The sequence below is a fragment of the Trichechus manatus genome, unplaced genomic scaffold, assembly GCF_000243295.1.
Source record: "Trichechus manatus latirostris isolate Lorelei unplaced genomic scaffold, TriManLat1.0 scaffold00130, whole genome shotgun sequence".
NCBI lineage: Eukaryota > Metazoa > Chordata > Mammalia > Sirenia > Trichechidae > Trichechus > Trichechus manatus.
In genome coordinates this window covers 357,329-429,417 of record NW_004444066.1, presented here as the reverse complement: position 1 = coordinate 429,417, position 72,089 = coordinate 357,329, and the positions used below count along the sequence as shown (strand labels likewise).

At 38.8% G+C, this 72,089-nt stretch overlaps 2 protein-coding genes across 11 annotated transcripts; both read right to left on the bottom strand.

The window, feature by feature from the left end:
• Window positions 1–3,650: 3,650 nt before the first annotated feature.
• RBM22 (RNA binding motif protein 22) lies at window positions 3,651–16,277 on the bottom strand. Of its 5 annotated transcripts, none has more exons than XR_002825383.1 (11): window positions 16,113–16,277; window positions 15,632–15,685; window positions 14,598–14,627; window positions 13,591–13,723; window positions 12,482–12,582; window positions 12,206–12,378; window positions 10,720–10,920; window positions 9,607–9,771; window positions 8,592–8,680; window positions 6,283–8,390; window positions 3,651–3,878 (listed from the first exon to the last, which is right to left on the bottom strand). XR_002825383.1 is itself a non-coding variant. In XM_004384887.3 (11 exons), exons 1-11 carry the CDS (start codon window positions 16,164–16,166, stop codon window positions 7,160–7,162), a joined length of 1,263 nt encoding a protein of 420 aa, XP_004384944.1. In that variant the 5' UTR covers window positions 16,167–16,277; the 3' UTR covers window positions 5,504–7,159. The 5 variants fall into 5 exon arrangements, 1 of the variants encoding a protein (XP_004384944.1); XR_002825384.1 differs by having other exon boundaries at window positions 3,651–3,830; XR_002825386.1 differs by lacking the exon at window positions 3,651–3,878 and having other exon boundaries at window positions 5,504–6,388; window positions 6,829–8,390.
• A 16,105-nt stretch (window positions 16,278–32,382) lies between these two features.
• Window positions 32,383–68,749, bottom strand: DCTN4 (dynactin subunit 4). Of its 6 annotated transcripts, XR_002825382.1 has the most exons (15): window positions 68,602–68,749; window positions 64,226–64,296; window positions 61,662–61,840; window positions 55,110–55,153; window positions 52,541–52,648; window positions 50,917–50,990; window positions 50,583–50,695; window positions 50,196–50,305; window positions 44,005–44,078; window positions 40,279–40,333; window positions 39,117–39,224; window positions 36,870–36,967; window positions 36,597–36,711; window positions 34,920–34,968; window positions 34,018–34,145 (listed from the first exon to the last, which is right to left on the bottom strand). XR_002825382.1 is itself a non-coding variant. In XM_023739139.1 (14 exons), the coding sequence occupies exons 1-13, from the start codon at window positions 68,734–68,736 to the stop codon at window positions 33,932–33,934; spliced, it is 1,383 nt and encodes a 460-aa protein (XP_023594907.1). In that variant the 5' UTR covers window positions 68,737–68,749; the 3' UTR covers window positions 32,383–32,926; window positions 33,920–33,931. The 6 variants fall into 6 exon arrangements, 4 of the variants coding, with proteins under 4 accessions (XP_023594907.1, XP_004384943.1, XP_023594910.1 ...); XM_023739139.1 differs by lacking the exons at window positions 34,920–34,968; window positions 36,597–36,711 and adding an exon at window positions 32,383–32,926 and having other exon boundaries at window positions 33,920–34,145; XM_023739142.1 differs by lacking the exon at window positions 36,597–36,711.
• Between the last annotated feature and the right edge of the window lie 3,340 nt (window positions 68,750–72,089).

Sequence of the window (72,089 nt, the reverse complement as noted above, 5' to 3'; positions counted from 1 at the left end):
TGAGTTTAACATATATATGGAAATGCAAAGAACTTAGAAAATCCAAAGCAATCTGGAAAAAGAAGGACAATGTTGGAGGACTTTCACGAGCTGACTTCAAGGCATACGTTAATGAGAACAGTGCAGTACTGCGTCACTGAGTTGTACATGTAGAAATTGTTGAATTGGTGTATGTTCTGCTGTGTATATTCTCAACAACAACAGCAAAAATAAAATCAATTATAACCAAAAACAATGTGGTACTGGGTAAAATCAACAAACAGATACATGGAACAGAATAGAGTGCCTAGGAACAGACACACATTTATACAGGCACTTAATTTTTGACAAAGGCATCAATCAAAGCGTCAAAAGACAGAAGGTGAATAGGCAAGCCACAGACTGGGAGAAGATATTTGCAAACATATCTAAGAAAGGATTAATATCTAACGTATATAAAACTCCTATAACTAATAAAATAAAACATAAAAAAGGGCAAAATAATTGAACAGATACTTCATAAAAGATGTTATATAAATGGTCAATAAGTACATGAAAAGGTGTTGGACAGCATTTGTCATAATGGAAATGCAAATTAAAACCACAATGAAATACTGCTAACACCCACCAGAATGGCTAAAATTCAAAACACTTATCTTAGTTATCTAGTGCTGCTATAACAGAAATACCACAAGTGGGTGGCTTTAACAAACAGAAATTTATTTTCTCACAGTTTAGGAAGCTAGAAATCCAAACTCAGGGCGCTGGCTCTAGGGGAAGGCTTTCTCTCTCTGTCAACTCTGGAGGAAAGTCCTGTCTCTTTTGAGCTTCTGTTCCCCCATGATCTTCATGTGGCTTGGCATCACTCTTCTCCCATCTCTGCTTACTTAATCTGCATCTTTTATTATCTCAAAAGAGATTGACTCAAAACACACCCTATACTAATACTGTCTCATTAACATAGCAAAGAAAATTCAGTCCCAAATGGGATTATAACCACAGGTATAGGGGTTAAGATTTACAATGTATTTTGGGGAGAGCTGGGCAAAATTCTATCCATAACAACTGTTAAACCAAATGTTGATGAGGTTGTAGAGCAACTGGAACTGTCATACACTGTTGATGGTAATGTAAAATGGAACCACTTCAGGAAAAGTTCCGTCAGTTTCTTTTAAAACAAAACACACATCTATCGTATGGCTCAGTAATTCCAGTCCTAAGTATTTAAGAGAAATAAAAATACATGTTCACAAAAAGATTTGTACAAGGTTATTTATAGCAGCTTTAATTCATTAATTTTTATTACTTAATGAATTTATTCATTCTTTAATCCATAGCCAAAAATTGAAAACAGCCTAGGTGTCCGTTAACAGAAGGATGGATAAATTATGGTAGTCACACAATAGAATGCTACTTAATAAAAAGGACCGAATTATACACAACACCACGGATGAACCGCAAAATATGCTGGTGTAAAGAAGCCAAACAGAAAAGAGTTCACACTGCATGATCCCATTCTGAAACAGGCAAAACTAATCAGAACAGTGGCTACCTCTGGAGATTGGTGGGGGCGGGGGATGGGTAGTGACTGGGAAGAGCAGGAGGGAACTTTCTGGAGTGACGGTAGTGTTCTATATTTTGATAGGGGTTTGGGTTACATAGGTGTATACATTTGTCAAAACTCTTCGAATGGCATACTCAAGATCTGTGCATTTCAACCCATGTAAGTTTGACCTAAACATGAATAAACAAATATTGAACTCTAGTTAATTATATAAATGCTTAAGTGCTTAAAGATGAAGTGTACTGATGTCTTCAACTTACTCTGAAATGCATAAAAAATAGACTAATGATGGATGGAGGGTGGATAGACATGTGATAAACCAAATATGGCAAAATGTTAATTGTAGAATCTAGTTGGTGGGTATATGGCTGTTCACGGTAAAATTCTTTTAATTTTTCGGTATACATAGTTGCCAATTTTTATAATAAAATGTTAGGGGGAAATATAAAGACTACAGAATCTCTGTGAGGAGTAGCATTTTCTAATCTTAGAAATGGTATTATCCTAAACTAGTATTTTTCAAAGGGTGGACTTTGCCTCACCAACATATAAAACACCCTAGGGTGCTTGTTAAAAACACATATTTCCAAATCTATGGGAGTGGCTTTGGATACACTGCATTTTTTTTTTTTTTTAATTGTACTTCAGGTGAAGGCTTACAGAACAAACAGTTTCTCATGAAACAGAAGTACACATGTTGTTTTATAACATTGGTTAACAACCCCACAACATATCAACCCTCACTTCTCAACCTCTTTTTTTTTTTGGTGAAAATACACATAGCCAAAGATACATCATTTCAAAAATTTCTACATGCTGGATACACTGCATTTTTAACAGATCCTTCCCCAGTTCTTACTCAGGTCCACTGATATTTAAAAACACCGCTCTCTACTCCCATCTCTGGTGAGTTTCACTCCACACCCAGGCCTTCAACTGCCCCCACTTCACTGCCAACTCCCAAATCTTGATCTCTCTTAAGCTCCCTCCCGCTTTGGGCTAAGGATTTCCATTGGCCTGACTTACAGGTGTCTTAAACTCTCTGGATCCCATATTGGACTCACATTTTCCTACCCCTGCTTCCCAGTCTCACTCTCTTTCTCCAGCGTTCTCCATTTCTGGAAAAGGCACCTCTCTTACTCATCTAGTGCTGCTATAACAGAAATACCACAAGTGGATGGCTTCAATAAAGAGAATTTTATTCTCTCACAGTCCAGTAGGCTAGAAGTCCAAATTCAGGGTGCCAGCTCCAGGGGAAGGCTTTCTCTGTTGACTCTGGAGGAAGGTCCTTATTATCAGTCTTCCCTTGATCTGGGAGCATCTCAGCACAGGAACCTCAGGTCCAAAGGACGCACTCTGCTCCTGGTACTGCTTTCTTGGTGGTATGAGGTCCTCCTGGTTATCTGTTTGCTTCTATCTTTTATATCTCAGAAGAGATTGGCTTAAGATACTATCTAATCTTGTAGATTTCATCAATATAACTGCCACTAATCCATCTCATTACATCATAGTGATAGGATTTACGACACATAGGGGAATCACATCAGATGACAAAATGGTAGACAATCATACAATGCTGAGAATCATGACCTAGCCAAGTTGAGAGAGATTTTGGGGGGGACACAATTCAATCCATCGGGGCATCCATCCATGAAGTTGACCAAGCCAGAAACCTGGGGGTCACTCTAGACTCCTCCTCCTTCACCTCCACTTATTTCAGGTCACAATGTCTTGCTGACTTGATTTCCAAAACATGTCACATCTCACTCTTTGCCTTAGTCCAACTGTCCATTTTACCTCCTGACCCTTCTCAATGGGCAGCGGGGGGTGGGGAAGAGTTGCTCAAAATACTAGAGGTAGCAAGAAGGGTCAGGAAGTGAGGCATTATGACAACTGGATAGAGGCTAAGTAACTTGCCCAAGGTCACACAGCTGGGCGGTGCTGAAGTGAGAATTTGAACCCAGGCAGTCTGGCTTTAGGGTTATGTTCAAACCATCCTACTTTACTCAATAAACAAAAGTAGGGCTTCCCCTTAATTTTTGTGAATAGATTTAACTATATGTTATTATTAGATTAGCACTAGCTGCTGTAACAAATAAATCCCCAAATCTCAACGACTTCAGAAACAAATATTTATTTCACAATGTTCTCTAAGTGGTGGTAGAGGCACCCAGGCTCCTTCCATTGTGTGATGCTGCCATCTTCCAGGCATCGTCCTGCTCTGCATTCAGCTAGCAGATGGCGAAGGAGCATGTAAGGTGGGGTTAGACGTTTTCACAGGCCAGACCTGGGAATGGCAAAGGTTACTTTCACCAAGTGTACCTCAGCTTGTCCCCTAGAGGAAAAGGAAATGGAATTTGGAAAGTGCCTAAAAGTTTTTATCACAATCTAATTGCTCATATTCTGATTTATTTAAGACTAATTGAGCACGTATTCTGTACCTAAATTTATGCTGCTTTATGGCTTTTAATTTAAAAAAATCCATAATTAGTGCACAAACATTAGAATGTCCTCTCCTTCAAAAAGGCAAAGCAAAAAGCACAGAAGTTTCCTAGACACATCCAAACACTCTGACAGACCCAGTAGCTGGGGCTGGGGCCTGGGACCATAGTCTCAGGGGACATCAGGTCAATTGGCATAACAAAATATAAATAAAATGTTCTCCCATCCCACTTCAGTAAGTAGCGTCTGGGGTCTCAAAGGCCTGCAAATGGCCACTAAGATACATCTATTGGTCCCATCCCACCTGGAGCAAAGGAGAATGAAGAAAACCAAAGACACAAGGAAAATATACTAGCCCAAAGGATTAAAGGACCATATGAAACAGAGACTCCACCAGCCTGAGACCAGAACTAGCTGGTGCCCAGCTACCACCACCAACTGCCCTGACAGAGACGACAAGAGTCCCAGACAGAGCAGAAGAAAAATGTAGAACAGAATTCAAATTCACGTAAAAAAAACCAGACTTACTGGTCTCACAGAGATTGGAGGAATTCCCAAAACTATGGCCCCTGGACACTCTGCTAACCCAGAACTGAAAGCATTCCTGAAGCCCAGTTTTCAGACAAAGATTAGACAGACCTATAAACCAAAAAATAACACACAAGAGGAACGTGCTTCTTAGTTCAATCAAATATATGAGACCAGATGGGCAGTTCCTGTCCAAAAGCAGGATGAGAAAATAGGGACAGGAACTGGACGAATGAACACAGGGAACTTGGGGTGGAAAGGGAGAGCATGTTATCACATTGTGGGGATTGCAACCACTGTCACAAAACAATATGTGTACAAATTTTTGAATGAGAAATTAACTTGAGCTGTAAACTTTCATCTAAAACACGCATACACAGACAAAAAGGCAAGGCAAGAATACACAGTTGGTTACATACATATAAAATCACTGAACTTGGCCATTAAAAAGGTACACATACGTTTCACATAGGCCTTTTAAATAAATTGGTTATAAATCTTTTACATACTCAAAAGTAGACAAAACAAATGCCCCTAACACCAAAAAAAAAAAAAAGGGTGTGTCATGGATTGAATTGTGTCCCCTCAAAATATGTCAAAACTGGCTAGGCCATGATTCCCAGTATCTTGTGATTGTCCACCATTTTGTCATCTGATGTGATTTTCCTGTGTTGTAAATCCTACCTGTATGATGTTAATGAGGCAGGATTAGAGGCAGTCATGTTAATAAGGCAGGACTCAATCTACAAGATTAGGCTGTATTTTACCTCAATCTCTTTTGAGATATAAAAGAGAGAAGTGAGCACAGAGACAAGGGGACCTCATACCAAAAAACAAGAGCCAGAGAATAGTGTGCCCTTTGGACCCGGGGTCCTTGCGCTGAGCTCTTAGACCAGGGGAAGATTGATGACAAGGATCTTCTCCCAGAACTGAGAGAAAGCCTTCCCCTGGAGTTGGTGCCCAGAATTTGGACTCTTAGTCTCTTAGACTGAGAGAATAAATTTCTCTTTGTTAAAGCTATCCACTTGTGGTATTTCTGTTATAGCAGCACTAGATAACTATGACAGGGTGTAAAAATATTTGGAAATACTCTGCATTGCTTCACAGTGATATTGCTAGAAATACAATGAAATTTTCTAACTGCTCCTAGATTTTTTTTTTAAAAAAAGGGGTGTGTGTGTTGTGTCAAGCCCTCTAGAGAAAAACAAACTCTCCAAAGAAGCTAAAATGGTGCCATGTGAGGCCTGTACATTTCTTAAGTACATATTTTAGGCAAAAGTGACATGCTATTGGTTTCAGGAAAAATGGCCTTGTAGATAAATTTTGCCTGTTTCCCTTCAAAATGACTTGTATAATATGAGAATGGTTTTTTAAAGCTACCACTTATCAAACACCACATGCTGGGCTTTGTGCTAAGTGCCTTCTGTGCATTATCTTATTTCAACCTCACAACCAACCTTTGACATAAACACTAAAAAGGCCTGGGCCTTTTTATCAGCATGGAATAAATACAGAGATAAAAATCAAAACAGTCTAAAGCAAGATTTAAAAAACATTCACATTTATATACAACTTGTTTCCAACTTCCACTGACCTTGGGTTCAGCTACCCAAGGATAAAGAAAACAGAAATTTAGAAATAAGCCGATGACATTTGGAAAATTGACCCGTTTTAATTATTTAAAAACAAAACAAAACACAACATCACATTTCCTTTACCATCTACAATTCAGTTATATCCAAACATTCTAAGACCAAACAGATCATCACCTGCCCAACAGCAGGGAATGGAAACAAGATGCTGAAGACGAGGGTGAATGCTGTGGATCAGAGTTCCAGCTGTCAGTCAAGTCTCCCGTTCAAACACACTCCAACGCTTTTCATTTCAGTTTGTTAAGGTGTTTTACAGGAAGTTCTTGAAAATAATTTCAATCCCAGACACCACGCTTGTTTGATGATACACAGCTCCATGATATTTGCATTTCTATGAGATTGAGAGGAATAAAAAGTAATTCTGTCTTTTTTATTGGTGGCGTAGGGAAGTAAAACCATCAGCTAGATTCCTTCAGTAAGAAAATGGGAAAAGAAAAGATCTGGGCTGTGCTAGGTGCTGGTGTCTATTTATCCTTCCGAGGGCGTGACTTCAGAAGAGTTAAATCACACCCATGCCACTACAATGATTAGTACTAGTAATCTTTTTTTTTTTTTAAGATGATAAAAAGGAAAATACCCAAATGGACATAAAAATGGTCAAGTTTTTTTTTTTTACCACAGGTCAAGTCCCCGCTCTACCCCCCGCCAAAAAAAAAAAGATACAAAATGAACATACAGTTGGGATGGTAACTCTGTTGAACATTCCAATTCACCAGTCACTTGTCCCCTGCACAGGTAAGGGGAACAGCCATTAGGTTTTATTAGTAATGTTATAGCAGTAACCAGATGTGTTAATGGCAGCTTGTTTGAGGTCCATCAGTCCTTTGAATACATGTAGGAAAGCATGGCTGTAGTTCTCTGACTGCCCACATCTGAACACATTCAGCTACCATGGAAACTACAAAGGAAGAAAAAATATATTTATTCCGAGATTCATTTACTGGGAGTTTTAAACGCCCTTTCTTCCATAGAGCCCAGGAGTGGTGACAATGTGCTAGGGACTGCTGTGTTTCCCAGCGTGGGCTCCCATCCTCTGAGGGTCCTGAGAAGGATAGTGGATTGGTCCTGGAGCCCTCATGAAAGGAGGGGGTGGTCCCATTGGGTGGAACATGTGTGGTCCAAAACCTACAGACAGAAGAGAACAAATTTGTCAGGTTTGCAGTTCTCTTGACTATATTTGATACCTTGAAATCATCCTAAGGTAAAAATAATCTACACATAAATCAAACTGACAAGGAGCTTAAAATGTCAGTTAACAAGACTTGTTTAGGACTGTCTACCTATATCATTTCCTTGGTTTTGGAGACATTTCCCCTGAGTCCAAGTTGAGAAAAAAAAGACTCCGCAGAATTCAAGGTACCTGCTGGTATGTCCTCAGCCTGCCATGAATCAAGCATGCCAAAACCCACCACACAGGGGCAGGATTTGGGAGAGGAGGAAGAAATCATGCTGACGGCAAGACCTGGATGATTAACCTCAATGTTCTATGCCACAATGGAGGGTGTTCAGAAACCAGTGCTTTCTTCAAACAGTATGGGATCACTGCCACAGGCGACCTGGCTACTTGTGATTGACTCACACTGTTACTGTCACTGACATTCTCTAGGGCCGTGCTACACAAAACACCAGCCCTGAACTCTTCATTGCTGGTTACCAACAAGATGAAGAGCTTGAGCCAAAATGTAACTCAATTATATTACCAAGCACACTGTTGGGTTCATCTGACAATATTTTTGTAATCAGACTTTCTTGATGAAGGTGAAATGTCAAGTCCACAGCCCACATTTTGAGTAAGGGTGCTCCAGGGTATCAGTGTGGGTTTAGTTTAGAACAGGGCACAAACTGGTGATAGATCACTGCAGTGCAATAACTCCTGCTCTGATTATACACATACTCACATCTTTGGAAAGGCCAGGAAAAAAATATCAGTAATTCTAACAAAAACCAGGTTTACTTACAAACTTCTACTGGACAAACTCAAAGAATCTAGCTGGTTGAGACTTGATGGTGTGGTGTGAAGACAGGACTTTCACAAAGATTTCCCTGGGCTAAGGAAGTCAGATCTATTTGCTAAGAAGGAAGATGGACCTTACCTGGGGGTGGGGGCGGGGCAATGCCAGGGGGTGGAGGCAGGGCAATATTGACCACGGCTGGAGGACCACTTGGAGGTAAGTTGAAGTAATTGGCAGAGGCTTCTTCTTCTGCTGCAGGAGGAGGAGGAAGAGCTGAAAGACAGAACATAGCCAAGGGTAGAGTAACACAATTATGCAACACTGCTTCCACCCACTTTCAGACCCTCCAAGGTCCTGCCGGGAGACAAAGCCACTGCAGGAGGAGGTTCAACACCTTAGCTGACAGGGGACATCAGGGCAGATGGAGCATCTAAAGTCAGCAAGCTACTGGGTGGGCAAGAAGTCTGCACTTACCTCCTGGCAGTCCTGGAACGGGCTCGAGCTTGATTCCAGAGTCCGTGGTTCCGTCCTTCTCTTTTTCTTTTCCTCTGGCTGCCTGGGATCTGAGAGACACAGACACACACCATCAGCACTTTATCCACCTTATCTCACACCTCTGCCTCTCATGTTCTGCACTCAGATGAGGTTCCTTCACTTTTTGCCTCCTTTTCACCAAATACTCTTTCCTCATAAATGCTACAGTGCAGAGGGAACAAGACCAAAGGTTTTGAAGCCAGAAAGACTGGGGTTCCAAACTTACTTGCTAGAATTGTTGTAAGAACTAGAAGAGGCAACATCTACGCGCTTAGCACATAGAAAGCACTCCATAAGGGCAGCTGCTGCTATCGATGATTCCCCTCTCAGGTTCCAAGCTGGAAACTCATTTCCCCTTTGAGCTTTCACGGTGTTTTTACCTGTATCTCTTTTGTGCAAACATCACTTTCAAACTTGGTTATTCTTCCCTATTTTAGTGTCTCCACTAGACAATCAACCTCTAGAGGGTAGAATCTAGGTGCAATTAATTTGTAAACACTCAAATCTACTTTCCATTCTCTGGCATAACACTCAGCCTATAACATCAGGTCATAAAAACAGAAATCTTCAAAGGAGATTAATACACCAAGACCCTGGATAAATTTTTAAAGCATGATTCTCCCAACATCCATAGGAAACAAGTATAAAACAGAGAAGTAAGAAGAAATTCTTTTTAAAGATCCTATTCATTTAAGCCTGTTTGCCAAAAGCTTACAAAACCAAAACTTGTTGCTGTCGAGTCGATTCCGACTCATAGTGACCCTATGGGACACAGCAGAAGTGCCCCATAAGGTTTCCAAGGAGTGGCTGGTGGATTTGAACTGCCCACCTTTTGGTTAGCAGCCTGAGCTCTTAACCACTGTGCTACCAGAGCTCCAAAAGCTTACTAGTCCCCAGATAATGAAAGTTTCTTGAAAATCTCAATAAAGGTATTTTAATTTCGTCTAATTCTCACCTTCCCCATTTCACATTGAGTCTGCGGCCATTAACAATCAACTTATTAAAGGATTTCTCAGCAGCCACTTCTGCAGCTTGCCTTGTGGCAAACTGAATGAAAGCACACTGCTGTCTCTGCACAACGGTGATTGTCCGGATCTCTCCAAACTGGTAGAAATGATTTCTGAAAGAATGCAGCCAGAGAAAAACAAAGTCAACAACATACAGACATTTCCAAGAGATGGAAAATGGATTATTAACTCCTTCACTGACTCACCACCATGCAGGTGGGCCCCATAGTTACCTGCCTAACTACCTTACCCTAATCTGGGTTCTGCCTATTGAGAGAGGAAAAGAAAAATAATGAGAGTAAACAGAAGCTGTCAAACATCTCAGGGCTTTCCCATGGAGGAAGGAGGCTCCAACTGGTTCCTTAAGGATCCTAAACCCTGTATCAGGGGTTGGCAAACTATGGTCCATGAACTAAGAATGTTAAAATTTTTCAAGGGTTGTAAAACATAAAAGATGAAGACTATGTGACAGAAACTGTATATGGTCCACAAGCCTAAGGTATTTGTTATCTGGCCTGCTAAAGAAAAGGTCTAATGACCCGTGGGGATTATCTTGCTCACTTAGCCAGGGTTAAATGGAGACATGCTACAAAGTTAAAGGAGCTTCTTCTTGATTTTATCTCTTTGGAAGAGGTAATTTCCATCTGCCCAGATGTTTCATCTAGCCAAACATAATACAAATTTACCAAACACCAGTCTCTTTAAAAAGCCAACCATTTAAACCATAAGAGTTTTATAATCTCAAAGCCCCCCGTCCCCTGCATCACTAATCATGCTTAGACATGGGCCATCTTTAAAAATTCTAATGGGCTATCAGGGCAAACAGAACCTCATGTAATTATTACCATATGCAAGGATGGAGTAAGCACTGTTGATGAGCATTACTACTCTAGCATCATATACAACAATTTTATAAAAATTCTAGTCAGCATAATACTAACTACAGAGTAGCTAAAGAAAAATGTACTCCATACAGAATTATCATGCTTGCCTGTGTTTTTGCCAGTAAATTCTTCCAAGGCCATTAAAAGCTAAAAGAGCTCATAATTACACCCACAAACCTTAGGTCTGTCTCAGTAATGGTATCACCCAGACCACCAACATATAATGTGGTGATAGTCTTGTCCTCTGGCGGATCCAGACGAGGCATTGTTGACGCCCGTTTTAGAAGCTTATCTGCCACAGGGTCATTGATTCCGTAATATCGGTCTTTGATATTCTGATCAGCAAGGGGGTCATCTGGATCTGTAGGCTTCTCATGTCTATGGAGCAAGAGAAAATAATGTATAAAGGTGAGACAAAGGAAATTTTTTTTACAAGTATCACCCAACAATAGCTGCAATATTAAAGTCTCAAATGTATACCCTGAAATGACTTTTGAACTAGAAGTCATACCAAAATATAATTAGCAAAACAGTGTTACTATAAAAACAAAAAACCAAGCCTACTGCCATCGAGTCAATTCCAACTCATAGCGACCATACAGGACAGAAAAGAACTGCCTCATAAGGTGTCAAAGGCTGTAAATCTTTACAAAAGCAGACTGCCACGTCTTTCTCTTGCATAGTGGCTGGTGGGTTCAAACTGCTGACCTTCTGATTAGCAGCCGAGCGCTTAACCACCGTGCTACCAAGGTTCCCAGTTACTATAAAACCAAAAAACCAAATCTGTTGCTACCGAGTTGATCTCAACTCATAACGACCGTACAAAACAGAGTAGAACTACCCCATATGATTCCAAGGCTGTAATCTTTATGGAAGCAGACTGCCACATCTTTCTCTTGTGGAGCGGCTGGTAGATCTGAACTGCTGACCTTTAGGTTAACAGCTGAGCGCTTTACCACTGTGCCCCAGTGCTCCTAGAGTTACTATCAAAATAGGGGATTTACTCTATCACACAAGGACTTCCTAGCCTCCTATAAGCTATTTAAACAGCCATCTAGGGTGCCAGAGTTTCCATATGAAAAAATGCTTTTTGGCACAATGCATGCCAAAACAAAAGGGGACAAATGGTTACCTTTCTTTACGTCAGTGTTTCTTAATGTATTTGAGGTCCTGCATTCCACTAAGAATCTGATTAAAGCTATGGTACCAGCCCCAGGAAAAGGCATATATAATTTATGTCTGTGCTGGAGGGTCAGGGGGACTGTTAACCAACCCCCAAGTTAAGAATTCCCAATCCAGATGTTCGGCAGTCTTGACTGGAACATACTCATACACCCTTTAAGAGTCTAGCCTAATTTGACTTCACCTATACATTGGGATTCAAGTCATTTACACCATGACAATGAAGACTTACATTTCAGGCAGAAACTTTTAGGGCCAACATCTATATTACATGACACAGCAACTTGTTTCCAAGGCTCAGTTATTAGCTATAAGCAAACTATAATTTAAACAAGCTCTTCTAAATATAATAGTTCCAAGACATGAAATATAATAAACTGGCTGTATGACTTTAAAGCAGAAATAGTGTAAGCTAGCATCCCTCACTTCCTGGATGACTAAACATCTGAAAGCAAATACTGAAAAGAGGATCAGCTCTTGCCTGTAGGGACACTCCTCTCCTCTCTTGCACTCTCCTTTCACCCAGAAGGAGCAAATGTGGGGTCGATTCCTTTTGTAGTAGGGAGTGGTCCGGGCCAGTTTGAGCAGCATGTCACTAGTGGATGTAGTTTTCCCCAGCATGCCAACTGGCCTTGTTCCATCAGAGTTAGAAATCTATGCAGGAACAACAAATTCAACAGATAAGACTGTATTGATTCACTAGCATTATTGTATCAAATATCAAATATAAAGCTACATCAAGAAAGTGACAGCACACCTCTCTCTCCATATTCTGTGTGTAGTACTCTTTGTTGACATCTGACTTTGGCATGTCATCCTTGAAAGACAATCCCGCATCACGAACCTGGATGGGCAAGCCTGGTATTGAAAAAAACACAGATACATTTAAAATATATGCAGCACAGAATGTATCATCTTCCTTCCTTTCTCCATTTCCCATCTGGTACCAGAGGTTTATTGCATTTTTATTCAAAATCTTAGTACCATCAGCCTCGTATGGCTACAAACCATTCTAAGAAATTGCCCAAATTCCTGAGCTGTCGTAAAATTTGATGAAAGGAATGTTTTAGAAAATCTTTTAGATGAACAGACAGACTATGAGATCTGACCTGCAGATTAATGATGTATCTAGTTTTTAATATTACAAGATTTAATTTTAAAAATAAATACAAAACAAGGTTTATTTTTAGGCTGGTACCACAGTTACAGTGACGTAAGAGTCCTTCTCTTCTAGAATCACAATACTTCCTTAACAAACATATAAATAATATTAAACAACATGACAGGACTCTCACTAACAGAGTAAGTTTCTGAACTTAACACACATAAACTCACATTTCCCTCTTCTCTTTTAATGTGTACTAAAAAACGCTTGTTGAATAATTATTTTTCTTAAAAAGTCACTCACTGTTAAAAAATCACTCCCCCTCCCCAAAGCTGTTACTCTGAAACAGTAGCAATGTACTAATATATAGTCCTAACACCACTCTTTATACAAAAATATAAAGCAGAATTAGTCTATGAGCTTTGACTTGGGATTACGGAAAAAAGCTTTGGATCAAGAAAGAGGCCCAAAGCAAAGAAATTACTTATCATAGGCTCAATACCTTCTACCTTACTTTTGCTACAGGCATATGTATGGGGGAGACGATTCTGATTAATTCCCAACTTTGTCTTAAGTTCCTACTGTTATTCAGGAGGACTCTGGAATGGCTAAGCATGGTTCTCTTCCTGGGAAAGCAGACTACACTGCAAAATTGGGTCAGAACCAGAGATAGGGTGCGAGGTGGGAGACAAAAAGACCAGTTGGTTATCTAGAGCACCTGTATTTTACACTTTCAGATCTACCTGACAGGGCAGACATACCATATTCTAGGTCCAAGAGACAGGTCTGACAGACATTCTTTAATTTGCTGCAGGTCTGGCATACTTCAGTCTTCTTGAAACGCATGCGGACCCCGGGGCACCAACGAAATACTGTGAATGGCCTGGCACAGATCTAGAACACAAAGCAAGAGCCACAGGGTGCTAATGGCCCTGAGCTGGACAATCAATCCAGATTTAATAACAACAAAGGATTTGAAGAAAGGAATCCTGAACCTAGGGTTTGGAAGAGACTTTGGCAATCACCTAGTCTGAACGTTACCTGATGTTTCCATCCCATTTAGAACACCCTTTCCCAGTAGTTAAAATATTCACACAATACAGAAATGAAATATTCAAAAAGTTAAAGTCTCCCTCCCCTAGAGATAACCACCATTAATAATCTGACCCTTAACTATTTTTTTGGGGTGGCGGGGGGTGGGGGGAGTAGAAGGGTGTCATATACTCCTTTGAGAATCTTAAGACAACTATGACCTTCCTCTGCAGCTAAGATGTTCATGTGCATAATCATACATCACTTGGTATACAAACTCGGGGGCTTCAAAGCCCATCTACGACACCTGGTTAAAAACCGCTATGTTAGAGGAGTCATTTTCTCACCTCCCACAATAAACAGTTACCAGTCAGTGAGTACATAAACGATATATGAAAGTGCTGTAGCACTGACTTTTATTGTATTGTTGTATGCCACTGACTCAGTTCTGACTCACAGCAAACCTATATGACTGCCCAGAGGAGAAATGCTGCATAGTGTTTCCTAGGCTGTAATCTTTACAGAAGCAGATCTCCAGGTCTCTTCTCTAGCAGAGCCACTGGGTGGGTTTGAACCACTGACCCTTCAGTTAGCAGCTGAACGCTTAACTGTTGCCATCAACAGGTCTCCTTCACTGACTTTTATTAGAGGACTTCAAAGTTCAGCAAATTGAAAGCGAATCTGGTATACAAAGGAACATAAAGTAAAATCATTACTCTTTAATAGACATACTTACTTTGCATTCCTTCCCGTACTTTTCTTTGGTCTGAAATGAATACAGAAAAGAAGTGGCATTAACAGAAAAAAAAAAACAAAAAAACCAGATGTCTATTCTTTTCCTAAATAGAACCCCAAAAATGTGTCTGGATATACCCCCGGCATCCTAAAGAGAAAAAAAAAAAAATCCCTTTGGGGGTGGGGTGGTGATCTAGTCTAATTACTTGTTAAGTATTATAACCTCACGAGAGTCTTACGGATCTACCACCAGGTAAGTGCATGTGTTTCCACAGCCACAACTCTTAAGAGTCACTGCTGGCTCCCAAGTTCTCTTCTAAAGAACTAAAATTCCAAATGGTTTTCATGATCCCAAAATGAGGAAGGATGCAGCCATGGCTGGACCATTTTACCAGTTTAGTCAGAAGGCAACTACTATAGACTCACCCTGTGCTGACACCCTATATAGTATAGTTAACCTCTGTTCCAATAACCTCTTCAAACATCTTGAACATACCAACATGTCCTCTGAGATTGATCACAATATAATAACTTAGCCCTAGTCTAATTATTAAATGTTAACTGCCACTAAATTTTACCCTTATAAATAAGGATGGGGATTCCTTGCTTCACCCCAGGCCCTAAGACCCACATCCACACACAAGAGAGTACAAGGTGTAGTGGCCAAAAGGCATTTCACTGGGAGTCAGGAAACCTGGATTCTAGTCCTGTTTCTCCTCCTAGCTTGTAGAGGACCCTGGAGTCAGAAGACTTTATTTTAAATCCCATCTCCACCCATTACTTGCTCTGTGAAAAGACAAACTCTCTGTGCCTCAGGTTAACAGACCAACCTCCTAGGTAAATGCTCAACAAATAGCTATTATTATGACTCCCAGATCACAGGATTGTTGCTGAGTTCCAAAGTGAGATAATAAGCATAACACTCCTTTGCAAATTGGCTTGCACTTTGGGTCAGTAAAGAAGCATCACTGACAGCCAGCCAAGTACAACATTGACACAACACGAATAACTCCCGTCTCACACGCGACCACTTACCATTCGGATATATGGGTTTTCTCCAAGACACGTCTGGCACAGAATGGGGAAGTCCTGGTGAAAATGGGAAATCTGGTTGAAGACCAGGTTCCGAAGACCCTGCCATCTCTGTCACACTCATGGGGGCAGGGGAGCGGGAATTAAGGGTGGGGGACAGGGCAGGAACCCTAGGTCCAGCACGGACCTGGTCGCGGGAGGGAGCGCTGTCTGCACTTCCGGCGGGTGGCGGGAGAAAAGAAAACCAGCTCGAAAGGCTGGAGGGGGCAGGGATGGAAAGGGGGCTGGTCCAGGACCCGGCTAAGCCCCCTCTTTCCAAGCCTGTATGTGGGCCACCCCGCCTGCCTCCTGCTCCGGCCAAGCTAGGCCGCGGAGCTCGCTCCTCCCCGGAATTCTCTTGGGCACTCCGCAGCCTCACCCTGCCCGCCCGCGTGAGGGCGAGCTTTGCCACCTCCTTCCGTCCTTCTCCGGCAGGCACACTCACCGCATCCTCCCAGTTCTGCCTGTTATAGGTGTTAGAACCTAGAGAGGTCGCCATCTTGAGAGCGTCTGGAGGCTGAGGTGGCTTCCGACTTAGAAGAGAGGACCGCCACAATCCCGTCGGGCCCGGAAGCTGGCACCTGGCCTGTCTACGTCTTATTTGTGCGTCTAGTGCGCCCTTAGGGGCGGGCCTTGTGCGTCATTACGCCGCCCGCTCTTGGAATTTCTAGGCTTAATTAGTGTCCTGGTACGTATAGCATAGCCTGATGCTTCTTTATGGGTTCCTGGGTGGCGCAAAGAGTTTGTTCCTACTTGGGATGAAGAGCCACAAGTTCAATTGGCTTATTTAAAAACTGGGCGAGAGAAAGAACAAGTAATGAATGAGGGGCTGGGATTAAAACAGCGTTAGCTGTCACTTACTAAGCATTTATTGTGCTAAGCCCTGGGCGAAAGACTTTCCTTGCCAGTGTCTCTAAGTCTCACAATAATTTCTCTGTAGGGTTGCCAGATTTAGCAAACAAACATAGAGGGCGCTCAGTTAAACTTGAATTTTGGGCAAACAAGAAATCCTCTAGGCAAGCATGGATTATCCTCTTATAGAAAAGGAGACTGAGTACAATGAAAATCATAAAACACTGCTGAAAGAGATTAAGGAAGATTTAAGTAAATGTAAAGGTCATCCATGTTCACGGATTGGAAGACAATATTGTGAAGATGTCATTACTACCCAAAGTGATCTATAGATTCAATGCAGTCCCTATCAAAAGTTCAACAACCTTCTTTACAGAAATAGCAAAACGAATTCTCAACTTTATGTGGAATGGCAAGAGGCCTCGATAAGCTAAAGCAATCTTGAAAGAGAAGAACAAAGTAGGAGGATTCACACTTCCTGATATTAAAACATACTATACAGCTACGTAGCACTGGTGGCGCAGTAGTTAATAGAACGGCTGCTAACCAAAAGGTGGGCAGTTAGAATCCACCGGCAGTTAGAATCCACCAGCCACTCCTTGGAAACCCTATGGGGCAGTTCTGCTCTGTCCTATAGGGTTACTATGAGTCAGCATTGACTCGATGGCAACGGGTTTGGTTTTTATACAGCTACAGTAATCAAAACAGCCTGGTACTGGTATAACAATAGACACATAGAGCAATGGTATAGAGTTGAGAGTCCAGAAATAAACCCACACATCTATGGTCAACTGATTTTTGACAAGGGTGCTAAGTCCATTCAATGGTGATAGAAGAGTCCTCAACAAATGGTGCTGGGAAAATTGGATTTCCACATCCAGAAAAGTGAAACAGGATCCATGCCTCACACCATACACAAAAACAAATTGTAAATGGATTAAGGACCTAAATGTACAAACAAAAACCACAAAATTCTTAGAAGAAAAAGCAATGGGCAATGCTGTCAGGCCTAGCTTTCAGCAATGGATTAATATAACAACAAAAGCACAAACAGCAGAAGACAAAATAACTAAATGGGACTTCATAAAAATTAAAAACTTTGCTCATCAAAAGACTTTACCAAAAAAGTGAAAAGACAAGTTACCAACTGGGAGAATATCTTCGTAAACCATATATCCGACAAGAATCTAATAATCAAAATGTATGCAAAACTTCAACAACTTAACAACAAAAAGATAAATAACCCAAACATAAAATGTGCAAAGGACTTGAATAGATATTTCACCAAAGAAGACATTCAGATGACCACAAAACACATGAAAAGATCTCAGGATCATTAGCTATCAGAGAGATGCGAATCAAAAGCACAGTGAGATACCATTTCATTCCCATTAGGGTGGCTAAGATAAAAAAACAAAACAAACAGAAAATAACAAATGTTGGCAAGGATGTGGGGAAATTAGAACTCTTGCCCACTGCTGGTGGGAATCCAAAATGGTACAGATGTTGTGGAAAGCAGTGTGGCAGTTCCTCAAAAAACTAAAAATAGAACTACCACATGACTCAGCAGTTTGACTCCTAGGTATATACCCAAAAGACTTGAAAACAGAGACAAACAGGGACTTGTATACCAACGTTCATTGCAGCACTATTCACAATAGCCAAAAGGTGGAAACAGCCTAAATGCCCATCAACAGATGAATGAATAAACAAAATGTGGTACATACATACAATGGAATACTACTCAGCCAGTAGGAGAAATGAAGTCTTGATACATGCTACAATATGGATGGAGCTGAAAGACATTATGCTGAGTGAAGTAAGTCAATCACAAAAGGACACAAAAGAAGACATTCAAATGGACATCTCACTTATATGAAAAGACAAGAAAAGGCAAATGTACAGAGAACAAAGTTTATTAGTGGTTACCAGAGGTGGAAGGAGTGGGGGCAGTGGGGTTAACAGTGATGGAATTATCGCTTTGATTAAGGGTAGGGTTGCACAGCTGATTATTTAATTGCTGTCCCTAAGTTGTATACCTGTAAAAAGTTGAACTGGAAAAGTTGTGTGATATATATATTTACAAAAAAAAAAAAAAAAGAGTAGCTGCTGAAGTTGCTTATAGGATTTGATTTCTTGGTTTGGAGGTTTAAGGTCATGGTTTCATGGAACATCCCCTTTAATTGGCTTAATAACATGTTTCATGCTTCTGTTCTACATCCTAGTTTGATGCATAGTGTTTAGGGTTTTAAAACCTTGCAAGCAGCTATCCAAGGCACAACAATTGGTCTCTGTTCACCTGGAGCAACAGAGGAAGGGGAGTCAGGAATAGGAGGAGGAAATAGGAGGAATGTGTGCCTAATTGCCTCCACGAACAACTGCCTCCTTTGCCACAAGACCAGAAGAATTGGATGGTGCCCAGCTACCACTGCTGAACATTTTGATCAAAGATTCCATAGAAGAATCCTGATCAAAAGGGGGAAAATGCAGACAGAAGTTAAAATTTTCATGGAATCCAGGCTTCCTGGAGCCATAAGGTTGGATGAACCCCTGAAACTATTGCCCGAGGTAATCTTTAAACGTTAAACCAAAAATATCCCCTAAAGTCTTCTTAAAACCAAACAGTTTAGCTTAACTAGTAAATGTCTGCCTTGAGCATTATGCTATTTTAAGAACTATCTATATGGGATCCAACTGACAACAGCAACTTGAAAGATTACTTAGGAACCTTAGGCGGCAGTGAATTTATGTTAATGGAGGAGGAAAAACTCAGAAAAAGAGGGTGAGAATGGTTATACAACTCGAAGAATGTAATCAGTGTTACTAAATGGTACATGTAGAAACTATTGAGTTGGTGTATGGTTTGCTGTTTCATTCTCAATGACATCAACAAAATAAATAAAAATATTTTTAAAAAAAGAAAGAAAAGGACATTGAGGTTTAGAAGATTAATTGCCCTTGGTTATGTAGCTAATAAATGAGGGAGCCAGGAATCCAAAGACATTAATATTATTTTTCCAACTTCTGAAATGAAAAGGGCCTTATGGATCAACACATGTGTTTTTTAAGAACAATCCATAACCACTCTGCCAATATTTCTCAAATTTCAAGCATTCTGTTACCACTTCCGTAATTTTTTGTCATAACCTATCATCCAACTACTGCTAAATGAAATAAAAATGGAGAGTAATGTGGTTGACAAAATTATGTCAGTGGTCAAGTGGACAACACCTCTAAGACTTTGTCTTAATCAAAACTTAAGCTAGCTTTTCTGTAAATCAGGCTACCCTTACTAACCAATGAGATTCTGACATCACTTTCACACTCACTGACCAATGAAATTGTGACAGTGTTTCAATAGTAAATTGTATAAGCCAACAGAAATAAGGTTCTTTTGCTTTCTCCTTTTGTCAGTGTAAGCTGGTCACTACTGATTATCTTTCCGTATGTGGTTTGTTGCTACCCGATTCTCGAATCTTCTGCCTAAATAAACCTCATCTAATAGATTAATCTATTATCAACTTAGTTTCTTTTGACAGTTTTGGCGTCAGACATGGGATTCTGAAGGAGACCCCTGTGACTCCCAAGGACTCTGTGGAAGTTGGAGTTGTAGATGCTGGTACCAGCAAAACTGTTCCAGCTTTCTGTCTCTGCGCTGTTTGTGGAGGTTGTCTAGTAGGTTTCTTCTCGGATCTGAACTCGGCTCCTTTTGCATTTTGAGTTCTTTGAGCTTTATTCAGGACTAGGGCAGACTGGGTCTGGACCTCTTGATGAACTAGGTTCATCCAGGTCTTTCTGCTACTTGCAGGTAAGACACTGGATCCTGGGATCTAAGGAATGCTGGCAAACTTTATGGTTAAAAATGGATGAAACTGAGTAAGAAAAATCTAGAACTACTGTGACCATTATGGGCAAATTTCCAGATAGATAAGTTAAAGCATCTCAGAGGAACCCTCAAGAAACGTGGCATTCCTTGATTGGTATTTGGAAGCCTCCAGATGTTCAGGGGAGTGATCAATTGCCTCTCAAAGAATACTAGTAGACCTGATGTGTGAGAAACTGACTGCCCCTCTGCCTCTTTAGCTTACCTTACCTGCTTCCTCTTTGCCCTGCTTGCCTGATTCCAAGTCTCTTCTGACTGAACTTCCTTTTCCCTCTGTCTCTGAAGTCCCCTCTTCCTCTGACCCTAACTCCTCTCAACAGATGCCCTTCAAGGTTAAACCAGCTACCGATACCGCTCCTGATGGGAGCCGGAAACCTGACCAGAGGAATTTAGGATCCTAATTGGAAGCAATCAGGGCATAGTGAAGACTTGGGAATAAGAAGCCATCATCAGACATTGGTCAGCAAAACCTAGAAGATGAGCCCCTCAGGTTGGAAGGCACTCAAAATACGACTAGGGAAGAGCTGCCTCCTCAAAGTAGAGTCAACCTTAATGACGTGGATGGAGTCACGCTTTCGGGACCTTCATTTGCTGATGTGGCATAATTCAAAATGAGAAGTAAAAAGCTGCAAACATTCGTTAATAATCAGAATGTCGAATGTATGAAGTATGAGTCTAGGAAAACTGGAAATTATCAAAAATGAAATGGAACCCATAAACATTGATATCCTAGGCATTAGTGAGCTGAAGTGGACTGGTACTGGTCATTTTGAATTGGATAATCATATGGTCTACTATGCCAGGAATGACAACTTGAAGAGGAATGGCATTGCATTCATTGTCAAAAAGAACATTTCAAGATCTGTCCAGAAGTACAACGCTGTTAGTGATAGGATAATATCCATACACCTACAAGGGAGACCAGTTAATACGACTGTTATTCAAATTTACGCACCAACCATTAAGGCCAAAGATTAAGAAATTGAAGATTTTTACCAACTTCTGCAGTCTGAAATTGATCAAACATGCAATCAGGATGCATTGATACTCACTGGTGATTGAAATGGAAAAATTGGAAACAAAGAAGAAGGATCGGTAGTTGGAAAATATGGCCTTGGTGATAGAAATGATGCCAGAGATCCCATAACAGAATTTTGCAAGACCAGCGAGCTCTTCATTGTGGATACCTTTTTTCAACAACATAAACAGCGACTGTACACGTGAACATTGCCAGATGGAATACACGGGAATCTATAGACTACGTCTGTGGAAACAGATGATGGAAAAGCTCAATATTATTAATCAGAACACGGCCAGGGGCCGACTTCAGAACAGACCATCAATTGCTCATATGCAAGTTCAAGTTGAAGCTGAAGAAAATTAGAACAAGTCCACAAGAGCCAAAGTATGGCCTTGGGTACATCCCACCTGAATTTAGAGACCATCTCAAGAAAAGATTTGACATGTTGAACACTAATGACCAAAGACCAGATGAACTGTGGGATGACATCAAGGACATCATACATGAAGAAAGCAAGAGGTCATTAAAAAGACAGGAAAGAAAGAAAAGACCAAAATGGATGTCAGAAGACACTCTGAAACTTGCTCTTCAACGTCAAGTAGCTAAAGCAAATGGAAAAAAATGATGAAGTAAAAAAGCTGAACAAAAGATTTCAAAGGACAGCTTGAGAAGACAAAGTAAAGTATTATAAAGACGTGCAAAGAGCTGGAGATAGAAAACCAAGGGAAGAACATGCTTGGCATTTCTCAAGCTGAAAGAACTGAAGAAAAAATTTCATGCCTCAAGTTGCAATACTGAAGGATTCTATGAGGAAAATATTAAACGATGCAGGAAGCATCAAAAGAAGATGGAAGGAATACACAGTCACTATACCAAAAAGAACTGGTCGACATTCAACCATTTCAGGAAGTAGCATATTATCAGGAATCAATGGTACTAAAAGAAGAGGTCCAAGCTGCACTGAAGTCATTGGTGAAAACCAAGACTCCATGAATTGATGGAATACCAATTGAAATGTTTTCAACAAATGGATGCTGCGCTGGAAGTGCTCACTCGTCTATGCGAAGAAGTTTGGAAGACATCTACCTGGCCAACAGACTGGAAGAGATCCATATTTATGCCTATTCCCAAGAAAGGTGGTCCAACCGAATGTGGAAATTATTGAACAATATCATTAATATCACACACAAGTACAATTTTGCTGAAGATTATTCAAAAGTGGCTGCAGCAGTACATCAACAAGTAACTGTCAGAAATTCAAGCTGGATTCAGAAGAGGACATGGAATGAGGGATATCATCGCTGATGTCAGATGGATCCTGGCTGAAAGAAGAGAATACCAGAAAGATGTTTACCTGTGTTTAATTGACTATGCAAAGCCATTTAATTGTTGGATCATTAACAAATTATGGATAACATTTTGAAGAATGGGAATTCCAGTACACTTAATTGTGCTCATGAGGAACCTGTACACAGATCAAGAGGCAGTTGTTTGAACAGAACAAGGGGATACTGCGTGGTTTAAAATCAGGAAAGCTGTGTATCAGTGTTGTATTCTTTCACCATAGTTATTCAGTCTGTATGCTGAGCAAATAATCCGAGAATCTGGACTATATGAGGAAGATGGGGCATCAGGATTGGAGGAAGACTCGTTAACAAGCTGCATTATGCAGATGACACAACCTTGCTTGCTGAAAGTGAAGAGGACTTGAAGCACTTACTGATGAAAATCAAAGACCACAGCCTTCAGTATGGATTACACCTCAACATAAAGAAAACAAAAATCCTCACAAATGAACCAGTAAGCAACATCATGATTAATGGAGAAAAGATTGAAGTTGTCAAGGATTTCATTTTACTTAGATCCACAATCAACACCCATGGAAGCAGCAGTCAAGAAATCAAACGACATACTGCATTGGCAAATCTGCTGCAAAAGACCTCTTTAAAGTGTTAAAAAGCAAAGATGTCACCTTGAAGACTAAAGTGCACCTGACCAAAGCCATCGTGTTTTCAATCACCTCATATGCATGTGAAAGCTGGGCAAGAATAAGGAAGACCGAAGAAGAATCGATGCCTTTGAATTATGGTGTTGGCGAAGAATATTGAATATACCATGGACTGCCAAGAGAACGAACAAATCTGTCTTGGAAGAAGTACAGCCAGAGTGCTCCCTAGAAGCAAGAATGGCGAGATCATGTCTCACATACTTTGGACATGTCATCAGGAGGAACCAGTGCCTGGAGAAGGATATCATGCTTGGTGGAGGGTCAGTGAAAAAGAGGAAGACCTTTAAGGAAATGGATTGATACAGTGGCTGCAACAATGGGCTCAAGCATAACAAGGATTGTGAGGATGGCGCAGGACTGAGCAGTGTTTTGCTCTGTTGTACATAGGGTCGCTATGAGTTGGAACCGACTTGACGGCACGTAACAACAACAACAGAATATAGAAATACAATGGATCTTTTGTGAATTCTGAGATTTTTCTAGTAGACAATCGTGTCATCTTTAAAGAAAGTTTTATTTCTTCCTTTCCTTTCTCTATGTCTTTTTTTTTTTTTTTTTTTTTTTGATATATTGCAGTTGCTAAGACCTCCACTACAATGCTGGATAGGAGTGGTGATAGCGGACATCCTTGCGTTGTTCCTGATTCAGTCTTTCACCATTCCATTGTGAGTTTTTGTTGGTGCCCTTTATCTGAAGAAATTCATTTTAATTCCTTGTTTGCGGAGAGTTTTAATGATGACTAGATATTGATTTTTGTCAAATGCTTTTTTGGGCATCTGTTGAGGTGATTGTATTGCTTTTCTTTGGTTGGTTGGTATGGTGAATTAAACGAATTGGTTTTTGAGTATTAAATCAACTTCACATTCCCACGATAAACTCCATTTGACCATGATTTTATCCTTTTTACATATTGTTGGATTTGATCTGCTAATATTTTGTTGAGGATTTTTGCATCTATGATCATGTAGGATATTGGTTTGTAGTTTTCTTGTAATGGCTTTCTCTGGTTTTAGTATCAGGGTAATGCTGGCTTCATAGATTGTGTTGGGAAGTATTTCCGCCTTTTCAATGTTCTGGAAGATTTTGCATAGAGTTGATATTATTTCTTTCCTAAATGTTTGGTAGAATACACCAGTGAAGACATCTGGGCCCGTAGTTTTCTTTTGGGGGAAGTTTTTTTACCACAAATTCAATTTAGTATAAGACTATCTGTGTTATCTATTTCTTAGTGAGTGAACTATGTTAAACTGTGTCTTTCAACGAATTGTCCATTTCATCTAACTTTGCAAATGTACTGGCATAAAGTTGTTCTTAATATTCTCTTATTCTTTTGGAATGTGTAAGATCTGTAGTGATGACCATACTTTCATTTCTGATATTGGTAACTATGCCTTCTTTCTCTTGTTCCTGGACAGTTTGGTTAGAGGTTTAAAAATTTTATTCATCTTCTCAAAGAACTTTTGATTTCATCTATTTTCTCTATTGTTTTTAGCTTCATCTGTTTCTGCTCTTCTGCTTATCATTTCCTCACTACTGCTTGCCTTGGGTTTAATTTGCTCTTGTTTTTCTAGTTCCTTGAGATGGAACACTAATTTGAGATATTCTTTTCTGATTAAGCATTTAATACTGTAAGTTTCCTTCTAAGCACTACTTTTAGCTACATCTTACAAATTTTGATTTTTTTCATATTTATTCAGTTAAAACATTTTCTAATTTCCCTTGTCTTTTTTTGACTTATGAATTATTTAGAAGCACTATGTTAATTTATAAATATTTGGAGATTTTCCTAAATATTTGTATTGTTGATTTCTAGCTTTAATTTTGTTCTGGTCAGAGAACATACTTTTATTTAAATTCCTTTGAATTTAAGTTTTTTAATGGCCTAGAATGTAGTCTGTCTTGGGGAATGTTTCATATACACTTGAAAATAATGTGCATTCTGCTGTTGTTAGTTGGAATGTTGTATAAATGTCAATAAGGTGAAATTGGTTCATAGTATTGTACAGGTCTTCTACATCCTAATTATCAGTCTACTTGTCCTAGTGTTTACTGAGAGGTGTATATTGTTGCAGACCTCTTTATTTATTTTTGTGTAGATCCATGTTTATTTCTGGTATCATATTCTTTCTGCCTAAGGCACTTTTTTTCTTCTTTAATGTTTTACAGTATAGGTCTCTCAAAAGTGAATTATCTCAGATTTTATTTGTCTGAAAAAGTCTCAATTTCACATTTATTTTTGAAAGATATTTTCACTAGGTAGAGAATTCTGGGTTGACAGTGGTCTTTTGTTTCTTTCAGAAATGTAAACTTGTCATTCTATTGTATTCTAGTTTGTAAAATTTCTGATGAGAAGTCTGCTGTAATTCTTATCTTTGTTCCTATGTAATTTCCCCCCCACCCATGGCTGTCTTCAAGGTTTTTTCTTATAGTTTCTACTTCTCTACTGAAATCTGCTGATATATGTTGTTTATATTTTCAATCAGATTCTTTAACATGTTAATCAGAGTTAAAGTCTGATATTTCTAACATCTGGGTCATAATCTGTATATAGTCCTGCTGATTGCTTTGTCTATGGAAAATAGGTTGGGTCTTCTTGCTTGTGTCTCATAATTTGTGACTGAGTTCCAGTCATTATATAAGAGTAGAGACTAAAGTAAATAGTATTAATGCCTGGAAATGGGCAAGCTGCTTCTGTCCAGCCATTTGTGTGGGGATTGGTCAATCTCATTAGGAACTGAGCTGGGTTTGAGTTTTGTTGTTGCTATGGTTACCTTCAGTGCACCACAGTTTCACATACTCTACTATTATTTTGTGCTTTAGGTTGGGCTGAGGTGCTGAAGAACTTTTCTCAAGTGTTCATGTTTCATCCTTAGCTTTCAGCTGTCCTGCAAGCCAGCACTATAGTGGTAAGTCTCTTTCCATGCCCTTACCTGGCATTCTGCTTCCGTAAAGATCACAGCCAAGAAAACCCTAAGGGGAAATTCTACTGTCACATGGGGTTACTCTGAGTCAGAATCAACTCGGCAGCACGCAACAGCAACAACCACCCACCCCCCAGCAGCTGATACTTGTTACTAGCTGTTTGTTAGACTGGTAGTGGGAGAGTGGGAGGGAGGTTCTCTCCTTCAGTCTTTACCTGGCCCTTGGGAATGGGGCTTTTCTCAACATTCTTGCTCCTCCTCCCCGTGGCAGCCAAATTCTGCCTTGTATCTGTGGATGGTCTTGTGGGGGACAGTTTCTTGCCCTTCCCTCAGTAGTTACTGTTGTGTGTGCCGTTGAGTCAATTCTGACTCATAGCCACCCTACAGGACAGAAAAGAGCTGCCCCATAGGGTTTCCTAGGCTGTAATCTTTATGAGAGCAGATCACCAGGTCTTTTCTCCAGTGGAGTGGCTGGTGGGTTCCAGCCATCGACCTTTCATTTAGCAGCTGAGTGCTTAACCATTGCACAACTAGGGCCTTTAATGGTATTGGTATAGAGTCCTGGCTCAGGGCTAAATCTTGTCCCTTCTTTCTGTCACTCCCCCAGTGGCTAAGGGCTTTTTGCTTCTTATGTGAGAAGGGCCTGTGCAAGGAAACAGAATTTCCTGCATGCCTCCAAACCAAAGGAAGCTCTTTAGAGCTGTCAGCCCACCTCAGTCTTTCTCATGAACACTTGGTGGAGGTTTTGGAAAAGAGCTTGTGAGTGCATGCAAACTCCCCTTGTGCCTTGGGCTCCCAAGGGTTCTATACTGTCATGTGAATCCAAACTTGGCCCTTAGCAATTCTTTAATATTTTAGTTGCTTTCTTCTTACCTGCTTGTATGATGGCCAGCACCTCTTCCTCCCATGCTCGGCTACCAGTGAGCCAATCTACACCTCTCTTCTCTCCTTGAAAGATTCTGTCCCTCCTTGAAATTGAGGCTATTTGACTGCCTTGCAACGTCAACTCTCTGATGGATCAAAAAAAATTATTTGTCATTTGTCCACTTTTACTTGTTGCTAAGAGTGGGAATGACACTGTCTCCAGATGTCTACATCATAGGCAGAAGCAGAACTCCTAAGGCAACTTATTTTACTTAAATTTAAAAGGAAAATTTCCATCACTACTATAAATGAAAAATTAGTATCACATGGTGCAATGCAATGGAATGCTTTTGTGTGGCCTTTCTCACCATGGTCTTATAACTCCCACCAAATGATTCGGTGGGACCATGCTAATAAGGTATATGGAACCCTAACAAGGGGTTTTGTCATCCCACTGGGCTTGAAATGAGCTATCCCAGAGGCGGGAAAGAGAGGATCCTACCACCACCAGGGAAGAACAGCCAAGAGCGCGTCCTTTGGACCTGGAGTCCTGGGCTGAGAAGCTTCTGGAATCAGGAGACCGAGAGGCGGTAGCGAGAGAGACCGGCAGAAGAGTCCAGAAGGAGACAGTGTGGTGGGCTTCCTGGCCCATGGAGCAAAAAAGCTGAGTGCCTCTGGGCACTTATCGGCAGAGCTAAAAGAGCTTTGTAACATTTGCCTGAGTAGGGCAGAGGCCGAGGGCCAGAGAGGTGTGCCAGCGGCATGGCTGGGAAGAGGCTGTCCTGATAGAACTGTATCCTAAGCGTTCCTGAATCTAAATTGTGACCTGTTACTTCCCTAATAAACCCCATAATCACAAGTATTGTCTGTGAGTTGTGTGTGGCCATCACAATGAATTATAGAAGCCAGCAGAGAAGTAGAGAGTGCCGTGGGAGGGACAGTTGGTGTCAAAATCGGCAGAGAGAGGAGAAATTACGACCTCCGCCTCATAGGAATCAGCCTTGGGCTGCTGATCTTGATTCTCCTTCCCCCTTGTGAAGTCAGAGCAGGTCAGACACCGCCCTCACTCCCTTTTTACACTGCTTAGATGTAGCCTTAAAAAATACAATGGAAATGAAACAGTGTTATTTAGTAAATACCTACTGTTGCTTGCCAAAGGCTCTGAGCCACAAGTCTATGTTAAAAAAATTGAGGAAGTGTTAGATATCAGAAACATAATAGTATGGATACTTTCTCCTTGATTTACCCAGAAGGGCAGCAAAACAAAATAAAACCTAAGAAGGAAACAACTTTTTCATCATGTGATTCTGTTATTTAATGTCACTTTCATTTAACACTTAAATACCTTGTATCCCATGCAGTGAGGTGTATTTCACTACACTGTAATGCTGGAGCACCAGAAAATGAGGATAAAGTTATGAGCTACAACTGAGCAAGTGATTTAGCTCTGAGTTTTTAAGTTTGATTCAGGCTGCCCTTGGAATGGAGTTGAGGAGAACCAGATGACAAAGAGGACTGGACTTGGCTCTCGGAGTATGCAGTCCAGTGCGGGGGCCGCACACATACACAACCTCATAATACAAGAGAGGTAAATGCCCTGCAGAGGTACAGTGCTATGGATTAAGATTGTATCTGGGTGGCAGGCAGGGAGAGACAGGAACAGGAAAGTAATTCTGGAAGAGGTGCAGAGAGAGGAAGGAATATTCTAGGTAGAGAAAACACCACAGCAAGAAAACACAAAACAGATATGAAGACATTTGGCTTATGACAAAAAGCAGCACATGTGTATAGGTATCTTTTATCTTTTTAGTATAACTCGTTTGCCATCAAGTTGATTCTAACCCATAGGACCCTAGAGGACAGAGCAGACCTGCCCCCTAGGGTTTCCAAGGCTGTAATCTTTACGGAAGCAGACTGCCAGCCACATCCTTCTCCCACAGAGCGGCTAGTAGGTTCACACCACTGACCTTTCGGTTAGCAGCCAAGCGTTTAACTGCTGCATCACCATAGATACATATATGAGACCCACCCCTTACCTCCACTTCCCCAAATTCATCTACTACTCTTCCCCCCTACGCTCACTGCATCTCAGCCACACTAGCCTCCTGGCTGTTCCTGAAACAGCCCAGGCAAACTCCCTCTCAGGAGCCTATTATATTAAAAAGATCAAAAAGCAAAAGCTATATAAATAAGGAAAAGGATGATATTACTTTATTTATTGTATTGGATGTGTCTACTATCTGCCGGACACTGCTCTACACTCTGCAAATACTGCAATTAAAAAAAGAAAAAAAAAAACCTCTGGTCTAACGGAGCTTATATTCCAGTATCAGTTAGAAAATAAACAAGCATATAGTATATTAGATGATTAGTCCTATGGAAAACAATGAAGAAAAGAAGAGGGATGGAGAATGTGTTTAGAGGACGGGAGTTTGCAACATTAAATAGGGTTGAAAAAAACCTGTTGCTGTCGAGTCGATTCTGACTCATAGCGACCCTACAGGACAGAGTAAAACTGCCCATAGGGTTTCCAAGGAGCAGCTGGTGGATTCAAACTGCTGACCTTTTGGTTAGCAGCCCAGCTCTTAACCATTGTGCCACCAGGGCCCCATTAAATAAAGTTAGAGAAGGTTAAGTAGATACTGAGACTGGACCTAAGAAGGAATCCTTTGAGTAAAGACCTGAAATGTGGTGAGGGTGTGTGCTATGCATGTATCTGGGAGAAGAGGTTTCCAGGCAGAGGGAACGGACAGTGCAAAGGCCCTGAGAAGGAGTCTGCCTGGATGTTTCAGGAACAGCGAAGAGGCTAGTGTGACTGGGGTGGAGCATGAGGGTAAGAATACACGAATTTTGGGAGGTGGAGGTTAAGGGGTGGGTCTCAGATCATGTACCTCATAAGCTATGGTAAGGACTTTTTATTTCTCACTTGAGCAAGCTAAGAAGCCTTCCAAGGGTCTTAAGCAGAGAAGAGGTATGACTTAATCACTCTGGCTGCTGAGTAGAAAACTGACTAAAGAGTGGGGGCCGAGATCAGGGTGGTTTCAGGGAAACTAGTTTGGATACTACTTTAATAACCTAAGGGTCTATGAAGAAGATCGTGGCTTGGCCCAGTATAGTAATGGTGGAGATAGTGTGGTCAGTTTGAAGGTAGGGCTGACAGGATTTGCTGAGTTATTGGATGTGATATGTAAGAGGAATCAAGGGTGGTGCTAAGGTCTTTGTTCTGAGCAACTGGAAGGATATAGTTGCCATTTAGTTCGGGACAACTACAGGAGAGGCAGATGTGGTAAGGGAAAATTCAGACTGCGGTTTTGGACTTTCAGAGAATATTTTTGAGTTTGCATTTAAATTTGGGAGATGGCCTGAAAACTGGGTGAGATCTTTAAGAGTGAGTGCAGAGAGAAATGAAGCAGTAAAAACATGACCTGGCACATGTCAGGGTTGAGATGGAGAAGAATTTGCAAAGGATATGGAAGAAAAGTTGCCAGTATGGTAGAAAGAAAACCAGGAGTGTGTCCTGGAAATTAAGTGAAGAGTTTCAAAGAGATGGGCGAGTCAACTGTCAGATGCCACTGGAAGGTTAAGTAGATAAAGACTGAGACTTGACAGTTGTATTTGGCAGTGTGGAGATCTTTGGTGACCTTGACAAGAGCAGTTTTGGTGATGTGGTAATGGTGACAGCAGAACTGCAATTGTTCAGGTGAGAATGGGAAGAGAGAGGGGAGCTGGTTGGCAGAGATAGTTTTGTATTAAAGAAGTAAATGGGGGAAAACAGCTGAAGAGGGTATGAGGTCATTTTTTTTTTAAGATGAAAAAAATCAAAGGATGTTGATGGAAATGATTCAGAAAAGGGAAAAATTATGAGGCAGCAGAGGCAGGGATGAATTGCTGATGTGATGTCCTTGAATATGCATGAGGTTGGAATCTAGTACATTAAGTGGTGGTGCTGGCTTTAGATGGGAGGAGCATGAACAATTCACCTAGAGTACTAGGAGGGAAGAGCATATGGGTACAGATGAAGGTGAGTGGCTACCTGTCGGACTGGACTATTTTGTATATTTGGAAGGATATCTTTGGGTAGCAATGACCCAAGATCAAAGCTGGTAGAGAACTAACAAAATAGCATTTATCTAACGGTTCTGAGAACATGTTTACAAAGAGCTCAAGCCACATCTACCTATATAATGTTCTAGTGAACTAATCTGATATGAAGTTTTAGCAGCATGCCCCAATGATTTTCATATACCAGCTCTCGATTTCCTCCATCTTGACTCTGAGTCATGTCAGTTCAGTCTTCATGAACCCAAACAAAAGACACACTCAAGCTTCATCTGCTTTATTTCACTACATTAAGTTAAGCAATAAGGCAAAACAGTCATCTGTCATTAACAAACATTAAGTAGTGCCTCTTATTCCCAAAAAGGACCAAAAGAGATGTTTCTTCACAAATATGGATGACATTCAGCTCATTACACCTATTAGCACTCTGAACAAAAGAAAACTTCGGTGGGTTAATCAAATCACAAATCTGACTTAACTGAGACTTAAGTTTCCAAAATTATAATTTCAAGTGCAAATGGCATCTAATTCTCCTATAGTAGTCCACACTGACTATGCATTAAACAATCTTACACCCGACCTAATATAAAAAAGCAACAAATACAATTTCTAATTCACCAGCTGAATTAGGAACCATTTCTATGAACACATAAAATACCAGCTTATACTAAAAACTACCTTGAGGAAACATTAAACCCATGGCTCTGTTATTCTGCAAGTTAATTTGGCTTCTGAAGAAATAATTATTCTATGATCAAAACTGTTTTTGTGGGAGAATGAGACCCATTAACATTATTACTTTTGGGAACACATACCAGCTTTAAGCCATAAACACATGACATACAACTGTGTGTCTTCTATGCAAATGCGTAAACATGTGAAGCTATTCTCTACTCTGATGCCCATTTCCTACCCTGGCGATTATGGAGCAGTGGCTTTAGAGTAGGCTTTAATAAGTAGTGAAAAAAAAATTACATCGACACTCTGTGAGGTTACAAAAACTTACAACTCTTCCTATAGCCTGCAAATTAGTGATTATCCAATCCCTACCCCAACTCCTAAGAGGCTAAACCCTATTTATCATTGTCAGATTACAGATATGAATAATTTTTTCTTACACTGCAGCATATATATTACTCTGTAGGAATATTGTTTTATAATTGACTTGACCTTAAGAGTACAATTTAGTGTCTTTCAAAGGCTTCCTAGATATTTTTATCTTTCAAGGGGGAGCTGACAAGTTACTTTGTCCTGTCTGTAGTCTAGATTACAGTTTGTTTTTTTTAAACAAAAGACCTCAAATTAAAAACAAAACCAGGGTAAGCGGGAAATTTCTCTCCTCCAAATGTCTGTTGGCCACTTGCTAACAATACATTTACTGAAAATGTAGTGCAGCTGGTGGTATATTTTGTCAAGTCTCATTTTAGAAAACATCACAGGCATTAAGGTTAGCAACCCGACTCCAGGATATCAAGGGAAACACCATGTGTGCTGTTTGGCCAGCATTCTGGGCTATCTGCCGAACCAATTTTATGGTTTACAATCAAAATGATCTTGACACATCATATGATAAAAGTCATAACTTCAGGAAGGGGAAAAGGTTCTTTCTTCATATCCAGTTTTGGATTGAGATTGTAACTGTCAACTTCCCCTTCAAATCAATGGAGAGGGCATTAGTTCAGATGATGCCTAAAAAACCCCTAACCTTAAAAATGTCTTCTGCATTCTGGGAGTGAACTTGTTCACTCAAGTTTTCTTTGGACTCTTTCCAGGTCCCAAATACTCTGAATAATTTACGGAGTTAAAGAAGCAGAGTAGTAGGGGTTGGGAGTAAGACACACCAAGATTACCTCCCTGTGGCAGTATTATTCCCTGGATATTATGGCAACATTTAAATGAATAGAATTTGCCAGCCCCTTGACGTAACATGTAATTATCTGCTTCTCAAATTCTTCTTAAAAGACAAAGTTTCATATTCTACTGAGGAAAACATTTAAGAGCAATCAATAAATAAAAATGTCCTGTTCTGTTTTCATGAAGAGAGCAAATGAGAGCGCCTTAAGAATTTCACAGGTTGTTCCAATCATCACAAAGCTAAAGACAATGTGACAATTCTATTTTTTTTTTTTTTTTGGTCAAATGGCAATCTACAGCAAGATGGGAGCCATGATGGAAAGTGAAGGGACATGTTCAGACTGAGGATTTTATCTAATGCAATGCAAAAAGCAGCTGGTAGACTGAGACCAATGCTGGGCCATAATGGAGCAGGTCCACCTTTGGGTTATCACTTTAAGTTTCATCTGTGAGATCAAACTGGGAGACGTTACAGTCAGAGATCTCAGGTGGTAAATGTAACACCACTCCAAGGAACAGCTGTCTCCTTTTCTTGGGATGGATCTATGCTGTTGTTAGTCAACGTGCAGGGACTGGTGAGGGAGACACATGTTTACTGGTGTTACACAAGGGACAGCAAGAGGAACGGTAGTTTCCCTGTGTTCCTAATGCCTTGCCTATGCTCCCACTTGCCTACAAATAGGATTCAGTAGTGCATGAGTACATTGTTAATAAACAAGCCCTAACGGAGCAGTGGCTTTGATATTTTAACATGGGTTAGTGTAGACACTGTCCTTTGGGATCTGCCTACCAATGGAACCCTTTAAGGAAGAAGTGGGCCCAAGCTGAGTTCCACATGCTGAGTAAGCCAGATGACTTCTGTGCCCTGGTCACTTTCTTCGATAGGGCGGATAGGTGCTGCCAGGTTTTTAAAATCATGTTTCATCTTAAAGCACACGGTCACTTCGCCCTCCTCACGTTGTGGGGTAACTTTGATGAAAATTCCCACTTTGTTGGCCTTTCTGAAGGCTATAATGCTACAGGAGGAAATAAGTACAGCATTAGGTCACAAGACTGTCAAACCACTAAAACTTACATTTTATGGCACAACAGGAAATCTCTATGACAAGATCTGACCACCAACCCATTTATTGGCAATGAAGAGTTTCTTCTTCAGCAAAATGTCGATCTCTTAATTTTTTTTTTTAATATTACAAAAGTAAAATACACCCACAAAAAATTCAAGCAGGAAAAAGTTAAAGTCTTTCCCCTTATTCTCCCCTTCAATACACCATCTTCCCAGAAGAAAACTGTAAACAGTTTGGTTCTTACCCTACCAGATATTTTCTACGAACTTACACTTCTCTGATTTTTTAGAAAACACGAATGGGGCGTACCACTTCATAACTTTTTTTTCCACTTAATATAACACAACCATCTTTTCATGTTGTTATATATAGACCATCCTCATTCTTTTAATGATTACACAGTACTCTATCATATGTTTACCATAATTGGTATACACTGAAGTTGCCAATTTTTTCCTATTATAAACAATGCTGCTGTGAACATCCCTTGACACTGATCTTTGTGCACATGTGTTGGTAATATTTTTATTAGATATAGACTGAACTGTGGGAAGTTTTAAGAACTCAGAGCTTTAAGGGAATTTCTGAAATACAGTAAGTCAGTGTTTTCTGTAAATAACCTCTGTAAATTTTATGTATTTTAAGAATAGAAAAAAGTCTCTCCAGTTGCGGTTTCCATTTCAGGTTTTTCTCACAAGCACTTGAAGTTTATGCTTTAATCACCTGTTGTTGTTGTTAGGTGCTGTCAAGTTGGTGCCTCTTAATCACTTAGCTTCAATAAATAAAAGGGCAACAAAATAAGCAGAATTTGATTGACTATCCAAATGCTATTCAGTTACTCTAACAAAAGTCACTGGAATCAAACATTTGCATATTTATACAGTATTATGTAGTATTAATTTCCAGATACTTTAAAGTTCTGTAAAATACATTGTTGTAAAATATAATTAATTCTTCTACTAATCCATCATGTACCTGACTGGAATTTATGATATATCGGAATATCTTCCCAGAAGTTTACCTTGGCTTAACAAACTTGTATATCTAATTAATATAATTTAAGGACATACATGGGGTCACCATGAGTCAGCATCGACTTGACGGCAACTGATGGTGGTGAAATGACCCACAAAAAGCAAGGATTTCAGAGAATGTATTTTGTATTGTACTAACTAACCAAACCCTAGATTTATATCAAATTCATGTGAAAACAAATTCAAAGTTAAGAACAGTATAAAGTAAAATGTAAGCTGTTCTCTCTCACTCTTAATTTCCCAAGCAACCAGTAATACCTGGGGAGCTTTTTCAAAAAATTTAGATTTCTAGACCTGCTAAAAGAGAATCTCTGGGGATGGGATCTCGGACTCTAAAGAATAAAAACAAAACAAAGCACCTGCCCTGGTGCTTTCTCAAGTTAATCTAAGTTTGGTATCACTCTACTAATCTCACCTTCTCTTTATTTTTCCAACTCTCCCCAGGTTCTCTCTTTTCTCCAGCAGCTTGCTGAGGGAATTGTCAATCATTCTGCTAAAAACCCTTAAATGGTCTCTGTGCCTGTTTATTAAGCTAATGTCTTTTAACTCCAAATCCACCTTTCTAGACCCTGCTTTGTGACATAGAACTCTGCTAAACACATTTCTGCTTTGTGGGCTGGTTCCTGTCAAGATCTGTCAATAGCGGCTCTAACAGGAGACTGGAAGCCTGGAAGAAGTAAGGCCTTGCTCCTCTCTGTGAGCTTCCTGTTTGTTTGTAATTCCTACGCCCATCACTTCAGCAATATTTCCTCACCCCAGAAGTGGCAGTATCCATTTGCAGATTTCTAACTCTTGCATAATCAGCCTCACCATGCCACCCCTCCTCTGCCACCTTGAGATGCCAGTGCTCCCTCCACCATCCCCAGAGGTCTGAGTTTCAGCTCTAAGGGGCTCCTCCTTCAAGCTTCTGAATTTTAATAACTCTAACCATTTCCCTTTGTTCCCTCAGCATAGCGGTGGTAGCTGCTTCATAAAGTTGCTACCTCTGGGATACTCTAGAGTTCTCTCTTACCCTTTCAGTTACCCATTTAACATGTTTAACCTACTTAACAATCCTTTGTGTTAAATTTCCTCTGTTCAAATAATTGATGCAATTTATGTCTTTAGACTGAATCCTGACTGATATATTCCCTATTCAGGAAAAGGTTTGGTTTTTTTACTTCTCAGTTATTAGGTATGACAGAGTAAAATCTATTAATTACTCTAAGGGGGAGGGTGGGAACAAATCCAATGGTTAATCTACAGGGACAGAATATTATATCCTATATCATATCCACTAGAAATCAGGTACTTGAAAAACTTTCATTAACATGAAAAGATATAAAAATATTTAAGTGAAAAACAATGGCAAAAAAATTATATTTACAGAATGATCCCAAAGATGGAAGACATATCTGGAAGGACGAACACCAAAATGTTAATGGTGTTTACCTCTTCTGGTGTGATAATGGGTAATTTTTATTTTATTTTCTTCTTCATTGCTTCATAAATTTTCCACAGTATTTATTTTTTTAAAAAAGAAAGAAAAATCTATTTTAAAATAAGCCAGATAAAAAAACTGGGATACATAAGTGGGCATCCTACATCAGCCAATTGTGGTGTGCGTGTGAGGGGGGTGTATCACAAAAAGATCACTCACTCAGGGTCATCCTGAAAGTCCTGGGGTTCTGCCAACTCATCGTATTCTGCTGCTGCGTCCTTGCCCGCTAAAACGAGTTCTTTGGGAGGCACTACCACCTGGAGAGCAACAACAAAGAGGCCTGGCTCAGAAAGGGTCAATGCACAGTAGTATGTTCATTCAGTGCAATGCAGCAAAGCACCGAATCAATCTAGACACATACAGTGAAACCTGGGAGAGCCTGAACCTGACGGGACTGCCTTGGTTTTTCGAGGTCTTGCAAGTTTTCCACCTTTGACAGGGTGCAGTCTTACCATTTTTCCACACTCACTTTGGTGCAAAATATTTGAGTTTTCCTTTTCTGACAGTTTTTCTTTCTTTCTTTCCTTTCTGCCTTACACAGGTTCTGGCTTTTGCAGGCTTTACTGTATATGTAAACGGCAAGTTTCAGGAAACATACAGCATTATATTAATTACATGGTGTTTTAAAACAGTTTCAGAATATATACATTTCAAGTAAAAGCGTAAGAACAGAGAAACTCAAGGGAATGATAAAGTCAAATGAGTGGTTACTTCATTGTGGCTGCAATGATGAATTCAACTGGAAAAGATACACCGGGGCTGAACTGTCTTTTTAATGTTTTATTTCTTAAGGGGCGGGGAGGCAGTTACATGGGTGTTTGCTATATTAGTCTCTATGCTTTTTGGTATATCGGAAACATTTCATCATTTTTTAAAAAAAGAAAAACAAAAACATTGTTCCAACATTGGATATTTTCTGAAATGGGGATGCTGGGTATGTTTATGGTCACAGAAAACGGTTAAGGATTGTTCAGACTTAGGTTGTAACTAGGCCTCAACTTTGCTATGTTACAGACTGACAGCAATGTCAACCAAATTTGCAATTATGGCTACAAATATGGCAGGAGGAGGTGTAAAGAGAGAGAAAGACAGCAAATCTACAAGCTAGTTATAAGCAGCAGGCATTTATTTCTGTCTCTGTCCTTAGTGGAGGTGCTTATTAGTGTTATTAAAAAGAGGAGCAAAGGAGAGGTACAAATGTCGTCTCCTCTCTTTGGAAGTGATGCTAGTAAGTGAAATTGTTAAAAACTAGCAGAAGAAAAAGAAAAAGGGTGTGGGGAAATTCTATAATAATAAGTATTGATACAGGGGTCCTTTCTACTGTTGTTAGAATATCTGGCTGACTGCAGTTACAAGTATGAATGTAACGAGTACTATGCTGAATTAAGAATAAGGAATAGATGGTATGTAGAGAAACGTTCTTGATCTAAAATTTTAAGTACTAGATGAATCACTAAGAGACAAAATGTAGAAAGGCCACATTTTATCCATTTAACAAACACTTAGTGAGAGTCAAATTCACCCATTATAATATTTAGTTAAACCCCATTGCCGTCAAGTCAATTCCAACTCCGTGACCCTACAGGACAGAGTAGAACTGCCCCATAGGGTTTCCAAGGCTACAGATCTTTACAGAAGCAGACTACCACATCTTTCTTCCGCAGAGCCACTGGTGGATTTGAACCACTAACCTTCTGGTTAGCAGCTGAACCACCAGGGTTCCTTAATATTTAGTTAGTGCTATGTGTACTTTATATAAGCTGAGGGAATCTAGAAGAGGCATAGCAGCTTTTAAAAGGAGATGATATTTGATATGACTCTTGAAGAATGAGTATCTGTTAGATTAAAAGAAATGAGTGAGTGTATTAGGGGAGTGTGGATAGCAGGACACATTCTAGGTAAAATGAATAGCATATGCAACTCTCCAGACATGAAAGTTCATAACCCATTGATCTGCTTAGATCACAATCATTAATCTGTACTATTTGGAGAATGTAAATGTGGGGACTTGGGAGAAGATCATGCTGGAAGAACAGACAGAGGTGACGTCATTAGGGAGCTCTTACGCTAGGCCAAAGTTAGAGAGAAGCCAACAATTTTAGAAAGATCACCCTGGCAGCAATATGAAAAAATGGGCTGCACTGGAGGTAGGGAGTGGGCTAAAAACAGCAAGATCAGTTAGGAAGTGTTTGTCACAGTCCAGGTAAGATGTGATAAGAGTCTCAACTAGAGCAGATGGCAGTGTGTTTGGGGATAAAGTAAAAAACTTAGGAAATGGAATCAAAAGAACTTGATGACTACTTGGTTGTGGCGATGAACGACAGTGTACAGTCCTTTAAGACAGGTCAAACAAGGCCACTCCAGGCAAAGTTAGGTTCAGTCAGGATGAAGCAAAATATTTCTTACCTTAGCAGTGCTACTGATATTGTCAGGGTCCCCCTCCTCGCATTCCAACAGAGTCACGTGGGTGAGGTTCTCCACCGGATTTGTTAGAGTCAGGAGCACCTGGCTCTCCTGGGGAACAGGAAAAACATCTCTTAGACATGCTATATACTGCCACATAGATTTACTTTCTTAGTTGCTACATCAGATATTCCACAAAATCATCACTCTTTGATTACTCCTGAGCAATAACACCTACGATTTAGAGTTATACTATATATTCTTTGGAGTTGCTATTTCCTGAGGAAATAGGACTGATCCTATAGAAAGGGCCAATTACTAGGTCCAGAAATTCTCAGGAATGCATACTACTTGACGTTTAATAATTTACAACTCTTGCCCCACCCAGGTTGCCACTTAAGGCCTGAAAAGAAGGAAGTCCTCATAAATAGAATATGGGAGCCACAGGCTAGCCAGATGTACTAACATTAAAAAAAAAAAGGCACAAGATTGTAAAAGCCTTTTAACATTTCTTAAACTATGATAATCTGTACTTGTTTATACTCCCTTGAGATAAGCAACAAAATCTTTAAAATGAACAGGGACTACAGATAGAAATGTCTTCATGAACATCATGAAAGAAAAGAGCTAAAGAGGCTGTTACAGAATATTCTACAATTAAATGGGGTACATGTGGTGGCAAGGAGTGTAGATGAGGACCCCAAGGTAGAGAGGGGCACCAGCAAAGAAGAAATCTAGCTGATTTCTGTTATCACACACACATACATGCACACACACAGAGACAAACACACAGCCACAGCCACAGACACACACACAGACACACAGACACACACACGATGGTAAAGAATCCCTCCCCACCCCCAGCAGGAGAAAAGGAGCTAAAGATGCCTGTGGGGCCAACATCTTCTCCTTTCCTTTCCCCACCTATGATTCCACCTCTATAATATATGCACACTGCTCCTTATATATACATTCCAAAGATGCTGTTGTCAGGAATCCCAGTCTAAAGAAAAAGCTGCAGTCCCTTTATAATTCCAAAGTTTTTTTCTTTTCTATCCCTTGTTCATGCATCCCTGTGCCAAACACACACACAACCACCAACATACACACATTCATGCAGCTTTGATCAATTCTTTCTTTTTCTGTTAATAAGTAAGGTACTAACCTTCAGGTAGCGAAGGTTGGGAATTGACATGATTCTCACTTCTGGGATATAATTGCTATGCATGAATTAAAAATATACATTAATATTCACCAGAATTCCTTAAAATTATTATTTTTTTAGCTAGTGCAGCAAATAACATATTTCATGTTAATTAGAACATATTATGGAAAAAGAATTTTAAAGAATTAGACCATCACTGTGATAAGAAGCACTTAAGAAAGCACTTAAGACATGACATGAAACCAAACTGGTAATGAGTTCCATCTAAAATCTTATGTGTACTTCTAGTATACATCTCATATGTTTGTGTGTCATGGCAAATGTCTCCCTTATACATTTATTAAATATATTTTTTTGCGATCTTATTTTATTAATTCATTTGTGTAATTCTAAAGAGGTGACTGATTCTAAGATCCAAGGCTGATTTAATACTACATTTTAGGGGTGTTAACACTGCCACATACTTACCAAACACTTATACAGCACTTACTATGTGCCAGACACTGTTCTAAGCACTTTACAAATATTAACTCAAGTAATCTCCATTGTAACCTCTTGAGATAGGTATTATTATTATCCCCATTATACAAATGAAGAAACCAGACATAGGGAGGAAGAGTAACTTGCTGGTAAGTGGCAGAATCAAGACTCAAACCCAGGCAATATGACTCCAGGGTCCTTGCTTTTAACCACTATGCTATGCTGCCTCTCTAAACAGACAACAATATTGTACTTAAATGTGCATGTTCTAGACTCAAAACTGCCCAGGTTCAAATCCCAGCTTAGCCTTTATATACTATGTGATTTGGAGCAAGATATTAATTTCTTTGTGCCTTAGTTTTCTTAATCATAAAATGAAGACAATAATATCTATCTCTTGAGATTTTTGTAAAGAATAAATTGGATAACACATGCAAAAAGTGCTTAGAACAGTGCTTAAAACAAAAACACAGGAATTGAGTTGACAGTAATGGGTTTGGTTTATTATATATGACAAAATCTTACACTGCAGAAACAGAAAGTGAAAATAAAAAGTACATCTTAGAATCAAAGCAATAACGTATTTTAACTTCAGACCAGATGTTCTTCCTGCTAGGCATCAGTATTACCTGGATAACTTAATACAAATTCAAGGGCCCACTACCAAGGATTTGGATTCTGCGGATCTCAAATGTGGCCAGAGCATCTGTATTAAGATTCCCAGGCAATTCTGCCATGATGTATGAAAAGAGCACTTAAAAAAAAAAAAAAAAGCTGCCGTGTAAATAAATATAATAAAAAATTTGCCATTTCAATCATTTTTATATGTACTATTCAGTGACATTAATTACATTCACTATGTTGTACAACCATCACCACTGTCCATTTCAAAAAATTTTTTTCATCACCTTTCACCAAAATTCAGTATCCCTTAAGCAGTAACTCTTCATTTCCCCCTCCCACCACCTCGGTAACCACTAATAAACTTTCCTCTCTATGTATTTGCCTATTTTAGATATTTCATGTAAGTGGGAGCATACAGTATTTATCCCTTTGTGTCTGACTTCTTCTACTTAGCATAATCTTTTCAAAGTTTATCCATGTTGTAGCATGTATCAGGACTTAATTTCTCTTTATGGTTGAGTAATATTCCATTGTATGTATACACCACATTTTGTTTATCCATTTATCTCGATAGATACTTGTTTCTACCTTTTGGCTATTGTGAGTAATGCTGCAATAAACATTGGTGTACAAGTATCTGTTTGAGTCTCTGCTTTCAGTTCTTTTGGGCATATACCTAGGAGTGGAATTGCTGCGTCATACGGTAATGAGGAACCGCCAAACTTTCCCACAGCTGTATCATTTTACATTCCCACCAGCAATGGCTGAAGGTTCCAATTTCTTCACATCCTGGCAAACACTTGTTATTTTCTGCTCTTCTGATAATAGCCATTTTAGTGAACGTGAAGTGGTATCTCATTGTGGTTTTGATTTGTATTTCACTAATGACTAATGAGCATCTTTTCATGTGCTTGTTTGCCATTTGTATATCTTCTTTAGTGAAATGACTATTCATGTTCTTTGTCCATTTTTGTGACTGGGTTGTTTATCTTTTTATCGTTGAGGCTGTAGTAAAAAGAACATTTTTTTCCTCAAAGCAAATTTAAGAAATCAATATTAAAAGCACAGTCTGCCATTCGGAGTTTCTGTAACGAGTAAAATTCTTAAATTAAAAAAGAAGCTTGTAACAGACTTCATATGTGCCATTTTTGTCATTCTGTTCATTCCTAACCAGTCATGTACTAAATAAGAGTGGTTAGGAAAATGGAACATGTTTTATAGTGATTTACAGTACAAAACGTTTGTAAACATATTAGTTTGATTCTTCTCAACAGCCCTGAGAGGGAGGCATCACAGGGGTTACTCTCATCTCAGAGATGAGGGAACTAAAGTTGAGACTCACACAGTAAGTGACAGACTTCATACGTGGCCTTCTTAGCTCTTCCTAACTCACTAGCCCTTTTTGTCTGCCACTGACTTGTTCTTAACTGCTATATAATATTCTGTAGTGTGAGTGTAGATCAATTATTTCCCTGCTGATGGTTAATCAGCTTGACACAAAAATTATTTCCAGCTCTTTGCCACTAAAATGTTGCAATACACATCTTTGTAAATATGCCCTTATATACTGGTGCTTTTGTTTCTATAGAACAGATTTCTGAGATAGTATTGCTGGTTAAATTCTATGTAATTTCTCTTGACATTCCCAGATCACTCTCCACATCAGGCTGTAGCAATTCACAATCCTACCAACAATGTGCAAACATAGGTTTCCCCACATCCTTGCTAGCACTAGATACTATTTATTTTTTGAACTTTTACTCTCAAGCCTCAGCATTTTTCCATATAGTTGTTAGCCATTTCAATTTCCTCTTCTGTAAGCTGCTTGTTCAAATCCTTTGCCCCACCTTCTCCCTCCTTTTTTATCTTTCCAATTTGTAGAACTGTATGCCAGGGACATTGAAATTTTTATACGTCATGAGTGGCAAATATTTTTTACTGCTCCACTGCCCGTCTCATGACTTTGCTGTTTATTTTGTCTCTTACAACTCATGTTTCATTTTGCTGAGGTCAAATCTGTCTGTCTTCCTTAGTGGCTTCTGTGTTTCCTGCCTTGCTTAGGAAGGGCTCTCTCACCCCAAAATAAAGACAAACATTTCCCTAATTTAAAAAAAAAAATTTTTTACTTGGATAAGTGATTTTTATATACGAAATTCCCTTTGACTGGTAAGTCCTAGTAAGTCGACACTAACCTAAATCACTTTTTTCCAATTCAGTGAAGTATATCAGAACACCAGTAAATAAAACAACTATATAGGGATACTATTCAATCTGTTATACTTTACTATTTTTACTTTACTTTTAAAAGATCATTCCCGAACTTAGGTATTTTATCCTTTGCAATGAATGACAAGTGACTCTCTACCCAATAATCAACAGAGCACACTCCTATGACCACTGTGTCCCTGATACAAACACCTTTGACTCTAAGTCTGAAGATTTATCTTAAACTTCACGGTATGTAACTAAATTCAAAACAGAAACACAACAGCAAGAAGACTATTCTGATGTATTTCTTTTCTTTTTTTAAGCCAAGAGTAAACACATTTCACATTGAGAAACCAAACCAAACAAAAGCAAAATATAAACAATAATTTTAAAAACCAAGCCCAAAATACTCACACAGCAACCAGTTGGATTTTGAATTTGATAGATGTTGGATTAAATTCTGGCTTGCTCAAATTATGTTCACATTTCTAAAAAGAAAAAAATATAATATGTATTGGTGGGAAAACAAGAATGCATTTTGCTGATTGATAGAGCTGTAAATCCAGACGGATAACACTAGTGTTTTGTTTTCTTCTATTCTGCTACAAGACCACACGTTGTAAAATAGAGTGTATGCCACTGATAACCAAAATTTACAAAAGGTGTTGTTTCGGGGTTTTGAATATAAGTGATCACACTATCAAATATTATACCGTTATGGTGTTCAAAAAAATACTGAAATAATAATAGTTAACACATACTTACTATATGTGCTCAACAATGTACTCAGTGTCTGAACTGGACTTAAACATCACACTGCTCTTATGAGGTAGGTGTAGGTACTATAACTTTTACAGATCATGCAAGTGGGGCACAGGAAGGGTACATAACGTGTGCAACTTCACAGAACCAGTAAGAATTGGAGCCGGGACTTGAATTCAAGTCATGAGACTCCAGATCCCATGTTTAAAAATACAGTTAACAATCATTTACTTACCTTCTAGAATGGGTACAATGTATACCTGGTTAAAAAAAAAATTAACATACAAAAAAGGCATACAGTATGAAGAGTCCCCATTACCTGTCTCCTTATTTCCCTCCCCAGAGCTAGCCATTTTCTCATGTGTTCTCTCACAGCCTATGCACATAAAAGTATACACATACATCATCTCTCTTTTTTCACAATAACATAATACGGGGCATTTCATATACAATGTTCTGCCATTTGTGTTTTTCACTCAATCTATCTTGGAATTAATTCCATAGCAGCAAACAGAAGTGCTCTTGTATCCCACTACAAGGATTTCATAATTATTTAATCAGGCCCCAATTGATGGCCATTTGGAGTGTTCCATTATTTTCCTATTACAAATAATATAGCAATGAACATTTTTATACACGAATCACTTCTCACATGTGTAAATATATTTGTAGAATAACTTTTCCAGAAGGGATCAAAGGGTGCATGCATTTTTTATTTTAATAGATATTGTCAAATTGCTAACGTTTGCCAACCTTATGATTATGAAATGGTATCTCACTGTAGTTTCAATGTATACTACCCTGATTACTATATATAAGGCAGGGTATCTTTTCATATTTATTGGCTATTTGAATATCCTCTGCCATGGTTTGTATGTTACTATCTACTGGGTTATCTTTTCCTTATTGATTTGCTAAGTTCTTTACGTATTATGGATACTAATCCTTGGTTAATCAAATACCTTTCAGATTACTTTTTCATTATGTGTGGCCTATTTTTTCATTTCTTCATGGATTTTCTTTGGGCTGAGGTCCAGGTTTTATTTTTAATGTAGTCAAATATTTATTTTTTCTCTTATAGTTTGTGCTTATTTGTCTTATTAATGGAACATTCCCCTATCTACAAGTCATAAAGATATTCTCCTACATTTCCTTCTATCCTAGAAGTTCTGTTCTTCATATTGCTCTTTAAGTCTTCAAAGTATCTGAAATTGATTTTCTGGTAAGGTATGAGGTAGGAACTCAGTCTGATTTTTTTCCATAATCATTTGATCTAGCAAAATTTAATAAACTACTCTTTCTCCAATGATTTGCAATGCCTTTTTTTTTAGTAAGTATCAAGTTTCTCATATGCATGGGCCTGTTTCTGCTGTATTTACTCTGTTCCAATAGTCTATGAGTGGTGTAACATGATACCAATACCACAATGTCTTAATTACTGTGAAAATCATGAATGTTGAATTTTACCAAATACTTGACAAAATTTTATCAAATATATCTATTGATATGATGATATTATGTCCCTGACAGATTTTTAGTATCAAAATTAGCCTGGCCTCATAAAAAACATGGGGGATAGTCCTTCTTTTTGTTTTCTGGAAAAGCTTGTGAATGAGTTCCTTATGTTTGAAAATCTGCCAGTGAAACCATCTGGATCTGGTGTTTTCTTTCAGGAAGACTTCAATTATAAATTTAACTTCTTTAATATTTATACAGGACTATTCAGATTTTTAAATTTCTATCAATTTTGGTTTTACTTTTCTCAGAATTTGTCATTTTCCTTTAAATTTCCAAATTTTATTGACATAAAGTTGTTTGCAATGTCCTGTTATCTTTTATTTTTGTAGTGAAATCCTTTTCTCATTCTTGACATTGGTAATTTAAGCCTTTTTTTCCTCTAAAATGTCTTGGTAGAGGCCTATCATTTTTATTCTTTTTCAAAATCTAACTTTTGGCTTTGTTAATTTTGTTTGTTGTTTATTTCATTAATTTTTGTTCTGAATTTTATTATTTCCCTCCTTTTATTTTCTTTTACAACCCTGAAGATCCTATGGCGCAATTCTACTCTGCACAGATGGGGTCAACAAGAGTCGGAATCAACTCAACGGCAACTAACAACAACTTTTAGAGCTTGATTTTTTTCCCAACCTCTTATGAAAATTTTCAGAAGAATGGTACAATAAATACCCATTCATCTAGTCAACTACTGTCAACATCTTGCCTTATTTGCTTTATCTAAGTATCTGCTTATATATTTTTTTCCATCTGGATGTAAACTATAGACATCATGACACTTTCATCCTAAATGCTGAAGTCTGCATTTCCTAAAAATAAGAACATTTCTTCTATATAACCTTAATATTACTGTCACACCTGAGAAAATTAACAATTCCTGGATACATCAAATAGTCTGTACTAAAATTTCCCCAACAATCTCATTTGTGGCTTTTCCCCACCAAAATCAGGATCCAATTGATGTTCACCAATAACATCAGGTTATTTCTCTTTAGTCTTCTTAAAAATAAAATAGCCAAAACCAAAACCAAACCTGTTGCCGTCAAGTCAATTCCAACTCATAACGACCCTATAGGACAGAGCAGAACTGCCTTGTAGGGTTTCCAAGGAACGGCTGGCGGATTCAAACTGCTGACCTTTTGGTTAGCACCCACTCTCTTAACCACTGTGCCACCGGGGCTCCAAAATTAAAATAGTACTCTTAAAATACTCCTTATTAAGGATGTACATTCAGTGTATTGTTTTCAAACTCACTTAAAGTAATTCTTCTCCTGTGAAGCTGAAAATCAGTTAAGTTCACTACTTTCAATTTCAGTGTTTGGTTTTTAATTATTTGTTTTTATTTTTTGAATGTAAAATATTTGCACGATTCACAAATCAAGATTACATAAAAAGTATACCTAGAGAAGTCCTGCTTCAATCCCTATCTTTTCACCCCAGAGGTAACCTATACTTTAACTTTCTGGTTCGTTCTTTCAGTGTTTCTTTTTGTAAGAATAAATGAATAGACACACATAAACATATCTATTTTCTCTTTTTGTGTGTTTACATATATATATATATTCATTCTTATTTTTCATCCTTTTTTAAACAAAAAGTAGCATACCATATACACTGCCACACACCCTTGTTTTTTGCATTTCAAAATATATCCCAAATTACTACACTCTTTTTTAATATATTTATAGTACTCACTGTGTGGAAATACCATAATCTGCATTTTTTTTTTTTTTTTTTTTGTATTTGTGGAGGTGTAACTTCAGGGTAGACTACAATAAGTGAGGCTGATGGGTCAAAAGGTAAGTGCTTATTTAGTTTTGGAAAATATTAGTGTATTATATAACTGACATTAATATTTGTATGTTTCACTTACATTTTAATATTTACTATTAATTTTTTGAAAGAATCAACTTTTGATTTTGCTGATATATTGGTTCTTACTTCATTAATACCTACGCTTCTTTTTAGTTTCTTTGGACTTAATTTGCTGTTCTTTTTCTAACCTCTTGAAATGAATAACCTTTACAATCTTTTAACTTACCTTATTTTCTAATACATGCATCTAAGTGTGGCCTTAGTTGCATCCTACAAGTTTAGCTATGTAGGAATTACTTATTTCTAACTTAATTGCATTGTGATCAAGTAATACACTCTAACAATTTCATCTTTTGAAGAATGCTGAGACTTGCTTTATAACCCAGTGTACAGTGAATTTTTATCGTGTTCTGTGTGTGCTTGAAAGAATGTGTACTCTGCAGATGTTGGGTATAGTGTTTAAGTATGCCCGCTAGGTCAAGTTTACTAGTTCAAATGTTCTCTATCTTTATTGACTTTCATCTGTTTGTTCCCTCAGTTACTGAGAGAAGTATGTTAAAATTTCCCACAATGATTTATATGTTTCTCCATGCAATTTTCTTAAATTTTGCTTTATATATTTTGAGTCTATGTTATTAGGAATACACAAATTTAGAACTGTTATATCCTCCTTGTGAATGGAATCTTTTCCGTTATGAAGTATCTCTTTTTAAAATTGGTATTTGCACATCTTTTTCCATCTATTTTTTACTTTCAATCTTTGATTCTCCTGTTTGTGTTTCTTATAATCAGTATATAGATAAGTTGGCGCATTTTGTTTTCTTGATCTAAGAATTTTTTATCTTTCAACAGAACTATTCAGTTCATTGGAATTAATGTAAATACTGACATATGTGGCTTTAAATCATCTTACTATATGCTTTCTATTTTCCTTTACCCCTTCTTTTCCTTTCTTTTAAAAAGTTACTCAATATAGAAAATTGCTAACATATACACAAATACAGAATAGTATTATAACCCCCAGATACCTAGCTTCAACAATCAGCAACTCATGGCCAATCCTGTGTCATCTATACTCTCATCCACTCTCCCTCCATGATTATCCTGAAACAAATCCCAGACATCATGTCATTTCATCCATAAATATTTTGATATATATTTCTAAAAGATAGATATTAAAAAAAACACTACTTTATCACACACAAAAAAACCCCAAATTCTTTAGTAGAATAAAAAATCTAACTAGTGTTTAAATTTCCCCAAAGGTTTCATAAATTTTTCCTTATTTCCTTCACACTGTTTGGTTGATATGCCTCTTTAGTCTCTCTTAATCTAGAGCTTTGTTATCTGATACAGCAGCCACTAGCTACATATGGCTACTTAAAATTTAAAAAAATTAAAGATTTAGTACTTCAGTTGCACTAATCACATTTCAAGTGCTCAATAGCCACATGGTACAAGTGACTACCATGTTTGACATTTCCATCATCACAGAAAGTTCTATTGGATAGTACTGATCTAAAGGTTTCCTGTCCATCTGCTCTTTTGTTTTGTTTGTTCTGTAGACTCCCAGAGCCTGGATTTTGCTGATTTTTCTTCTTTTAATTATTTTTTATTATTCCTTTTTATTTCCTCTCTGCTAGCCTAAAAGCTATACAGTTTTTCACTATTCTTTTAGTGGTTAGCACTATGTGCTTGGGTGAGTTACTTAATCTTCAGATGCCTTGGTTTCCATATCTGTAAAATAGGGAAAATAATAATACCTACTTCGTACATTCTGATACATGCTACGACAAGGATGAGCCTTGAAAACATGCTAAGTGAAATAAGTTAGACACAAAAGGACAAATATTGTATGATCCCACTTATATGGAAAATCTAGAATAGACAAATGTATAGAAACCAGTTTATTAATGGTTACTAGGGGTAGGAAAGGAGACCTGGTGGCGCAGTGGGTAAAGCATTCAACTGCAAAGTTGGCAGTTCGAACCTACCAGCCATTCCATGGGAGAAAGATGTGGCAGTCTGCTTCCGTAAAGATTACAGTCTTGGAAACCCTATGGGGCAGTTCTACTCTGTCCTATAGGGTTGTTATGACTTGGTTTGACTCGATGGCAATGGGCTTGGTTTTAATGGGTTTGCTTTTAAGGGACACTGAGTTTCTGTTAAGGGAATGACAAAATTTGGAGACAGACAGTGGTCATGGTTGCACAACATGGTAAATGTAATTAATGTCACTGAATTGTACACATAAAATATGTTGAAATGGCAAATGTTGTGTTATATATAATTTTACCATAATAATAAAAAAAATAATTCCTACCTCATAACCTTGGGGAGTTAATATATCGAAAGTATTTTAAACAGTGCCGGACACCTTGTACATTCTCTGTGTTTTCTATTTTTATTCACTACATTCCAGAAGTTTTGCTACTGATCAAAAACTAATCATGTTTACTTTATTTCTGCTTTTCTCTTGGACAAATGGTCACTCTGCAGAATGGAACACTTACCCGGCAGCGTAGGGACCGTTTTATCAGAAGGTGCTTGTGGCGAGGATAGAGCTGTGAGGCACAGACTGGCTGGAAGTCTGGCTGTAAGAGGCGCTGATGAAGGGTAGTCACTAGCACAAAGGAAGAAGCCAGGCTTAACTTATGGGGACTTGCTCAAAATCAGACTTCCATGAAGCAGTGCTGCCTTTGTGAATAGTGTTCTTCAAAAAAACTACCACAGAAATTTGATAGGTATTTAAAGTTCTTCAAACAATATCTATTTTATATTCTACAGGATCATTTTACTACTAACAACTATGCCATTAATAATCTTCAGGCAACAAGGCATATAGTAACAAAAGAAGATTTAAAACAATTAGAAAGAAGTAGAATATTGTATAAAATTACCCTCTGTTAAATTTACTGGTCTTGTATAATAGTCTTCTGGTAGGGGTTCCACTTCATCTACAGCCTGAGCTGGCTCAATCTTTATCTCTTTCTGGTCCTCTCCTTCTTTAAGGCTAAAAGATAAAAAGCAGTGATTTCTCAAGGGTCTACCTGACTATCCTCAAAGTCCGTGATATCGATAATTGAAGTATTGTATAGAATGTATTTTCTGTTTAGGTCACATCCTACATTCCAGTTAATCTTTTCTAAGTATTAGAATCTTCTTCCCCTTTGAACTCTTATTTTTTTTATGTATCTGCTTTTCTCCTCAAAGCCATTTAATGTCCAAACTTACGAAAGTCCAGCAAGGGTACTGATGGATGCACCAGCTCGTGGTCGCTGAAGCCTGGTTCCAAGACCATATTTGTCCTAAGGAGAGTTCAGAAATTCCTATTAGAAATTCCATACTTACACATCCTATTTATTAAAAAAAAGAACTTTGGGAGGGACAGCATGAGAAGCTCAGGGAAGTAAGCAAAAAAAAAAAAAAAAAGCTAAGTTAAAAGCTTTTAAGTAGAATAATATGTAGCCCCAAATCATTATCCTATTCTTCAAATAATAATAAAAGCACCAATCATGGAAATTGGAGACTGAGACTAGCATCAAAACACCTAAGCTATGGCTCAGGCCAGAACTATGTGGAGTGTCTAAGGCACACAGCAAACGTCTTCCTAGAACACCTGTTACCATCTGCTAGCTTCCTCAGGGTCAGCAAGAATCATAAAAGAGAACTTACCACTACATGAATAGTATGTTGCTGTGGAGAGCCCCAAAATAGCAGCAGGTTGCAACAGAGACAAAAAAGTGCAGCATAAGATAGAAGCAAACTCATACAGCAGGCAGGTTACATGGGAAAGTGGGAGAATAATGCATTTAATTTAAATTCCTCTCCTAAATATATACCAGTACATATGCTGATTATACCACTGGAAAAATTCAGTAAGACTTCATTAAAGTCTTTGACAAACGTAGGTGCTCTGCAAGTTTTAATGTTTTATCAAATTCTAAAACTAAATATTTTTATATGGACCTTACCAAATCTTTGGGTTTCAAATAGCTTAACCAATTCTCATGTGGAAGCTGTGCAAGAAGCTACTTAACCTTCCCAGGTCTCATTTCTCAAGTGTGAAACAGGGATACATCCTAAGGGATTGTTGTGAGGATGAAACAAAGTATGTGTAAAGTACTTAGCACAGTGCTTGGTGCATTGTTAGCATTCAAAAAATGTTATTTATTAAATGTCAACTTGCTTGGCCCCAAGCAGGTACACAGAGAACAAATTTGTTCTGTTACAGCAAATAAAACCCAGGGACAATAGCAAAAGCTCCTAATTTCCTGCTTTAGACTGGTAACATGTAACCTAGTAAAGAATGACTTCCATACATAATGCCTATAAAAAACTCCACTTGCATATATTACTATTTAACCACACAAACGCACTGTGTGAAAGTCAGTGTTTCTTCAATCAGTAATACGGAAAGGGGCCAAAAAATTACAACTGGGGTTGGAAAACCACCACTACCAGGAAGTCACAGGTGGACTACACGGGCCGTATGAATAAAATCTACCACTGGCCACTGGTCCCCCTTCTTCTCTGACTTCCAGTAATACTCAAAATCTATGAATAGGTGAGTTTTATGGTGCCTATGAGATTAAACAGTAGCTTCTTTGGATAATCAGAAGAGAAAGGGGAGTGATGGAGAAATAAACACAACTGTCCTGATAACTCAGTCACAGAAATAAGGACACAGCAAAAGCACAACTGCTGGACTTAAAACATCTGTAATTTGAGGAACCTCTCTCTGTTATACACCATTCAGAAATCTAAGCACAAGGATCACTTTCTGAAATGGTCACTATTCTCATGCCACAGAGGTAGATCAATGAACCGTGAAGTCCTTTTTGTACCAAACCCTCACCGAAAAAGCCAGAGGCATATAGTTTCGGCGTCGTGCCAGTTTCTTGCGATCTCGCTCAACTTTCTCTTTCTGAGCAAGCTGCTGGTAATATTCAATCAGTTTGTTCATCTGTAAGAAATGAAAGACTCAGTATTTGTGTCATGAAAAACCTAATGGGAAACATACAAAATTCAACAACTACACTACTGAGGCATATAATAAATAGAGAAGACAAAATTGTTAAGGTGGGCAAGTCTGTCCTTTTTCTTCAAGGAGATTTCTCTTCATTACATGATCTGCTTTCAGAATTGAAATGGAACCTCCAAGTTTAACAAGAATAGGAAATGGGAAATGAAAAGGCTTGGAAATGTCATACTCTCTTTTCACTGCTCTTTTACTTCATTACCTATTTCCCCATTACTTATTGCTCCTATTGTTTCTCCACTGCCAGAGGACCATTTATCTCTAAGACTGTGACATTTCACACTTTTTCATATTTTTAAAAATCTGTGTATATATAGCTTTGATATGTATAAAAAATACAGGGCTTTTCAATTTTTTTATATACAAGGGATGAAGTTATTTTATAAGTTCCTTTTTAAGTATTCATAAACTTTCCATCCAGTGCAAATACATCAAATGCTTTCCATACAGTACAGACACACCTCACTCTTTTTAAAGGCTGTACCTTATTCCCTAGTATGATGTCCTACAAGATATTCAACAATTTCCCATAATACCTCATAAATGATCTCATGGTAGCCACTCTTGTCCTCTCAATTCAGGAGCGATTATTTTTTACAAGTCTGATCCTATCATCTTCCTGCTTAAAAACATTTAAAGGCTTCCCAAACTCCTTAACTTGGTCTGCATGGTCTTGCTTTGTCTGACCCCAAATACCACTCTCCCTCCGCTAACACTGTTCTCCACTCTAGTCACACTCATCTTTTGGTTCTTGCCTAGAGCTTGCTTTGCTTCTTCTAATTCTTTCCACGTGCCGTTCCTTCCACCTTGAGAGCTTTTTCCTCCATGCCTGTCACCCTCAGATCTCAGTGCAATCCTCGGTTGTAGATCTAACAAGTTGACATTTCCCCTAATAAGTGTTTACATGGCACAATTTATTTCTCCTACACATTACTTGAATCAATTCGATAGCAGCTAACAACAATAGCACATCGCTTTATCACAGGTTTTCTCTATCTGTGGATTATTTATTGATTTTTGTTTTCCCAATAGACTTAGGCTCTATAAAGGCAGTGACCATGTATCCCTACCGTTTAACACAGTCTCTAGCACATTGTAAGTTTTCAATAAATGTGATGTAGATACTGCCAAGAGGTCAAGAAATCTGTACCAATTTACACTAATACAACAATAGAATATGTGAGAAAGACCCATTTTCCCACATTCTCTTTCTGGATATTTTTCAGCATTTCTAATTTTTGCTGATCTCAAAGGTGAATAATTGTAAATTATTGTTTAATTTGCACTTTGACTGACTGTACATAGTTCATTCCTATAGCAGTTCATCATCTTTCTCATATTCTAGCTCCAGGAGTAAAAAAATCAGCTCTAATACCTACTGCACAGAATATTTCACTATGAACTATTAAAGGATGTTGCCTTAGTTATCCAGTGCTGCTGTAACAGAAACACAAGTGGATAGCTTTAACAAACAGAAGTTTATTTTCTCCCAGTCTAGCAGGCTAGAAGTCCATTCAAGACATCAGCTCCAGGGGAAGGCTTTCTCTGTTGGCTCTGGAGGGAGGTCCTTCTCATCAATCTTCCCCTGGACTAGGAGCTTCTCTGCACAGGAACCCCAGGTCCAAAGGACATGCTCTGCTCCAGGCACTGCTTTCTTGGTGGTATGAGGTCCCTCACTCTCTGCTTGCTTCCCTTTCATCTCTTGTAAGATAAAAGGTGGTTCAGCCACACCCCAGGGAAACTCCCTTTACACTGGATCAGGGACATGACCTGAGCAAGGGTGTTACATCCCATCCTATTCCTCTCTAGCATAATCTAATCTTGCCTCATTAGCCACAGGCAGAGATTAGGTTTTTACAACACACAGGAAAATTATATTAATCACAAAATGGAGGACAACCACACAATACTGGGAATCATGGCCCAGCCAAATTGATATGTATTTTTGGGGGACACAATTCAATCCATGACAGATGTTCAAGTCATGCTCCTATAAGCAACCACTACTGAGTCCCTGGGCCTCTAAACTGGAAACACCAGGAGTTAAAGTAACTACATGTTAATGATATTTCCAAGAGAATTTCAGAACAAATGAAGCCTTAACTCAGTTGGTGGGTACATGCAGAAAAATAAAAAACATAACTTGTTTCCTTGTTCTGATTCACAACTCAAGTACAGAACTAAAACCACACCTAATTTCTCTCCAACTTAAGTCAGGCTGGAAAAAACTGCCACTTAATGAGAGGCACTTACTATGCATAGTAAATAACAAAACTCACATCATGGGCTTCTAAGCATGGGTCATATGCACTAACAAAATAGAAGACATTCAACCTTTTCCCCCATTTTTTCTTATTTCCTTTCTCTCTGATGACCCTTTACTTACCCTTTGTGTATGAGGATTTTCAGGTTCCTGCCAACCGCCACTAGCTGCAAAACAAGGAAACATTAAACAAGACTTTCACATTTGATTTTCTTTTCATAAAACCAAGTCTTCTGCAGGCCACAGAATGAAACTCAAAAACATAAAATGACAGAACTTCCAAGAAACAATCTTAGAAATTATATAGATAACAGTACACAGGTTAAAAAATAATTATTATACGCACACGTACACACATATATATAAAATGATGATCATCACCACCACCACCACAACTAATGCATGTATAGATAGCTTTTGTGTCAGGCACTTTAAACGCATTACATTTTTACTCTCATAATAATACTCTGAGGTAAGGACTCTCTATTATTAGCCTCATTTTATAGATGAGGAAACTGAGGCTCAAAGAGGTTAAATAACTTGCCCAAAGTCATGCAGACAGTAAGTCACAGAGCCAGGATTCATCTGGAGTCTGACTCCAGAGACCCTGCTCTTATCCACACACACACACACAACACTGCAATTTCTATGACCTTGGCGTAGAGAATAATTTCTTACATAAGAAACAAACAGCACAAATCATAAAGGAAAAGATTATTCAAGAAAGTGGAAAGTAAAACCATATTTAATAGTTTCGACAAATGGTGCTGGAAGAATTGGATATCCATATGCAAAGATAAGAACCTCGACCCGCACTTTACAACATATACAGAACTTAACCTGAAATAGATCACAGACTTCAGTGTAAAAGTTAAAACTATAACATTTCTAGAAAAAAATTAGGTGAAAATCTTAATGATCTTGAGTTAGGGTAAAATGTCTTCAGGAGGACACAAAAAGCACAAACGATCAAAAAATGATAAGTTAGATTTCCTTGAAATTAGACACTTGTGCTTTTTAAAAGACGCTGTTGAGAAAATAAAGAGATAAACCACAGACTAGAAGAAAATATTTGCAAAAGATAACCAACAAAGGACTTGTATCCAGAATATATAAGGAACTTTTACAATTCAATAAAAAGACAAAAAACCCAATTAAAAAAATGGGCAAAAGATTCATACAGACATTTCACCAAAGATATATGGTTGGCAAATAAGCACACAAAAAGATGCTCAAAATTATTAAACATTAAGAAAATGCAATGAGACATCACCACACACAGTCCCCCCGCTGTTGTCGAATCCATTCTGACTCATAGCGAACCTGCAGGACAGGATAGAACTGCCTCATAGGGTTTCCAAGGCTGTAATCTTTACAGAAGCAGATTGCCATATCTCTCTCCCATGGAGCGGCTGGTGGGTTCAACCTGTCGACCTTTCAGTTGGCAACCTTTTGGTTAGCAGCTGAGCGTTTAACTACTATGCCACCAGGGCTCCTTCACACTCACTCAAATGGCTAAAATGAAAAAGACTGACCACACCAAGGGTTGTCAAGGAACTAGAATTCTCTTACTTTGCTGGTGAGGATGTTAAGATGGCACCAGGCCACTTTGGAAAAACAGTTTGGCAGTTTCTAGTAAAGTTAACTATACACTTATCCTATGATCTAGCAATTCTACTCCTAGGTATTCACCCAAGAAAAATAACAACATACATCCACACAAAGACTTGCAGGAAAATGTTTATAGCAGCTTTATTCACATGATCCCCAAATTGGAAACAACTCAAATGTCCATCAACTGGAGAATGAATAAACAAATTATGGTACATCCATCCCTACAATGAAATATTACTTAATAATAAAAAGCAGAAATATGTATGAATCTAAAAAGCCTTATGCTAAATGAAAGAAACTAGACATAAAGAACTATGTACAACAAGATTCCAATTATATAAACTAGAAAAGGCAAAATTACGGTCATAGAAAATGTATCAGTGGTAGACACAGGCCAGGGTGTAGGGAGAAGGAACTGATTGCAAAGAGGCATGAGGGAACTTTTTGGGGTGATGGAAATGTTCTATATCATGACTGTGGTGGTGGCTACATGACTATATACATTTGTAAAAAATCACAGAATTCTATACTTAAAAATGGTGAGCCTTATCATATGTAAATTATATCTCAATAAAGCTAACAAAGAAAAGGGGGGAATAAATTATAATGAAACACCATTTCACAACCATCAGTATGGCAAAACTTTTTTTTTTTAAGCCAAAAGAGAATTTTATTTCATTATGTAACAAGAAATTCCAAAGAAAGATCTGGTATAGGTGAATCCAGAGTCCCAGACATTGTTGTCAAGACACAGACTCCATCCCTCTATGTGTTGGCTCCATTTTTAGGCTAGTTCACCCTTCGTATTGGCAGAATGCAATCAGTATGGCAAAACTTTTTAAGAGTCCAACAATACTAAGAGTTGCCAAGGATCTGGAGCAATGGGTAGTCTATTCTTATGCATCACTCATGGTGCAAAAATTTGTAAACCACTCTCAATCCAAAAAAACCAAACCCACTGCCGTCGACTCAATTCCGACTCATAGCGACCCTATAGGATAGAGCAGAACTGCCCCATATGGTTTCCAAGGAGTGCCTAGTGGATTCAAACTGCCGACCTTTTGGTTAGCAGCTGAACTCTTGACCACCATGCCACCAGGGTTTCCAAACCACTCTAGAGAGCTAAAAATTTACATACTTTATGACCAACAATTTTACTTCTAGGTATACAAAGGAACCCTTACTCTTGTGCCTTAGGAACCACACACAAGACTATTTCTAGCAGCACTGTTGTCAAAAGAAAAATAAAAATGAAAACCTAAATTTCCAGCAAGCAGAGGCTGAATAAGTAAACGTGGTTAAGACATGCATGAATCAAGTATGTATCAGAAACATAATGTTGACTCAGAAAAGTTGCAAAGGATACATACAATGTGTTTCCATTTGTTTAAAATTGAAAAATACTATTTGTTAGTAGCTACATATGTATGTTGAGAAGTATAAAGATATGGATGGAAACTAATAAACAATGAATTCAGTATTGCGATCATTACCTCTGGGAAGCAGAGAAGAAGGGGGATGGAATAGGAGAAAAACTACACAAGGGGCTTAACCTGTTTTGGTTATGTTTTATTTCTTAAGCTGGGTGGTGAATTCATGAATGTATATTATTATATTACTGTATAATTAAAAATAATTTGTTTCAAAACAAAAAGGACTCAATTATTTCCTAAGGTGACATCATACCCTCTTGCAAGAAATAGCAGAAATGACATCCTTTAGTACAATATTCATATTTTAGAGGTTGTATTACTTAAGGCAATTATGAAAAATAAAGAATTATGTGAGAGAAATGTTTCACTTGTAGTAAAATTTAAAAAAAATCTGAACGTTTTACGTAATTGCTTCTTTAGAGCTGGCAATTTATTCTAAACAACAATCTGGGAGACATAATGAACTCATTATTTTTCCCTGCACATTACTGACACGATGGCTTCCTCATAAATAAACAAAAAGTTCCAACTAAAGTGGTTTCAGGGCTTCTCGGACACCGATGACATCATGGAAGAAAGAAAATTATCTGTACTCTTTAAGAGCTCCTTGGATTTAATTATCACTGTCAAGGTACCCTAGAGGAGATAGGTTTCTAGAAGCTAGCACAGAAGTTACATTTATATTTCTAAAATATAAATTCACCAATCCTAGTGGTTCATAATCCAAATAGTATGAAACATTCCCTTCACAAAGCAAACAAACTTAGAAATATATTTGAATTTCTGGGCTTCATTTCTTTTACTTGATAAAAAGAGACAAAATACAAATGTAAGGAGTGTACTAACTCACTGAGGCACACACTATGTCACTTTGAGAATGTTTTTGTCATTTCACTTAAACTCTTAAATAAATTCTAACAATTTACCTGTTACATTGACATTTAAAATATACACACATAAATATTTGCTGACAATCTAAAAAGATACCAAAGAGTTATGCAAACATTCTCATCCTCTTTTTCTGAGTTGCTCCTCAGAAACCATATGTAATATAAATTATACGTCAGGTAAACATCGACCTGCCGAGTATTTTTAAAATATATTTGTCTAGCTTTTGTTTTTGAAAAGAGTATATACTTTATTAACTCAACGTACCAAGCCAGAAAAACAGTCAAGAGCGCGAGCATTCTAAATCAAAGGGCAAACTCAACAGAATCAAGGGTTAAAATTTTAAGAACACAGCTGCATCTAAAGAAACTTTGCCCAAGAAGGAGAGTTAGGAAAGGAGGAGGATATGGAATGTGTGGTTAACTGCCTACATGAACACCTGCCTCCTTTACCATAACACCAGAAAAACTGGATGGTGCCTGGCTACTATTAGTGAACATTTTGATCGAAGATTCCATAGAAGAATCCTGATCAAAAGGGGGAAAATGCAGAACAGAATTTCAGATTCTCATGGACTCCAGACTTCCTGGAGCCATGAAGTTTGGGTGAACCCCTGAAACTACTGCCCTGAGATAATCTTTAAATCTTAAACCAAAAATATGCCCTGACGTCATCTTAAAACCAAATAGTAGTTTAGCTTAACTAGTAAAAAAAGGTCTGCCTTAAACGTGCTCTTTTAAGAACTATCTACATGGGATCAAATTGACAACAGCAACTCAAAAGATTAGATAGGAAACTTGGAGGGCAGTGAGTTTATGTTAATGCGGGAGGAACAACTCAGAAAAAGAGAGTGAGAATGGTTACACAACTCGAAGAATGTAATCAATGTCACTAAATTGTACGTGTAGAAACTGCTGAATTGATGTTTTGCCGTGCATATCCTTCTCCCCTCAAAAAAGAAACTTCACCTATATTTACTTTCAAATTGCTTAAGAATCTATAGAAAGTTTTTTAATAAAGTCCATCTTCATTTTAGTTACGTCAGGGGGTAAAAAAAACCTGTTGCCGTCAAGTCAATTCCAACTCATAGCGACCCTATAGGACAGAGCAGAACTGCCCCATAGGGTTTTCAAGGGGTGCCTGGTAGATTCAAACTGCCGACTTTTTGGTTAGCAGCCGAACTCTTAACCACTTTGCCACCAGGGTTTCCTTAGTTATGTCAAACAACATATAATGAGATTGTTATGGGCTTCCTGATACATTCTGTAATTTCTATGAAAATCCAAAAATGGAAATTTTTACAAATGTAAAAAGTTTTCAGAAAATTAAACAACGAAATTTCATAAAAGACAATAGGAAGTTAGTGATACTACTATTTACATAAAGCATAAATAGCAACTCAAGATTTTGAACAGTGTTTCATCTCTCTGATGTTTAACCATCGAGTCCTTGGGTGGCGCAAATGGCTAAGCACTCATCAGCCAAAAAGTTGGCAGTTTGGTTTGAACCCACCCAGAGGTGCCCTGGAAGACAGGACTGGCAATCTGCTTCTGAAAAGTCACAGCCTTGAATACCCCATGGAGCCCTTCTAGTCTGCACACATGGGTCATCATGAATTAGAATCAACTCTAGGGCAACTAACAACAACGTAAACCAAAAAAACCCAAACCCGTTGCCACTGAGTCGATTCCAACTCATAGCGACCATTCTGACTCATAGGACAGAGTAGAACTGCCTCATAAAGAGTTTCCAAGGAGTGCCTGGTGGATTCGAACTGCCAACCTTTTCGTTAGCAGCCGTAGCAATTAATCACTATCCTACAACATAGGAAACGTAAAAAGAAGAAAAGATTCCTGATAAAGATAAACGTACTCTTCTGAAATGCTCCAATGACTACAGAGGTAAACAATGGCTTAAAATGGTCTTTAAGTCCAAACACATACAATTTTCCTGTTTCACTTATAACTTTCTCTCTCTCTCTATATATATATACACATATCTCTGAACACGTCTGAGTATTTCTCCAGGACAGATACTGGACACAGAATTGCCGGGCAGAAGGATAAAAGTAATTTAAAATTTTTATCGATATTATCAAATTGCTCTCCCGGTAGTAGCCTATGAGAAAAATAATTTCCCACATTCTAGCCAATAACTGATATTACTAGAGTCTAAAACTTTTGCCAAATTGATAGATGAAATTTTAATTTGCATCTCCCTGATTACTAATGAAGTTGAACATACCTTTTTGCGTATTTATTGACCATTTTTATTTCCACTTCTGATAGCTGCTATTCATATCCTTTGCCTATTTTTCTACTGGGTCCTATGACTTTTTCTTATTTATAAGAGTTGTTCATATGTTTTGGTTATCCATCTTTAGTCTGTTATATATGATCCAAATATTTTTCTTAGTTGGTTACTTTTAATTTTGTTCATGGTGTACTTCATCAACAGGAGTGTTTATTTTTTTATGATGAGCATGGATATTTTAATTCTAAAAAAGTGTAAGACTTATGAAAGCTATTTTACCAACTCTAAGAAAACTAAACAGTATTACTCATCTCAGGTAAAGCCACATGGCCTATAAATGTGAGAATATCGGAAAACAGAAGATTTAATGACAAAACACTCTAAATTTAGCTCTCACTGCTCCAAAAAGTAGCAGAAACAATAATCTGTGGGTAATAATAGTACTGCCAATTTCACAAAATCTCATGTTTAAGTTCACCTCACTCACCCACAGATTTGTCTGCCATGCCCACATCTCTAGACGTCCAGCGACAAAATCCACAGGCCAGGTAATAGGCTTTCTTCATCGTGGTCTTGGCTGGGTCATCTGGGAGCTGTGTGGAGATGCTTGTTGCTCGAGTTGAGAGGGTATGCATGCAGCCGGGACAGTCAAAGCAGTTGGCGCATCTGTAACACGGCAAATAAAACCATTCATTAATTCAACAAATACTTACCAAGAACCTACTATATGCCAGACACTGTTCTATATGTTAGAATTCAAGAGAGAACAAACTGTAAGAGAGGAGTGGCTCTCAAACAAAAAAGAAATTTAAAAAAAAAGTATTCCCAGGGGCTTCTTATCAACTTTGTTTTAAAATGTCAAAAGTATGTTATGTTTATTATTAACAAACAAACAAAAAACATGCAATCATCATCAAAGCTCCAGAAGAATTAGAACCTGACCCAACCATACCCCACAGAGAAAATCACCATTATCAGTCCGGATTTTACTATTCTAGACTTTTATACCTACACAGAGCACAAAGATTTCAGAAAAAAAGAGAAATGTCACAGCTTACGCCTTTAGAGATAGCAGACCAATCACGCGGTGGAAAACTGAGAAACAGCAATACAGTAAGCTGTGAAACTGGGCTTGGAAAATAACTGCTCATTTGCTGTGCCAGAGAACTGAAACATATACCACATAATGCCATCAAACTGGAATGGGTCAGAAGAGATACATCTTCCAGGCTTTCTGTTCTCTCCTTACACAAAGCTCTTCTTAGTGCTCAGCCAACATCTCTCCTTCAGCAATGTCTCCTCTATGCCCCATTGTTTTTAATTCTCTAAGATTTCACCTCGAGTCCTGGCTTTGCTCTGAAGTTCTATCTCATAACTCTAAATATCTATTATTTTGCCATCTGGATGTTCTCATTTGCTAAATGAGGGTAAAAACAGTACCCACCTCACAGGGATACTCTGAGAATTAAATGATAAAATTAATGTGTGGAAAGTACATAACACAGTGCCTGGCTCATCAGGAGCTATTTCTTGTAGGAAAGACAAATAATAGTGGTTCACATCCATGGATGGATAGGGGTATGATTTGTAGCAAAAGGACCCTCACAGCAAGCTAAAAATCAAATGGTACGCAGTAGCAATGAGCACACCTAGTGCCCAGATCTTGGTTTCCAATACCTTCTCCTGTAAAAGGAACCAGGGCTTCTTGGAGAAATTGCTAATTTTAGGATTGAGGCAGTAAACTTACAAAATAGGCCTGGAGCATTCTATAGTGTTAGAAAGTAAGGAATTGTGCAAACAACCCAAAATAAAATAAAACAAAAAATAAAAACTTCCACATTTACAATGATCAGGTATGTCAAAAGAAAACAGCTCCTAATGGCCAAAGCTGAACAATTTGAGCAAAATAAATACAGTAGTGGATTATAACCCAAAGTATAAAATAAATATTCATGAGTCCACACTGATATAAAGAGCCCTGGTGTTGCAGCGGTTAAAGCAATCAACTGCTAACTGAAAAGTCAGCGGTTTGAAACCACCAGCGGCTCCGAGGGAGAAAGATGTGGCAGTCTGCTTCCGTAGAGATTTACAGCCTTGAAAACCCTATGGGGTCGCTATGAGTCGGAATCAACTCGACAGCAGTGGGTATACTGACAGAAATAAATGATTGAATATATAAATAAATGGGGGAGCAGAGACAAATTTTCCATGCAAAAGAACTGCAAATAATTTATGTAGGTAGTCAGCCCTCGAGGCGGGAGAGCATAACTGCCTACTCCTTAAGTGTGGGCTGTGCACCGTGACTACCTTCCAAAGAGTACGGTACAGGAAGGGAGAAACAAAAAAAACTTTACAGTGAAGAAACCTGACAAAGACTAGCTCAAACCAGGCAATCAAAGTTAACATCAACAGTGATGTCATACTGATAGCACATATCTTTGATACGTATGATGTGATGACAGATGGCGCTTTACCTCTGTGGTCTCCGATTACTCCAGTTTAATCACGAGAAAAACATCAGACAAATTCCATTCAAACAAATTCCAAATCTATAAAATCCCTGACCGGTATTCCCCAAAACTGTCAAGATCATCAAAAACAAGCAAAGTCTGAGAAACTACCATCGCCAAGAAGCGCTTAGCAAGACATGACTACTAAGTGTGATGTGGTATCCTGGATGGGATCCTAGGATAGAAAAAGGACATTAGGGGAAACTGAGGAAATCTACATAAAATGTGCAGTTTAGTTAATAATAATGTATCAATATTGGTTCATCAACTGTGACAAATATAAGATATTAACAATACGGGAAACTGGGTGTGCGGTAAATAGGAACTCTCTGTACTATCTTCACAAGGATTCTGTAAATCAAAAACTGTTTTAAAATTTAAAAAAATCTTATTTTAACAAAACCAAAGGACATTTTATCTCTGGCAAAGGTGATGCTAAAGAATGAAAAACAACTGGTTAAAAGAGTTAATTCCATGTGTTTTCTTACTATTTAAAAAAAAATAGTTCAGGAAAGAGAGAAAAAGTGGATCCTAGTCTTACCTATTCTTTTTCAGTTTGGCTTCAGCTGATGGCATATTTTCTAAGCAACTGGGACAATAATGGGAATCCACCTAGAAGGAAACAAGACATCAAAAAATCAGAGGAAGACAAACTCAATTTAGCTTGTGTGTATGTCTATGCCAAATAATGAATTTTAGAAACGTATTATAATGCAGCAGAAGGTGAGAAACCACTAGTCTGGCAAAGAACCTGGACTATCTTCAGTTTGGGGCTTACTCTTTAACCACCTGTTTTTCCTACTCTCCGGATTTTCTATTTTTCCTTTCTGACCTTTCCTGTTCCCTTTTATCAGGGTTTATGTGTTAGATGTATTGAGAGTAGTTTCAATAATAATTTAAAGTTCCAACTGAAAAACTCTATAATAATCTAATGAACATATTAACAAATAACCCAATTTTTAAAGCTATGAACCAAATATTCTCTCATCTAATTTAGCTTTATCTGAACGAATAACTTGACAACACTCATTTAAGGGATATTAAGAAAAAAGTTTTCTAATTGCAGGAATGATACATGTTCAGTGTAGAAAATCAAATTGTTGTTGTGTTGTTAGGTGTCATGAAGTGGGTTTCAACTCACAGCAACCCTACGTACAACAGAACAAAACTCTGCACTATCCTGCACCATCCTCACGATCGTTGCTATGTTTTGAACCCAATGTTGCAGCCACTCTGTCAATCCACCTTGTTGACAGTCTTCCTCTATTTTGCTGACCCTCTACTTTACCAAGCATGATGTCCTTCTCCAGAGACTGGTCCCTCCTGATACCATGTCCAAAGTACATGAGACAAAGTCTTGCCATCTTTGCTTCTAAGGAGCATTCTGGTTGTACTTCTTCCAAAACAGACTTCTTTGTTCTTCTGGCAGTCCATGGCTTATTCAACATTCTTCCCCAACAGAGTAATTCAAATGCATCAATTCTTGTTTGGTCTTCCTTTTTCACTGTTCAGCTTTCCCATGCATACGAAGCAAATGAAAATACCATGGCTTGGGTCAGGCATACCTTACTCCTTGAAGTCAGCTGTAGCCAACCAATTAAGAGATTTTTTTCCCTCAGTTCATTTTTTTTTTTCTAAATGATATTTAGTTTGCTGTTGTTGTTGAGAATATACACAGCAAAACATACACCAATTCAACAGTTTCTACAGGTACAATTCAGAGACACTGATTACATTCTTCAAGTTGTGCAACCATTTTCACTTAGCTTTTCTGAGCTGTTCCTCTTTCATTAACATAAACTCACTGCCCCCTGAGGTTCCTATCTAATCTTTCCAATTGCTATTGCCAATTTGATCCCATATAGATAGTTCTTAAAAGAGAATAATGCTGAAAGCAGACCTTTTTTACTAGTTAAGCTAAACTACAGTTTGGTTTTAAGATGACTTCAGGGGATATTTTTGGTTTAAAGTTTAAAGATTATCTCAGGTCAATAGTTTCAGGGGTTTATCCACCCTCCATGACTCCAGAAAGTCTACAGTCCATAAGAATCTGAAATTCTGTTCTGCATTTTCCCCCTTGTGATCAGGATTTTTCTATGGAATCTTTGATCAAAATGTTCAGTAATGGTAGCTGGGCACCAGTCGGTTCTTCTGGTCTCATGGCAAAGGAAGCAGTTGCTCACGGAGGCAATTAGCCACACATTCCATATCCTCCTCCTATTCCTGACTCCTTCTTCCTCTTCTGCTCCAGGTGAACAGAGACCTATTGTTGTGCCTTGGGCGGCTGCTGGCAAGCTTTTAAGGCTGCAGTCAACACGTGATGAACTAGGAGGTAGAACAGAAGTGCTAAACATAGTATTAGGCCAATTAACTGGGATGTCCTATGAAACCATGATCCAAAACCTCCAAACCAATGAACCAAATCCCATGAGATGTTTGGTTGTACACAAGCAGCCTCAGCAGTTTTTTTTTTTTTTTGTCATTGTTTTAAGTATATTTTATCATACAACTTTTGCCAATTCAACTTTCACAGGTATACAACTTATGGACAGCAATTATAATAGTTGGCTGTCAATTAAGGTACTGAAATATTGAACAACTAAAATAATTGGTCTTATTGTATTTAACTCAAAAAAAGCAGTCTAAATATTAAATTCATCGCACTTTTAAAGGCCTGAATATTTATTTTCTTTAAGGTAGATAGATTATTTGATAATTGGAGAATTCTAATCACCCGCATAAGGGTAGTTTTATGTGAACATAAATACTATGATGGAAACTGGTATCTTCTCTCATCTTCTGCAACAGATTGGAAAAGATTAACAGTTGCTGCTCAAATAATGTGCAGGAACATAAAATACAGTACTAATATTTACACTATCACAAAAGGCAAAATGTAACTGATTCCTTCTTGCTCCCTTTCCAAATTCTGCTCAATCCCTTCAGGTAAACCTTCAGTCCAACCTTCTCCATTAGCACTTTCTCGACTGCCCCAGCCCTCACTAACCCCATCCTTCCCCAAACTCTGATGGCCTCCACCTCACAGGTACACAACAGACTATGAAAGATGCAGTCACAGGCTGTGTCCCAGCTGATGAGATCCTAAGAAATCATGGAGACTGAACTCCCTAATGCCCACTACAGAAGAATCTGATCCAGGGTGGAGTTGGAACAGGAAAGCATTATGAAGAGAAGGGACCTGCCAAAAAGAAACACACACACCTCACAAAACACGTGGAATATGGCATTGATTTTTCTTGTGTTGCTGGGCGTGTGTGTGTGTGGGGGGGGATGTATGTTATATATACAAATACATATGATATACGATGTTGATTTTTCTTATTTTATTGCTTTCCCTGATTATTCTCAGTATTATTATGAAAAAATCCCCAATAGAATAAAATTATTAATAATGTGTAAAATGGTTTGTAGTATAGAACATGTTTTTATATACATTTTTAACAGTCCAGGGATCTTCAGTAAAGTGCTTGGAGTCAGACTGTTTACAAAGTTCAAATCCTGATGCTCCCTCCCATCCCCAAGCTGCCCACTCTGTGACCTAGAGCAAGCACTCTGTTTCTGTTCCTTTACCTGTAAAATGGTTTTTTAAAGAAGTACCCATTTCATTAGTTTGTAGGAAGGATTAAAGGAGATTATGCAAAGCATTTGGCACATGGAAAGTACTGAATAAATGGTAATCATTACTACAGGCAAGGAGTCCTGGTGGTGCAGTGGGTAAAGCGATGAACCACTAACTTAAAGGTCAGTGATAGGAAACCACCAGTGGCTCCACAGGAGAAAGATGTGGCAGTCTGCTTCTTAGATTTACAGCTTTAGAAACCCTACGGGTTCACTATGAGTTGGAATCCACTCGATGGCAGTGGGTTTACTATTATTACTGTCAGCAGAGCCCTGGTTGTGCAATGGTTAAGAGCTTGGCTGCTAACCAAAAGGTCGGCGGTTTCAATCCACCAGCTGCTCCTTGGAAGCCCTATGAGGCAGTTCTACTTGTCCTATAGGGTCCCTATGAGTCGGAATCAACTCAACGGCAACGGGTTTGTTTGTTTGTTTGTTTGTTTTTACTGTCAGCTTTTCCTTCATTAGATGGTGAGTTACTCAACAGCAGGGTGTATGTCATATTTTTCTTTTAATCCCCAAAGCTCACCCAATGAACAAGATATGCTAAGTGCTGCAGAAATTTTGAGGTTTTGCTGTTATCTGTTGATTTTCTGAGAGCAGGGGATCTTCTACATTCTGAACAATCCCATCTTCAATACCCGCTGTGCGTATGAAGCACAGCACTGCACCCTCAGGAGAAGAGCCACAAATTTAACATTTTGCGCTTCTTACATGACAGACCACATTCTAAGCACTTATTACTCAGCTTACTCCACCCCAAGCTCTTCCGTACTGCAGGCCTGGGCCTCAGCCAGAAAGCAGGGCAAGGCAGTCTGATGAGGGCTCCGTTTCTGGTCAAAGTAGGGGCAGAATTTCCAGGATGGGTGGGGGCATGAATGAGAATACCGCGCCCCTTCGCCCGCTAAATCAACCCGTGGAAGCTGTCTCGTTCCTCAGCTGGCCCGAACTATGCACCCTACACTTCTTTCTTCCCCAAGCCACCCAGGAGATAGGCAGGGTTCCCTCCTCCGCAATCAAGTTTGTCCAATCAGAGGGCGCTCTAGAACCAGAAGATCCGCTCAGCCCCACCCGAAGCCGCCCCACCTCTCCAAGTGACAAATTATAAGCAAATTAAATCGCAGCCAAATCTGAGGGACAGAAGAAATTGCCAATCAACAAGCTGGGAAAATGACTACCGGCCTCCAACAGGCGGAACTTCCTCGCCGGTCGCGGTGACTAGGATGAACACCCCCCCACCCCCACAACACACACACACCCTTTACGGGACGACTCCATTACCTCGTGAGACACACATTCCAGCGACCGCAGCTCGCTACAATAGCGGCAGAAGTAAAGCTGCGAGAGTGGGGCCCGAACCTTCTTTTCTCCCTGGACTAGGTAGAGAACCCGCTCGGATTGCAGCAAAGACGCCATCTTGGAGCGGGAGGAGTCAACGACACTCCCACTGCATCACGTGATCCGAAATCTGCGTTTTTCTCGCCGCCTTGCCTACGTCTTTCAACGTAGACTTTGACGTAAGGCTTCTGAATTAGAAGGGCTTTGCGCCGGTGGAAATGCGCGTGCGCAGTGGGATTTTGGTAGCTCTCCCATTTTTGGCCTGCTGCCCAGGGTTTTAGAGAGAGTCAGCCGATATAAGGCAGGTGGGCATTAAATTTTATTGTGGTAAAAACTGTTGTAGAGAAAAACTTGAACCCTGTTTCAAGTTAAAACGGAGAGCTTTATTAAGAGTTTAATACAATTGCAGTTGGGAAACTACATAGCCCATTTTTCCTTTTTATGGTGGAATAATATTCCATTGTACAAGTATACCACATTTTGTTTATCCATTCATCTTTTGATGGACTCTTGGGTTGTTTCCATCTTTTGGCTATTATGATAATGTTGCAACGAACACTGATGCACAAGTGTCTGAGTCCCTGCTTTTAATTCCCTTGAGTATATACCTAGGTGTGTGATTGCTGTGAGATATGGAAAGTCTCCTGGTAGAGGACTAAAACACCCTATCTCCTGCCAGGTCTCTTTCCCCACCTTCAGAGTCTGGATTCTATTCCCCATAATTCCAGTTCCATCGAGCCCCATCTGCCAGACTCTTCAATTAGACATGACTGGAGATCTGTGTTCTAGTGCCAACTCCAGGCCCCTTCCCAAACCTTCTCCCAATCTTTCCCCCCCACCTCTGGGTAATATTCAGGCTTTTAATCACATTGGCATGCATTGAGTCCATTAACTGATGCTGACAGTAGTGATAATAATAAAAATAATCACAGTGAACTTTTATTGAGTGTTTACCATGTGCCACCCACTGATTTTTTTTTTAATTGTGGTAAATATGTAGGTAACAACACATTGTCCATTTCAACAATCTTCACATGTACAGTTCAGTTCAGTGGCATTAAATATGTTCGTCACGTTGTTCAATCATTACCATTCCTGAATTTTTCCATCATCTTTAACAAAAGTTCAGTGTCCCATAAGAGTTGTGTCTTCGTTTCCCCCTCCATCTCCCAATCTTTTTATTTTTAACGATATAGTTAATACTTGAATACATTCTTGAGACACCTCTGAGAATCCACTTGACAAATATAGGAGTGTGAAAGAGTTAACATCCTATGGGGCAAACTTTGACCAACGTAGGGTGGGAGCCTATGGATAAATGTCCCCCTTTTCCATCCCTCAGGCATTTTCCATGACTCCTCAGAACATTCCAGCAGGATCAAGCCCTAGTGGTACAAAACAGTGACCACCTTGATAACGTACCTTTATATTGACTTTCTTTCCTCCTATTTCACTCTTCCCAGCCCTGTACTCACCCCAGTTCACTAGGATCACTTCTCAGGGTAGGCTCCCTGCCTGCAAGATCTTATATTAGGCTCTGCTTTCTGTGGAGGCTCAGGTTAAGACAGAGACCCAAAAGTTGAACTGCCAGGTCAAAGAGTAACCACATTTAATAAATATTGACAAGGAGCCCTTGTGAAAAGCTGGACCAATTTACACTCTGACCACAAATGTATGAGAGTTCCCGTTTCCCCTCTGCTTTGCCAGTGTAGGATATTATCAAATCTGGGTGAATATTTTTGGCACTTTCTAGCTGTGTGATCTTGGGAAAGCCATTTTTCACCTCTGAGTTTTGTTCTATAACACATAGCATGGGAAAAATAATTCCTGTCTTGGTGAAAACAAAAAATTATCATGGCCATGATAGCACTTTCAAACTATGAAGCGCTAACCAGTAACCAGTTGCTGCCAAGTTGGTTCAGACTCACAGTGACCTCATGTGTGTGAGTAGAACTGTACTCAATCGGGTTTTTGATGGTTGATTTTTAGGAAATAGATCACCAGGCCCATTGCCATCAAGTCAGTTCCAACTCAGTGACCCAAAATGAATTGATACACCGTCTACAAAATGGGCTAAAACATAGCAACAATTGTGAGGATGGCACAGGACCAGGCAGTGTTTCGTCCTGTTGTACATAGGGTTGCTATGAGTTGGAACTGACTGAATGGCACCTAACAACAACAACAGATCACTAGGCCTTTCGTCTGAGGTGCCTCTGGTTGAACTGCCAACCTTTTGGTTAGTAGCCAAACACTTAACCATTTGCACCACTCAGGTACTTGTGAAGTACTGTTGTTGTTGTTGTGAGCCATGGAGTCAATTCCAACTCATAGCGACCCTATAGGACAGAGTAGAACTGCCCCATAGGGTTTCCAAGGAGTGACTGGTGGATTCGAACTGCTGACCTTTTGGTTAGCAGCCCAACTCCTAACCACTGCGCCACCAGGGCTCCTTCCTCGTGCTACTGTAACTCAAATACCACAAGCGGGTGGCTTTAAAGAACAGAAATGTATTTTCTCACAGTTCTGGAGTCTGAAAGTCCAAATCAGGGTCTCAGCCGTGTTGATTCCTTTCCAGGCATTCCTTGGTTCCTTGGATATCCTCAGATGGCATCTGTCTTCCCCAGTACAGTATGTGGTTACTTCTGTATCTAATTTGCTCTTTTTATAACTCAGAAGTGGTTAGGTTTAGGACACATCCTACACTGATATGGCCTAATTTACATAACAAAGAAAACCCTATTCCCAAATGAGATTATATCCGCAGCTATAGGAGTAAGGATTCCAACTCATATTTTTTTTTCTTGGCGGGGGGTGGGGGGGGGAACACAATTAAATCCCTAATACTATGTTTTAATTTTGCTCCTTTTTTGTTTTTGTTTTGCTTCCTTCAATGGCGGTTCATCATCTACAGGACAAACCTTCTTACTCTTGGGATAGTGTAGGGGGTCTTCCAGGATGTGGGACCAATCTACCTCTTCAGCCTCATTTTCTAAATACCTGCCACTTGCACTCAAGGTCTATCTGACTTTTGCTGATCCACTAATAAGAATATGAAGTATCTTTTAAAGCCTTCAGACCCCATGTACAAGGTACCTCAGCCAGGAATACCTTTATCTGCTTACCAGTTCAAAGGTGTCTTCCTCTGTGAAACCTTGTCTGACTTCTCAAAGAGGGACTTGACCATGCATGCCTTTGTCCCACAGCTGTGTTCTGTTAAAGCAACTTGCGTACTGCACGCCTTCTTTTTTTTTTTTTTTTTAACAAATCCCTTTCCCTTTCTAGACCATGGGCTTGGTGACGCCCTGGCAAAGGGCTTGACCCACAGTAGGTACTTGTGATGGTTAATGTTGTGTGTCAACTTGGCTAGACCATGATTCTCAGTGGTCTGGCAATTATGATGTAGTTTTCAGTTATGTAATGATGTAATC

Bases quoted from the DNA above. Each gene is read 5' to 3' on its own strand.
- DCTN4 (XM_023739139.1), bottom strand. From the start codon at position 68,736: ATGGCGTCTTTGCTGCAATCCGAGCGGGTTCTCTACCTAGTCCAGGGA. The intron at 40,334-44,004 runs GTGAGTATTTTG...ATTCATGCATAG, and splicing joins AAAATCCAACTGGTTGCTGT to CAATTATATCCCAGAAGTGA. The intron at 34,146-36,869 runs GTGAGTGATCTT...TTCCTCCTGTAG, and splicing joins GACTTTCAGGATGACCCTGA to CATTATAGCCTTCAGAAAGG.
- RBM22 (XM_004384887.3), bottom strand. From the start codon at position 16,166: ATGGCGACCTCTCTAGGTTCTAACACCTATAACAGGCAGAACTGGGAG. The intron at 15,686-16,112 runs GTGAGTGTGCCT...CATTTTCACCAG, and splicing joins GGCAGAACTGGGAGGATGCG to GACTTCCCCATTCTGTGCCA. The intron at 12,379-12,481 runs GTGTGCTGTCAC...GTTCCTGCATAG, and splicing joins CACAGAATATGGAGAGAGAG to ATTTCTAACTCTGATGGAAC.